Here is a 72,089-nt window from a genome sequence, read left to right on the forward strand (position 1 = left end):
TTTATTTGTTGTTTTTAGCTTTTTATGTTTATTCTATTTCCATTATTGTATGTAATAGGTACATGGATTTGTACTGTTTTTAAAATAATTTGATTCAGTACTTTGTCATGTTTCTGTGTGGGAATATAGTTACTACTTAACATCTAATGTTTTATTTCATGCTGTTGTTTTAGAATTTTTGTGTAATTTCACAAATTTATAAAAACTTTTAAAGGGACAAAAAGAAGCTTATTAGCCCATCATGGATGTTGGGACATTCTGGTTCTCAACTATAACCATCTGTTACTACATGTGTATTCGTTCAATTTTCTCTCGAAATGTGTTAAATTTTCTGCCATCCACGAACAGTTGAAGCTCTTAAGAAAAGTACTTTAAAATCTTATGCAAAATAACCATGAAGTAGTTAAAGTAGCTCATTTTATTTCTTATTTTATAACTTTTCTCTTTACTTTGATTTGTCTACTGGCTGAAGAATAAAATATACTATTAGGGTAGAGGTAACAGTGAAAGAAATATAGTTTTACTATAAAATGTTTTATATTTACTTGGAAGATTGTAGAATTTACAAAAATGAAGACAGATTTTTGAGACAGAAGTATGTTGAACCTTTACATAAAAATCCTTGTTGAAGTAGTGAAACATTTTTTTATTAATTTATGGATATACTGTTTGCAAAAATACTTCATTATTTTTTTTACAAATGATAATTAATGTTCACTAAAAGTCTGCCAAATTTGGTTAAAGTATACTATATATTAAGTCATAATATTAAAACTACATAAAATTAAAAATTGTTAGTTATAGACTCCTTTTCAATGTACAAGTCACAAATAAATGTAAAGAAAAAGATATCAATGTATTGTTGCAATTAATCACACTAATTGAATCTGTATTTTACATAAGAAGTGAGTGATGTCACACAATATTTTTGGTAAATTCTTTACCTTGAATATTATAGTAGGTAAGAAAGAAAACAAAATTACTCAACATGATGAGATATGAAGACCCTACTTATAAGTAAATACTGATTTAAGTGTCAGAATATACCTCTTTTAAAACTGAAATACATTTAACATATATTAGTTATATACCTCTGGCTAGACTCTTCCATTCCTTACATTCTCCAACTTTGTGATTATCTTTTCTTTATCCTATGTAACAAGGTAGGTGAGATTATCAGGTTTGTAAGAGAAGGATTCCTGTTGGTGGAAGAGAGCTTCAGGTATTAGTAATGTTTGTGTACAGAGTTCCCAAATTATGTGACAGAAGAATTGGTAGAGTGTAAGTCTAACAGATGGGGCCCAGAATTTTGTGCAACAAAGGGATCACAAACATTGTTCTCTGGATTATCCAGTTTCCTTATTCATGTTCATTTTTTCATCTTGAGAGGTAACTAAATTGGGATACTACAAATACATGGGTACCTCTGCTTCCACATCATCCAGAATTGCATCTCTTCATGAATGTCTTGCTTCAGAGATGAGGTGCATATACCAACAGTAAGGAATTCCAGGGCCTATGCAAGGATGAAGAGGATTCCCTACACAATGTTTTCATCCTTCTTTCTCTTCAGAAGGCTATGCTTCATGGTCTGGGCTTATTGAGAGGAAAATCATCAGTTTTGTTACTCTGCCACATGTTTCTCACTGTGATGATATCAAGGTCCTAGATGTTGCTAATTATGGGGAAGATGCTGCTACTTTACAAAAGGATTTTAATCATTTAGTGAGTTGGGCAAATAAATGGTAGATTTATTGCAAATACAAGATACTGCATGTGGGTTAACATGATTTAAATTATACATATAATTTGGATGGAAATAACTTATTAGTGCCATGAAAGAAAGGGATCTTGGCATAATGTGCAACCAAGTACTTAAACCATCCAAGAAGTGTGTCGTTGGTGGTAGCAGAGCAAATAGGATTTTAATGTCATAGTTGTGTCTTCAAAAATATTGAGTACAAGTCTAAAGAGGTTAGAATCTCATTGTGTAGATCACTGGTTAGTCCAGATTTGGAGTGTTGTGTTTGATCATGGAATCCTTGTTTTAGGAATGAGATTCATTTGTTGGAAAGGATGTTTATTACAATGGTGCCTCAAATGAAGGGGTTATCATATGAGGAGAGATTAAAAGAGAGATTCTTCTACTTAATGGCAAGAATAGCAGGTCTATGCAACAAGTATAAATTTGTACAAAGTAGGAGTCATCTTCAGCTAAGACAGTATTTTTCTAACAGGGTGGTTGGTCTTTAGAGTGGGCTGCTTTTGGATATTGGAGTGGTAGTAAATTTAAATAAGTTTAATAAGAGAAAGCTTGATAACTACATGAATGAAAAGTGTTGTCTTTAAAATCTTATTTTATTTATTTGATAGTTTTAGTTCAGAGGATAGGATAGTTGAGATGAACAAAGAGCCTGTGTTGTCTCTAAACATTATGTTATAACCTCATTTTATTCATAATATTATACAAGTTAGGACACAATATATTACTTGGTTTAATTTCTAATACTGAACAGATTGTTTCATTTTTTGTTGTAACCTGATCTAACTTGCACATCAGTGGTAAAGTAATAATTTGTTTGGAACTGATTTCAGCTTCATTTCTGAACAGAAAGGTGATATTATCTTATAAACATATCTTGCTTCCACTTATTTATAGCAAACTTCTTCTACTTTGAGACAGGTAAGATCACATTATTCTTGAAATTGATCTCTCACATTTGTAAAGTTAAGTGCATATTAGGCTATTTATTCTATAAAATATTCTAATCTGTACATTAGTACAGTAAAGTCATTTCATAAATTGGTCTCATCACCATTTCAATACACTACAATAAGGCCATATGTTACAAAGTGATACAACCTTCACTTCTGTGCAGTAAGGTCATATTTTGATACAAACTGATCTCACATATATTTTTGTAAAGGTATGGTCTTATGTAGTTAAAAACTGCAAATTAATTTTGACACCAGTACAAAAAGATATTAAGTAAACTATTCTCACTTCCACTTCAGTACACTAAGTAATTCTAAGCTATAACCTCATCTTCTCTTCAGTACAGTAATATATTAGGCCAACTGTTGTTACTTCTACTTCAGTACACTTAAGTCAAGTAATAAACTATAATCTCGTATCCTCATTGATACAGTAATATCATGTTAGGGCAACTGTTTTCACTTTCACTTGAGTGCAGTTAAGTGATATTAGAAACTATAATCTCATATCCTCATCAGTACAGTAATATAATAAGTCAGCTGTTGTCACTTCCATTTGAATATAGTTATGTCAGGTTATCAACTATAATCCTCATATCCTCATTGGTGCAGTTATAAAATATTCGGTCAACTGTTGTCATATCCCCTTGAATGCAGGTAAGTCGTGTAATAAACTATAATTTTCGTATTCTCATCAGTACAGTAATGTCATACTGTGCAAATATTCTCACTTCTAGTTCTGTACAGATACCCACATAATATGCTACAAACTAATCTCACTTCTACCTCAATCTGATTCAGTGGAAATAAGTACACAGTACAACTGCTGAAATGACATTTACTTCCAGTACACACAAACTCACATTTTGATATAAATTATTATCAAGTAAAAGAAATTTAGAATGCATCAACTAATCTGACCTTTACTTCAGTATAGATAAATGTATACTTTTTTATATGCTAATCTTGTGTCTAACTAATTAGATATGAAGTTATATTATCTTATCAGTTAAAATGGCTTCTATTTCATTTCAGGTAAGCTCATACTTTGTTATACATTGAATAAATTGGAACTTTAGTACAGATATGAAAAGTCATTTTGTGATACACTCAGCTGATCTTAACCTCAGTACAACTAGGTAAGGTCACGTTATTATACATTGATTTAATCATAAGTTCAGTACAGTTGTGTAAAGTTTTGTCATACACTAATATCATGTGTTGGTGTCAGTAATGTCATGCAGTGGTCTCATGTTTAATTAATTACACTTTATATTAATTGATATAAAACCCCTAATTTTCAGTGGAACTTGTTAAGACTAATGAAGTACAATGTGACGTTGCTTTTCATGATGATTACAGAAGCACATACTAGTGATGAACCATTTTGGTCTCCATCTCAAGAATTCACTTCTGATCTTTTTCCAAGTATGGTAAGTTATTCCAGATGTAGTAGGATAACATAAGTTCAATATTCTGTGTTAAATTATTGCAATAAAGTTTAAAAACAGTAGCATTTTCAGTTTAAAAATCTGAAATTTAAAAATGTGCTGAGTGAAGCCTTTGGATAGTCAGATCTTGTTAAATATGCAAAGAAATATCTCATTTCCCCAAGTATCTGAACATGTGAGTTCTGAGACTATGAACAAACAATAAATAAAGTAACAGATATTAAGCTTTACATTCCACATTTCATGATTTTGAGAAATTTATTAGCAGATTAGGAAATTTAATATTTTACCATTTGTCTACAATTATAATTTACCTTATTATTATTAGTATTGGAAAGACAAAGTTTAAGAATGTTAATGTCTTTTCAGATCTCTCTTATGTTCACTGCACATTGTATCTCATAAGATGATGCTGGATAAAGTGTCATGAATATGTTTGGTATCCATATGTCACAGATAATGTGGGTAGAGGTACTTTAAGTACAGTGACTACCAAATTGTTTGGTAATTCTGTTTATTGTTCAGAAATACCTATGCAGACCTCTTCTAAACATAGAATTCCATATTAAAGTGTTACTTTGTTAGGAATACAATTGATTGTACCTAAAGTTAGTATTTTAATTAAGATTAGTAAAAGTACTATAGTACTTAAATATTTCGTAATATTGCACTATCCGAAACTATTCTATTCATGTCTTTCTGACCTAAAACCCCAACATCTGGATGTTGTAGCATTATATAATCGTCTTGCAAGAAAAGCTGAACATTTTTCTTTAGTTTGTTATATTACACAATGATTAAAACATATTGAAATCCTGGACATCTAGTGCTTTATGTTTCTTCTTATATCTGAAGAATCACAGCAACACAGTACCTGAAATATTATATACCACTGAACTATATGATTCTATAGTTGAACAGCTATGCTCTGAAGTTACTGTATTATGTTCATATTGTTCTTGCTTTTTGCTGTTAGTATTCTGTTGTTAAACAGTATAGCTTAAAAATATTATTTGGTCTTTGTTTGAAATAACATTTAATAGTACTGATAAAAAAAATATAATTACAACCAAAACACATTGATTGTTAATTAAGATAATTATTTTTGACACATTATATTTCATTAACTTTTACCCATAGTCTTTCAAAAGAACTGAAAAAAGTAGTGTCAGGATTGTAAATATATTGTTATGCAACCACTAGAAAATTAAAAACAAAAATCATTATATTGTGTATAAAAAGTAATGTATAACACTTGTAATGTAAGTTTAATGTGGTCTTCCAATATAAGACTGTGCAGTCATTATTGCTGGATTAAACCATTACAGGAAATTAGTTAAGTGACAAAAATGCGTATTAGTAATAAAAGAAAATGTATTAATCATTAATGAACTAAATCGTTAAAGTACATCAATTATGATATGAAAGATAATATTGTAATAGAAGATTAGTTACATAAGAAAACATCTTATTAATTGTTGTTGAATTTGACTAGTATAGAAGATTAATTACACAGAAAGAGATAACGTATTAAGGGTTCTTAAACTAAATTATTATAACAAGTTAGTTTTATGATAAGAAATGTGTGAATAGTTATTAAACTAAACTATTACAGAATATGAAATGTACATTGTGATTGATAATGTGTAAAGTACTAGATAACTCATAACATTTAGTGATTTTTCCTGTACAATGTCTCAGATATATGAATCCATGTTTCAGTGTTATATAGCAATGGCAATTTACTAATTAATTGTCAAATAAGTCCTACTTATATAGTAACAAAAATTAAACCAATGAAAAGGAATACCTTTATACCTATACTAATTAATAACCTAACATCCACCTGCAACAACCACTAAAATCCAATACGTGTTTTTCACTCGTCCCTAAGATGTGTTTCCATCAACAGTTATATTCAAACTGTTTCTTAACCCGAAGATGACCTATGAAGGTCGAAACATTATTCTCTCTTTATCAGTAAAAATGTTAATACCAATACCAGCCCTTTCGAGATACATTTTAATTTCAAGTTTCTCGTTATCAAGAAAAACTCACTATTATTCAAATATTCTTAACGTTAGAAGTGATCTATTCCCGAGAAATCTGTATTGCATAATTAAGATATTTCTATTATTATGTTAACTATATGTGTACTGTTTGCTTTGTGAAAAAAATAATTTCTTTTAGATTGTATTGATATGTGTTTGATATTTAACTATTTGCAGAAATAGTCAGAAATAGAAAGTGCTTGAATTCTTTATATTAGTCAAATACACGTTTGGGAAGGATATGTTGAGGATTAACTCGCATTCTTCGAGAACACAGTTTCACGTAAATCACTGCTGACTGGTATCCTTGTGATGTTTTGTTACGTACAGCCGGCGAAACAAACAGCTTTAATATTAATATTTCACAGTATTCCTGTTGGAACGTCGAGAAGTATTAACATTTATGTTATTAAAGTACTTATTAAAGCGTTCAGTGTTCTGTTTCGTCCAGCTTTTGTATGTTATCAATCGTGTGAATTAAATTATTGAATTCACAGATCCCGGTCACAGTATAGGAATTGTTATCGATAAAATTACTTAAGGTATATAACCTATCTTTCTCATCTTTTTTGCTTGTCCACTTACGTATCTTTTCGTCACATTAAAAATTAAAAGATTCCAAAACCATGTTCGAGCCAAGTCATTTCTAACATGCGTGTCTTTATCGTGCTGTGTTAAGAATACTCAAATGTCTCTCTCACGCACCTTTTCAGTACTTAAGCCATTTGTTGTTGTAGCCCCTTAAAGTACTGCGTATATTCGTTTTCGCAGATTTGTGTATAACGTAAACACTTATAAACACAGTGCCTAAGGTTACTGTGACTGACATAAAACAGTGCTAACGCAACGCTTCTTTTTCATACTACGCAGTTGACCTCCTGGACGTAGTCTCGTGTTTACACAAGGCTGCAAGTCATGGACTCATTCTGTACCATGAGATTTCTAGAAAATCCCCATTTTCTGTCGTGGAAAGAATCTTTAAATCATTTCGGACATTAACTAAGGACATTAGCTTGTCAACAGTTTTTATTTACATTTATAACCAGAATAAGAACAGAAATGACCCGTTCAAGTGGGGGGATGAGATTGAAGGACATGTGATAAAGTTGAATCACGAAGTTAAAACAGGGAGACTAAGCGTACTTGCTCCGAGGATCTCAATCACTCGAAAGAAAATGGTAAATTTCTAGCTGGTTTGTGGGCAGAAGAATGTCTTGAGTCGATGTTAGAAAGCTGCCCAAGAGAACCGTATGGAGATGTTTTGGAGTGTTTTCGTGAGGTAGAAGAGAACATGAAAAAAAGAAGGAAGTGTTAGCAGCTTTAGAAGATGATGAAACTTACTTAACTGTAGGGATGTTTCCGCGGCTTGGTGTTCCGGTATTTACTGAACCGGTTTATAAGCCTACACCAGATTCAGGTATCACTATGTCACTCTTTGTTCCCGATGAATTAATCTGTCAGAATAACACAATGTATATTTTTATCAATTTTATTGATAAAACAAGCCAATATTAATACTCCAACATTTAAAGACAGAAACACATCTGACCCTTTCACTCAAAAACTAGAAGCACCTGGAGGTGATGATCAGTCAAGAGAGGAAACTAAACCAAACCATGTTTATAAAGATTGTTCAGTGATTGGACAAGCCAGTTGTTCCTTACAGACTATAATACAAGCTTATTGTTTGGAAAATTCCAAGCTTATGCACGATCAGCTGTGTGTCTTAGCTCCAATAATGATGGCTTTAAGTGCATCTTCTCCAGTAAGAAGAGGTTACCTCACAGACCATGACTGTCATGGCAGGCAATGGCTGAAAGTTATGATGACCGAACAAGAAGAGAAATCAACCATCCCGAAATATTAGACTATAAAATTCCTAACCATTCTAATTGGGAATCAAACTTCTTATATTTCTCATAAGGTGGAGTACATTTAAATGATTTACCCATTGTTTATGATGAACAGTTTTATGAAGAACTTTGAGAGGAATAGATTCTGCGATAGCTCTTCAAGTGATGTGTGATCTTTTAAGGTCTCCAATAATGATAAGCTGAGAACAGTTAGAAGAAGATGAAAGTGGAATAAGCAATTCTCTCTCACTTTTCCGTTTTCCAGCTGTCTCATTAAGAACCCCCGATTATCGTATGTCGGCATTCTAGCGTGTTGAAATCAAAGCAATGGATGTCCAAATAACAGATTTTGAAAACGCTGCTTGTGCAATTTTCGTTGCTCTTTTTTTCAGGGTTGTTTTAGAAAAATAACTGAGTTGGCTTATTCCCATGAGCAAACTTCAAGAAAATTTCCAAGCAGCACAGAAACGAGATGCAGTTCTTGAACAGAAGTTTTGGAATGTTCAAGATCTCACTTTAACTGCAGGTGCATGTTTTGAACAAGACCAGAAGCAATGGAAGTTTATTAGTGTGTATGAGAAAATAGATCCAAAAATGGGTTTCCAGGAATCGTCTCAGTGATAAAGGATTATCTTCGTGAAAAGGTCAGCTCCGATACTGTTACTGAGCTTGATAAATACAACAACGTGCTGCTGGAGAAACCATGACAGGAGCTGCATGGATCCGCCAGTTCATCAGAAATCACAAGAAGTATAGAGTAGATTCGGTGGTGAACGAAGAGATAACCTACGATCTATTAACCACTATTGACCAAATTCAAAAAGGTGTTCTCCAGTGTCCTGATTTACTGGGTTGCAAGAATCAACTTTTATCACGCAATAAATACGTGTTGGTAAAATAAGCTATTCCGTAGAGTTATGATGGTAGTTTGAATCGTGCATATCTTTTTATACTTAAGCTATTAGATTTTATGTAGTAGTGTAAATGTGAGAATAAATGTAGTTTTCTCATAACTGTGACATTTTATTTCCATCCTTATATATGAGGCTCTATCTGAGTAAGTAGGAGTATTTCAGAAAACAAAAGTACAAAAATATGAAACTGCACAAATTCAGAACAAATTTATGTTAACATAAGCCATTAATATAAAACGTTGAGAAGAAGAATATGATATCTTGTAATAACTGAAAGAAAGTAGTTGTGGAAGGTTCATATTGTCAGTAACCTAGTAATCTTATAGATTCTGTGAAAAGTTATTTGTGGAAAGTGTGAACAAACGAAGGTATCTACACCTCTTCAGAACGTTAACTATAAATCTTTGATAGTACTTGAAAAAGATTAAACTTAGAACTTATGTTGGCTGTCAATGGTACCCGAAAATGGGATAACTGAAACACGCGTAGACTGCCCCTTATCCACTGTTTAATGCCGTAGTGCACAAAATATCATGTAACTAAATTAAATAACTACATATTATTTGCAAGAGATAATATACCCGAGCAACTTGAGATATTAAAAGTCACTTTTGTTTGGATTTACCACTAGTTATTTTGCTACACAATACTCAATTAATTGATGAAGACGTGTGATAAGCTTCAAAGTTTTCGGAATACACTTTCTCAATATTAATTGCAATTTGGAAATAATATCATAATTACATTTAGTATTTAATGGTATAGTAATTAGAATATCTAATTTATTTAAAATGTTTAGTAAAGCGATAATCATAAATTAGCTATTATAGGCTATGTAACAAAAATACCCCAAATTTTAAGTTGTATGAGACATCAGTTTGTAATTATACCCATTCTTAACAAACGGATAAGTGCTAAGTGAAGCTGTTTCAAATAATTTTAAGTGTAATGACATTAACAGCTTTATCCGTAACTCATGAAGTTAAATTTAACCAGTTACTATTAAACGAAATTACTTGAAATTACAGTTCTGCACAAATATCTGTTAAGTCATGGACATCTGACTGGCTTTACAATAAACATTATTCACAATACTTAAAACAACAATTTCTCACCACCCCTTAGTTTTCATATCGTATATGGATTCATTCTCGTTATCTCCTCTCGTTTTATTGTCTCAAAAACTTTAAAGTATAATAATAGCAGAAAAAAATCTCTTCTCCTTAGTGTACAAACCTCTACCCTCAAATTCAGTTGATGTTTGTGTATAAAGATCTAGCTTCCACACTGACGTTGTGGCTTTGCCATATGGAAAACACTCACCCACAGATACTTCTTTCAACATAAGGATCGAACACCAACGATCTTAGTTCAATGTTCGGGTATAAGATTACGTATAGAGACTACAGGGTCACATTGACAAGCAAAAACCCAGTTAAAAATTAGACTTGACTCACATTTCCACTGAAACCAACCACTCGTTCACATAAATAAACATCATATTACAATATTTCATACAACGATTTTTCTAACATTATACAACATCTCCACAGTTTGGACTTTGTATTGAAAAAAAGGTTACTCATAACATAAGATCGCCTAGTTCTTAATGAATTACAACATTCTTATACCACACATAATTCTGAATAGCTCTGTTTACAACTAGCCGTTTGTTATGGGTAATTATAATTATAATCCAGTGCCTTATGCAACGTATTATTTGTGCTACTTTGTCAAATATTCTATAATCTGTACTTCTTTCTATTTAAGGCTTTACCAAATACTTTAAGCTTCGCTGAAGAAGAAATAAATGTATTCCGAAAAGTTCAAAGTTTTTGTAAATGAAAGTAATTTATATCTCATAGATCATCTTTCTTGTACTTTGTTTTTCCCTTCATAAATACACAACCATTTGGCCGATTTAACCATTTAAGTTTGTCATTTGGTTGGGTTTGGTGTGTTTCGAATTTCACACAAAGCTATACGAGGGCTATCTGCCCTAGCCGTCCCTAATTTAGCAGTGTAAGAGAAGAGGGATACACTACAAGGTCATCTTCTCTCACTAACTGAAAACTAGAGATACACTCGGAGGTCTTCTGTAGTATAAAATTAACGCTTATGTTTTTTATGTACAACTGTGTTACTCCGTAATTTGATCGCATAAAAAATTCACATGACATACCACATCAGTTAACACCTTTATTTTATATCAATGGTCGTTCAACCTCTCATAAAAAATATAATCTAGTTACGAAATATTATCCTGATGTTATCAATCTACAGGCATCTTTCCCACAAAAACGTATTTTGTGTTTGTTGTATTTATTCTAGTTGTAGAGTGATGTATATTTAAGCCATAATAAAGTATTTGACATTTTAATTTAACACTTTTTGTCTGTTCTTCGAACTGGTGTGAGAGAGATATTTTGAAAAATTGACAGGAATGAATATCAGAATAAGTTTGAGAAGCCTTGTTCCAGTTAATGTCATATACTTCTATCTAGTGGCTCAGATTAGTAGTGTAGCTTTTTGAGTTTTAGTTTCTGTCGCGGGAAAAAGTGATTGTAGAAAATATACAAACGAATGGATTTTAAATATTTTTAAACTCATTTGTAAACTAATTCAGATGTAGATACTATTCTTTATCTAATATGCACCAAGTCGTATAATTTTAAATCAACGATGTGAAGTTATTTAAATTAAGAAGGCAAGATTACAGTGGTTATATTTATAAGAAATATAGAGAAAACAATTATTTAATTAATCATCTTTTAAAAATCCCAAACACCATGTATAATAATGTTTAAAATTACAGCTAACAAAGATAAATTTATTTACATTTTGTTTCATTTCACAAACCTTGCACTGGCATTGTTATAAACTTTATATCACAGTAATTACACGAATTTGTTAATATTTTTTCTTTCTTTGAAGATAAAAAATACATAAACATTTTTGAACAATTCAATTTATGTTGTATATCACGATAATTAGGTTAATTATAAATAAAACCAAATCCAAAAATCTGTTCATTTTTGCTTTACACATGAATAAAACTTAGGATTTTTTACTCATTTAAAACTAGGCTGAGAGTAATTTTTCTTCTTAGTTGTAAATAAATATGATCCTTGTAAAAGATGTGAGGATGTTCTAATTTTAACAAACTGTCATATAATAATGAAGTAAAGATTATGTTTCAGAAAGTGTTAGAATTATAGAGTAACACAAATTGATATCTAATTATGTGTAAAACATTCTAATGTGTAACATACATCTGTATATCTTAGATGTAATTTAAAAATAAAGGTTGAAGCTGGGGTGACATCAAACAAAACTTGGAGGCTGGACTGTTTGATTGTCATTTGATTTAAAATATTTGCTTGCTCGTTGTCTTAGCGCAAAACTAAACAATGGATTATCTTTGATATGTCCATTGTGAGCACTCGAGCCTTGGATTTTAAGGTTCGGTAAAAAATCAAAATGATTTCATAAAAATAGGATTTCGTGATAAGCAATATCTCTAATATTTTAGAATTATTAAAAGTACAATTCTTCCCTCTAAAATGTAGCTTAGGAGCGTACAAGTATTATGTCAGAAATATTTGTAACAAAAGTGAACGTTTGAGTTTTGTACTCACATGTTATTCAGGTTACAAACGTATTGAAGATAAGTTGAGTATTTTTCAACGCATGTATGGAAAACTGTTGAAGAACCATACAATACATGTGAGATAAAATATGTTATTGCTGCTTAATCGCTACTGGAGAATAACTAACCTCTATTTCATTTATTATCAAGTTTATGGGGATTAACTGAATGAGCCTTGTCGGTGTAAAGTGAAAGAATAGAAACCAGATAGACTGCTACAAGACCTCGTGTTTCCACAAATGTCGGTGGTTTGTTGCTTCTCTGAAGTATATTAGCGATTTTTACTATATTTCGTTTGGGATATTTGAATTTTTTTCTCAATTGTAGAAAATGGTTGTTGAAAAATACAAACTTTGGTTATTAATATCGGTGTTTCATACTACTTTTGTCAAGGAATGTATATATAGTGATACGGATACATGATTGATTGCATGAAAACCTTTACAAGCATTTTAACTAAAAGGCAAAGAGAGAAAGATTCGACTAAAATTTTATCGTGAGATCTTAAGTAAAACAACGAAGATCTGTGCACAACATTATGTATTCTTTAGAGCCCTTAGCGACCGTACTTTTACTTGAATTCGTATTATAAAACATGTAAATTTTCCACTTAAATTATAATAAATGTTCAAATGGAATAATGTTTTAATATAATTCATAAAATATGGATTTAATGAGATTTGTAGTAATCCAAAAACATTGTATGGTTTATTGAGGAAATCACTAACTGGAAGAACACATATTTGCATGACATCAGACAAATCTTTACATTATTTTTATAGTTCCAAGTCGTCGTTTTATGCTAAAAGTGACGTCATGGCTACGACATTTTTAGTGCTCGACCTCTTAAGCTCTTTGACGGTTTGTGATTGTCGTTCACTGTGTGAATATGTGTGTCCTGATATTCTTACTGTGTGAATATGTGTGTCCTGATATCCCCAGAACAAGATGATATTTCACTGGTTTAACTACAGTTCTTCATTTGATGCGCATGCATATTTCTCTTGCTGAATTTTACGTGTTTCCGGGATCTCGAGTGAGACGTATAGTTATTGCCAGATCTGTTGTTTTTTGTAACATATAGATTCACAAAAACTATGACTGCAGGTTTCGACTTCTGCTCCCACTCTGCTCCTAGGACACACCTGCTTATGTTTCTTTTGTCTCTACCCCCTTTATAGATTTCTTATTGCTTTGTTTCTCGAGTTATGTTTGACTCTGTGTGTTATCCAAGTCAGATTCTTGCTGTATGACAATTTTTGGCATCAGATATTTTTGAGGAATTTCAAGATTGAATGTTGTTCCATCTCTGACGGCTGTGAAGAAGTCTTAGCATCACATAGAAAAGCAGGATTTTCTATACCATTCACAGTGTTTAATCTGGTTATATTACCATACTCAATTTTGGAATGAGCCTTATTACTTTGATTTGGGATGGAGGATTGTTCATTTTTTTGGGTGGGAAAGGAAACTTCAATATTTATTTTAGAAACTGTAGAGGGTTCGGTATCTTGTTTTTGAGAGATAGGTATTTTGTTCAGGAGATGGAGAAACTGGTCGTGATTGAGATGACCCCCTGTAGGAGTTTGATGCCGACCGACGTCCAAGTCTTGAGCTCAGGAATAAATCTCCCAAAGGTTTTCCTCAAGTGGGTGTGACACTCTCTTTATCGCTCAAAGAAACTGACTGTGGTGTAACAAAACTTTCACTGAAGTCTAATCGTGAGCAAACGCAAGGTGGTTTAGAGCGACCCCTAAACCATTTCCAGAGTCAATCGCAGCTTCGCTTTCATTGTTTAAGTCGTCACTTCCATCCACTGGAAATTGTTTGCAAGAAGATGTAGAAACTTGATGGCTTGTCCTATACTTTTATAGTTTTATACTGTCGAAGCTGCACTTTCACTGTCGAAGTGATCACTCCCGTCCAGTGGAGATTGTTTGCAAGAAGGTGTAGAAAAGTGATGCTTAGTCCTGTAATTCTGTCTAAATTGTTTCACTGTACTAAGATACTGACTTAGTTCCTGAATCACTATACTATCAAGCCTCTGAAAAAAAAATACAGCGAGCCATTAATTATTGAACACTAGAAGGTTCACTTTAGAATTAATTACTGATCCTCACATTCTGTAGCTTTCTAAAGTAATTTTTATTGATCTGTGTAATAATGTAAATTTGAAATTACATGGAACTTTCTAGTAATCATAAAATAAGAATGAGTTGTGTTACTAATAAGTGGAAACAACTTCTCTGAGAAAAGAATGATAAACAAACGAATATAAGATAGGCAGTGGAAGACGGCCGAGTATGCAGTTTCTTAGCATAGATGCAAATAAACGTAAGTGCAAACAATACAATAATGTAAAACGTAAAGCTATATTTACTAATGAATATTTCATTTCTCTTGACGAAACTTCGAGAGATAACTTGCTTATTTTGGGCGTGTTTATAAAATGTTTGTAAGCAGTGCTAAAACTGATTTTATTAATTACAAGCGAAATCTGTGAAGTTTTTTACCAATCCTTAAACACTTTTAATGAAATTGTATCAACGTTTTAGTATAATTTTGATTTGACAAAATTGTAAAAACGAACAGAGACGTAAGAACTTTTGGAACGGTTGAAGGGAACACAAGAAAAAATACCAAAATTCTTAGAGTAAAAATTTAATATACCTTAAATATTTTAGTATAAGTATGATCTTAGTTTTTAACTTAGAGCTTAACAAAGTTAATTGACGACTTTATTTATTCCATCATTTTACAAAATTATTGAAAATTTGTTCATCAGTACTTTTTAAATGCACGCGTTGTTTTGATCACTATTGTTGTTTAGACGTATTGAAATTAGAAAGACATTTATTTGAGTTTGAGTTTAATTCTAAAATTGGCGAATTGACTTTTATGTTAGTTACGTATTGATGCATAATATTATATGTTAAGTGGTGACGTTTTACTCCTTATATCTCAAGACTTGATATATTATCTACAAGACAAAGAGTCTTCATGCATTTCATATTATATATTCGTGTAAAATAATATTAACTGAGGTGGTTTTAAGTGACCAAAACTATGTAATTCAATACGTAAAATAGTTTTAAAATTAGTAACAAAACTCTGTTCGTAAATAAGGTAAACATTATAAAAATATACACCCATATGAAGCTCTGTGTTCAAACACGCAACAATATTGAAATTATAAATATATAAATATTAAATAAAATTTTCTAGTGATTAATTTCAGAAAACATTACTTATATCAGTAGATCATATCGCATAATATTTTAAAGGTTTATTCTGAATATTAACCATCTGTCTAGATGAAATGCAGATCAGAAAGAAATTAAGAAATATCAATATATTTGATCAATTATTCAATCATTTTAGATGAAAACGAAACTTTAAGACTAAGTGAGAGCTAGAATATTCTAATACTATTAATTATACCTCACAGTTTGACAAAGCCTCTTTTCTCTTCTTTGCCTTTGACTTTGATTTACTTTTTATTTCCATCACTTCTTGTTGCTCTTTCTGAGGGTCGTCGTCACCAGATGGCGAAGCCAGCCGAATCAAATAGCTCTGCATATTCTGTTTAGGCTTCTTTTAACTAACACCTCTCTCTGAGACCACAAAAATTTTAGCCCACTGTTAAATATTATTGACAATAATAATAATAATAAATTATAATTAATTATATTTGTCATAAGATATTATGTTAGAAATATTATATTAAAGCAATATGTTATTGATTAAATCCATAAGGGATTTCCAGAAATCAGAATAGTGTGTAATAATGATATTTCTACCCCACTATATCCTCCATATTTATTGCGGCGTTTCGCTCATTGCATCTCTCCTGGTCGTGAATATGACAAATTTAGTATGTTTGAAATCCTATTATTATACACTTTTCTAATTTCTGAGACTTCCTGAGAAGTGTAATTAACTGCAATTACAAGTTCACTATTCATAAACACCAAAACTATTACAAATGTTCTTCGTGAATCTAACAACTATTATAGAAGATCTCTTCAAGCATGTTTACAAAAACTGTTGTAAGCATATCCACAACAATGTTTCATCAGACTAAAAATTATAATAAAAGTTATAAGTTTTCTACTGATAAATTATAGTAAATATTTTCCACAACAATATTTAATAATACAAGTAACTACTAAAGATTTTCTTTGCTACGCTATATATTGATATAAATAAGCATTATAAAAATTATTCCCTGCAATATTTATTGATATTAATCACAAATACACTCCATAATAGTTTATTATTTCCAATAGCTATTATATATATTACTCTACCGTATATGCTGGTAATAATAAGTATTATAAATGAAAACGAAGAAAACATTTTTCAAATATTTGATGATTTTAATGTCACTAAAACATTTTAATTATCTGTATGCTATGTTTCTGAGTGCAAAAAAGACATTTTAACCGTTATTGTGTTATTACTAGATACCGTTAACGCATATAACAAGATATACACATCTATATGGTGCTTTAATGACCAGGATTGAAGCATGGCTCTATTGTATCAGTTCTTTCTCTCTTTTGTCCAGTGTGTGAGTTGGGAAAATTCAATATTCACTTTTACTGAAGACGTCACTTAGTTATTGCATCAAAGTATTCAGTGAAATTTACCTGTTTGACAAATTTTCATTGAAACAGTTGTTGGTCATCTATCAACATGATGACATCTCATTTACACTGTTCCAGGACACTCACCAACTCAATGAAACCTTATTTAAACTTTTCCGGCACATATATCTGCTTGATAATGCCTCATTCAGACTTCTTCGGGATATTCACCTGCTTGGTGAAACTTCTTTCAAAATAACTGTTGCAATATACTTATATACTTTATGAATCTTAGATAAAATTGTTCCGAGATACTTTTATGGTTTATAGCGCCTCATTCACATTTTTCGGAAGCTTACCTGCTTGATTAAAGCTCATTGAAAATTTTCTGGAACATTAATCAGCTTGGTAAAACCTCGTTTAAAGTGTGTGAGGATAGTCGACAACTTGGGAATAACTAATTAAAACTCTCCCTAACACTTACTTACTTAATACAATACACTTGGACAACAATTACACAATAGTGAAGAAAATTATTCCCCGTTCTGAATTACATAAGTTACAATAGGTTGACCAAACTCCTCCCTATTCATGTCTGTATATCATTTCAAATTTTTCGTTTTTATAAATTCACGAGCACGAAGGACAAAAATATACATCACTGAGTACTGACAATTATTGTTTTTCATGATTTATTCTTCCAGTTTTCCACAAACACACAGACATATATATTTTATATTTACTTAAAGAATATTATGTTTGATTCTGCTCTAATATTTTTGACAAACACATTATTTAACACAGAGGTAGATACTTTGGAAATATGCGTCGCACTGCGCGAAATTTAAATCAATCGAACAGTGAACAAGTAGTTTTCTACAAAATTTACGATCTATGTATGCATTCTTTAAATATATTTTTGTTTACTTCACTCTAATTCTAAATCTAACATTAAAACTGACACATTAAAGAATGCACCTGGATACACTTAAAAACAAACGCAATCAAGACAGACAAAATAAGCTTCTTGTTATTTTAACCAAAACAGTAAAATATATCAGTTTCCTTCTGTACGATAGTAAACATGAACAATCATTTATTTTTAGTCCTATTTTCTTTTTCTATTTCTTTAAAAAATATCAATCTGAATAAGTAGGATGGTGAGGCAAAAATAAGCGATATACTAATACTTATTTCGTTTATCAGTGTTATGAGCTGAAGAACTTACGATAAGTAAGGCTATGGAAAGTATGTACAATGAGCGTTACTTTTTCAGAGTGCGGATATTAAACTACGCAAGTTTATTAATATATTAAATACAATACAAATCTTTACCACATATAACTACTGACAAATACTTGTAATTTAACTGTCACTTAACTCTTTATATCAGACAAACAATGTAATTAAGTTTTTATTCTTTTTAAGAGCATTAATTGTATAATTATATAATTAAACAATGTTTTCAATTATCAGATGCTTTTGCGTATTATCTAAAATGTGAAGATGTGGTTGGAAGTTTTGTTTCATATAAAATTTTGTTGCTTTATTACAATAAAAATATATAGCTTTACTTTTGTGTCACTACTTATACAGAAAATTTCAATACTACTTTCGTTCATGACCAGTCTTACGTATGTAGAAAATTAATTCTTTTTTTTTCTCGAAGTTCGACAGCTGTAAAGTATCTCGGCTTATGCATTGCGTATAGAACGGTTTGGATAAAAATGTGAGAGTAGTGGATGGAAGACGAGCAAAACATTATTGAAGATTACATAAAATGATGTAGTTGTGATGATATCTCTTACAGAAAGAGTTAAGTATCGTACCTCAGTCAGGAAGTTGAGTCACTGTATATGTTAGAAAAATAAATACGTTATTTTTAGTGATAAAGTTGAGATTTTAAACTAACGTTAAATGCAGTTTTCATTTTAGTTGTTGAGATAAACTATTTTTAATATAGATTAAACAGCCTACTATATTTTTAATGGAAAAATAAAAAAGTTTTCATGGAAGTGAAGCATTTCTTGTTTGTTTCTTTTCATTTTTTCTAGTCTTAATTCTAGTCAGAATACCACCAGTTGTAGGAGCAACAATCATTTAAATAATGATCTGAGAAATAAACACAATAAGCAGAAACGCAATCGAAAATTGTAATTGAATATCGAATTGGAAATAGCATATCATGGTGAAATGGTGCACAAAAACAATAATAAAAAATATAAATTGTTCTTTTAGATGAAAATAGCATTTAAGATGTGCACCGAGTTAAGAAAAGAGTATCTGTGGTATTACATCAGAGTTCTGGACTGTGGATCTGATGTTCTGTAATTCATCTTCCGTTAATGAAAATACTTCAACATTTTGGGAACATGTGTGCGTCATAAGAGTGACGACCAAATATCACTTTGGGTCTGACAATGTAACCCATGAGTTAACGATGGATGGTGTCAACTTCCTGTCTTCCTTTTAAAATGTGATTTCACACTTGGATACAACACGCGCAGATAACCCTCGTGTGTCTATCCGCAAATTAAACAAGTAAATGCACAAAGGAACACCATTTTTGTGAATCGAGTTGAAAATTTAATATCTGATAGTAAACAAAGCTGAGCAAAAATAAAATGAACTGACTGAAAGAGTTTTTCCCGGATTCAGCTTTCACTGAGAAATCATTATTTATGTAAGTTAAAAGTTTCATTTTTTAAAATGGTTTCAATTTATTACTCTTATTCAGTTATTTTCACTAAAACTTGACTAGATTTTTGTTAGGTTTTATATTACCATAAGATTTGCTTAAATTTATGCGTATTATAAAAACAACACATGGAAAAATAATTTATGACAACATAGAGAAGATTCAATGTTTTATTATATGGAGGAGAACATTTTTACTCTGGATTCGACTAAAATCAGTATCTTACTTGGAATGTTGAGAGAAAACTTCAGTCAGATGGTGTTGCGCAGAGAAAGAGAAGCGCCTTATAGCGTGCAGCTTATTTGGTGAAATTTAGACCCGTATTTTTATGAAGAATATAATTTAAGAAAAAAACATTAATTTAAAATGACTTAAAATTTATTTAGCGTACAGTATGGTGTTAAATAAACAAGATTTAATACCTATATTCATTATTGAATTTGTTAACTAAACATTTAATATGTGTCTTAGGTAAACCTCACCGCTCTATTTAACAAATGACGATAATTTTACTATTAGTATAAATCAATACTAATCTTAGCTATTACTTAACCAACAAACAGTGGGATTAACCATCACGTTATGTCGTTATCACGGCTGAAACAGCGAGCATGTTTGATGTAACAAGCATTCCACCCTGCGGCCCTCTAATTACAAGTCGAGCGCCTTATCGACCTAGCCATGACGGGCCCAAAGTGTTAAGAGCACCTTTTCAACAGGCATTTTTAGTCGTTTATCCCGGGAATTTAGTGTATTTCTAATCTTGTTTCAGTTAACCAGATGGGCCTTTCATCAAAGACCCCTTCGGCCAATGAAAGGTTAGAATCATAGTTTTACGAGTGAGTGGGATCCAGAGAATAATGTATGAATATATCATGATTATATTATGACATACCGCATGAGAAACGTTTCTAATGTGAAGTTTTTCAATTATCACCTTGGGGCAGGGAGAGGGAATATCCTAGAATTAACAACAAAACTATTTTTATTTGTTTAAACATCTGTAGACAAGGATAAAATCTCAAAACTGTATTCATAGGGAACAATAATGAGTCATTTTAGTCCACTACATTCACTTGATCTCCAAGAAATTATTTTTACCAGATTTTTAGAATGATTCAGCCGCTCTCACGTGAAACGTACACCTATTGAAATAAAACACGGATCGAGATTTATCTATCCTCTTTCTGACCGTTCTCTTATGTCATGCTTGACTGATGTACAACTTTCATCTTTATGGAATTGGTAAATGGAACGTCTTTAACTTGCATGTCACATCATTGCGGTATAAATAATCCACATTTTGGATGCACTGTAAAAGTAACTCTGAAATCCTTCTGTTTAGTCAGATAAGAGTTGTTGTTTATGCCAAGTTGCATTTTCTGAACTATATCAATTTAAAGTTAATGTCTTCTGTTTTAAATGATTCAATTATTCTATTAAAATTAGTTTAGTTTGTTTCTCAAATAATGAATTTCTCAAATAATGAATAACATTTTAAAACACAATATTAGCGTTCGACTCGTAATCTGAGAGTCGTTGGTTCGAATTACCATTGCACCAAACATGCTCAACCTTTCAGTCACGAGGGTGTGATAATGTGACTGTGAATCTTGCTATTCGTTGGTAAAAGAGTAGCCCAAGAGTTGGCGGTGTTTGGTGATGACTAGCTGTCTTTCCTTTAGTCTTACACCTCTAAATTAGGGACGACTAGCGCAGATTGCCATCGTATAGCTTTGCGCGAAATTTAAAGAAAGAAACAAGTAAACATCTACAGGAGTCATCTCTACTCAATCTTTCGTAAAATATAATTAGAGGTGGGATTACTATAAAATTAAATTTTGAGCAGAAAATTCTGTGACCTATCCTAAACATATGGATATCGAAGCTTCAGAAAAAGATGTTGAGACCAACTTTGACTGATTCAGTACGTGCGCCAATCAGTCTACTCAAAATTGTAAAGATTTTTTGTGAAAATATATGTGAGTGCGATTAGTTCCTGCAGCAAAGATTGACTTACTCTACAATTGCTTGTTGAACCCACAAAGATATCTTGATTAAATATTCGAAAAATAAGTCAGTGTCAGTAATTTGGCTATAGAGAGAACTCTTTCTCTAATTACCTTTCAGAATTGACTGACATTTGTTTTTGATCTCAGTGGATTTAGTTAAAAGGTTTGTGTTAATTTTGATCTTTGCTGGTAAATGTTAACAAAATACACTGAAATTACTAGGATTTGGTTAGAATTTCACAAAAAACTACTTAAGGGACATCTGCGCTAGCTATCCATAATTTAGCAGTGTAAGACTAGTGATCACCACTCTTCGCCAACTCATGGACAACTCTTTACCAACGAATAGCGGGATTGACCGTCACATATAAAAACCTCCAACTTTGAAACGGTAGACATGTTTGGTGTGACGGAAATTCGAACCCTCGAACTTCAGATTACGAGTCGAGTACTTTAACCACGAGACCAGGGCAGGTGAAAAAAGATTATCTATGTCCACCATAGTTCCTTGGGTATAGAATTTGTATGAAAAGGCAAATATATTGTCGCACAATGGCAAAAAAAAAACCCAATACATAAATCTTACGTGACATATCAGACTATAATCGCCATCTACCCACCAAATCATACATTAGTTTATGCTTGTTAAAAACCATGTTTCGATACCAGACACATCACACTGTGTGGTTTTGTACTGAAGGATTAACAAGCAAATAAAATAAAAAAATCTTTATAACACTACTAAAATCAGGTTAGGCCCTTTTTAAGTGCTGCAGAGGGTAATATAAGATGCCTTTTGCCAAAGAAGCAGTTGATTGGAAAGTTTATCTACCCGATATATATCACTCTCGAAGAAAATGTTATTTGCACTTAATAAATAGAAAAATAGAAGAATTTATTTTGAAAACGTATTCAGCAGTAAAATACAGTCTTATAATTCAGATATGTTATAAAACGAGTTTCTGATACTTATCAGCGGACTCATTTCGTTCTTAATGGACATTGGCTAATTTTTTTAGCCAATAGCTTTCTTTTTTACCAAGAGGGCATATTATTAGAGAACTGTGATACTCTGCTGAGGAAATGATAATACTTCTAGTATATGTAAATTTCCATCATCTTGAAAGAAATTTCACTTCTTAGCTTGGAGAAAATGAATAGTTACCTGTTCTGCCTCTCATGTGTTTCATAAATAACTTAAAGAAACAGCTAATTAACAAAAGTGTTTACTAATGACACAAGTAAGTCTTTAAAATTAGGTTTAAAACTTATGGACTATCTTTAAAGTTCTTATAACTTACGGACTTTTATTCTCTGCTTTTAAAGTGTATCTACTAAAGAAATAAGTTTGTATATCAATAATAAAACTTTCTACGATAATTTCAGTACTGATTTATCTTATTTTTCTCAAACAAACTTTTGAGTATTAGATTTATCGCTTATGGTTTTCGTTCTACAACTATGTTGTACCGTAATTTGATCGCATGAAAAATTCGTATGATATACCACATCAGTTAACAATTTTAATTTTATTGGAACTGGCCCCATTGTCCTTGAACCTCTCATAAAAATATAATCTAATTACGAAATATTATCTTTATGTAATCACTCTATAGCCATCTTTCCCAGAGAAACGTGTGGGAAAAAATTGCGAAAATATTAAAAAACATTTAATTCATGTGAAACTGTCATAAATATTTCAGTATGTTTGTTGTAAGATCTGTTTACCACCAATAGCGTTATTTTCAGCTTAGTTTTCCTTTGTTCGTTTACTTTGTTATATCTCGGAAAAAGCAACACGAGGACTGTTTGCAGTACCTAAATTTGAAATAACAAACTAGATAGAAAATAACTATTCAACAACACCTCCCGTCAACTCAGGGTTTATTTTGTTAGACTACACAGTGGGATTTGATCGTCATTCTTAAAACGCATATATGGATTATTTGTATATATGGAAGATTTTTTAGTGTAACTTTGTGGTGTCAAAAGTCCTTGTGAGGAACTAGCGGAACTTGTTTCTATGATACCCCTGATCCCCGCTGGTACAGCAGTAAATTATTGTTATAAATTAAAACATCTAAATATTTATTCGTTTATTCATGATGATCGGAAGTTTGAGTCTCACCACTCTACTTGTTCAGATAAAAAAATTTTAAAAAGAGAAAAACAAAATGGGTCTGAAAATAAATAGATGTTTATGTTTACTATCGTACAGAAGAAAATTGATGTATTTTACTGTTTCACTTAAAATAACAATGAGGTGATTTTGTCTGTTTTTCCTGATTGCATTTGTTTTCAAGTGTGTCTAGATGCATTCTTTACAGTGTCAGTTTCAATGTTAGATTTAGAATTAGAGTGAAGTAAAAAAGAATGTATTTAAAGAATACATACATAGATAGTGGATTTTATAAAAAAAAATTGTTTACTGTTTGTTTGATTTAAATTTCGCGCAATGCTACACAAGAACTATATCAATTAACCGTCCCGAATATAGTAGTGTAAGACTAGAAAGATGGTAGCTGGTCATCAACACCCAATGTCAACACTTGGGCTACTGTTTATTCAAGGAATAGTGGGAATTAACCGTCACGTTATTACGCCATCACGGCTGAAAGGGCGAGCATGTTTGGTGTGTCAGGGATTCGAACCCGCAGGCCTCAGATTGCGGGTCGCGCGCATTAAACATCTGTTATATTTTTGTGCCTTGTACTGTATGGTTTGAGTTTCTCCTGCGTTTTTATGATTTTACAAGTGTAAAGCCATCTGTGTTGTTTTTGTGTAATTCTTGTTTTTTGTGTTATTGTGTCAGTGTGTTTGGTGCAATATCTAAAGTGTTACGTATAGTAGCATCATCTGACTTTTTAATTAAATCTGCCTTGCTATTCTGAAAATTCCTTTAATTTTCATCAAATTTCGTAGCCTCAGCTTCGATGCGAATCAGTTGTTTAGAATTAACAATTTTCTTGTTTCTTCATTTAAATATATGTATGATACCTTTCAACCGATCATACAAAAGCAAGTTATTTATTTTTTGTAAGCTTACATTCAAACACATTTTCAACTAAGGTAATTAAAAATTATATTTTGGTATGGTTTTCTCAATCTGTATTAAAGGTTTGCCCACCTCCACTAGACTTACCTTTTTAACTCTTGAAGTTGGCTGCTCTATAGGAAAGAAACACGAAAATAACTTCCCAGAACGAATAGTGGCAATGTTTGGATTGGTTCAAACATGCGCACTGGTGTGCTCTACATGTTACAGCAGTAGAGTTTCGTTTCCTTTGCCGGTTTTGATGTTTTATGTGAAGTAGAAAAACTGGTATATCTCTCGTCAAATAATCTAAAAAATGTGGAATCTTTAATCTTTCACGATTTTACATGCCACTGTTTTTGTGATTGTTTTTATACATAAAAACCTAATGCTTTGTAAATGTAAGAGTTTGTTACCCGGGCCTGTAATAGTTTTAATGCCTTGAAATTGTTACATCTTCAACAATAATATTTTTACGCTGAATCCGAAAATGATATCTATTTTTTCCATTACGTATATAGTTTTCACAAAATATCATAACGCATTATAAAAAAAAAATATCCCAACACGTAATGTTGAGACTAAAAGACGTGAATTTTACAAAAACGACAGAATATATGAGAATCCATATTAGTAGTCTATTAATGTGCTTCCCATTTCCTGCAGTTGAAGTAAGATATTGAACAATCCAAAACTTTTGTCCACGAACAGCGTCTCGTTTCTGAGCTGTTTGGAAATTTTCTTGAAGTTTGCTCTTAGGAATAAGCCAACTCACTTTCTTTTCTAAAACAACCCTGGAGAAAAGAGCTACGAAAATATCACAAGCAGCATTCTTAAAATCCATTATTTGGACATCTATTGGTTTGAATTCAACACGTTAGAATGCTGACATATGATACTCAGGGGTTCTTAATGAAATAGCTGGTACACGGGAAAGAGTGAGAGAAGTACTTCTTCCAGTTTTATTTTCTTCCAGTTGTTCCCAGCTTATCATTATTGTAGACCTCCAAAGAGCACACGCCACTTGAAGGGCATCTGAGAATCTATACCTCTCGAAGTAAGTATTTCATTATATTATTCGCCATATACAGTGGGTAAATCATTTAAATGTACTCCACCTGATAAGAAATTTGAATTCCAACGAGAGTGGTGAGGAATTTTATAACTTTATTTAACACTGATTTCGTTCTTGAATAGTATGTGTTATTTCTTAATTGCTCATGTTGTAAAAGTACAGAAAATGGCCATTTTTTCTTCAAACTTTGCTTTAGTGACTTGGATAATGAAATTTAGAAATTATCCTGTTTTCTATGTAAATAGGTCAAAATGCACATTTTCCTTCACACAAGGCCTGAATAAAATAACATAGGAATCAAGATTTACGTGTATTTACACTTAAGTTAGACAAATATAAACACAAATGTTTAGAAGTGATGAGTTTTTCGAGATTTGCAACTGGAATGGAAATGACTTTCACGTATCAGCCCCCAAATATAGTCTTCCATCATGTTTTCGTTTCTCGCTCCTTGGCAGCGGCGTTCAAACTCCAGTATATCTTGGTGAAAGCGCTCGCCTTGCTCTTTGAGGTGCACAAATTGAGCCAGAGAGAGAGACAGATACTTATTCCCGTTATGGAGGAGCACAACTTTGACTCTTCTGGATGAGCAATCAATGAAGAGGCGCCACTCGTTCGGGTTACAGGCAATTCCAATTGCCTCTCACAGACCGGATCCATTGTGGCAGAAGCAGAACCCATCTTGACGAGTGAAGAAGCTTGAGAAATGTCGTCTATGCTTTCTCTGGCTTGCAACTTGCACACTTTTATCTGATAAATCCCACTCTTTGAGTCTAGGTGTCAAAAGCTCGGCATTCGACTTTGTTTGACCGAGATCTCTGATCAAGTCATTGAGGTCTCTTTGGTTGGGATAGTATGGGTTTCTCTCACCAGCTGCACCTCTGAAATGGTAATCTAAATTTTAAACGTGTACCTCCTCTTCTGATTTGCTACTGTCTTCTGGGGATGGTTGCTTTTTCTCTGGCGGAGTGGGTACAGGTAGCTCAGGACAGTGAAGGACTAGAGCGATGGATGATGGAAGGTCCGTATACATGATATCAAATGCATTCTAACCAACCTGACGTTTAGAAGGGTCCACCTTGCAGAAGTAGCAATTGCTTGAGTAATTAGTGTGTTTACGCAAAATGCCTTGAATAGCAAACTTCATGGCTCTGTACCATCCTGCAAAAGAGCAAAATAAATATGTTATTATGAAGAATAAATCTATTTCATCCATAATTAATGTTGAAATGATATATGTTTATGTTTTCATGTAGGCAGCAAGAACTAAACTGAAGTGGTGAGTGGTGAGTCCCTGTAAATATATTACTGTGGAAAGTTCTAGAAAATTCTAAAGGGTTCTTAAAAATTCTTGTAAGCTCTACGACATTCTAGAAAATTCTTGTAAGTTCTACAATATTCTAGAAAATTCTAGAAAAGTTCGAGAAAAATCTCTAACAGCTACTCTGCACTGAATCTACCTGGAATGTTCTGGAAAATGGGTAAATTTGAAAATTTCGTTACCCAGGTCACAAAAGCAAAGTTTGAAAGAAAAAATATGTCTTTTCCATTTACTATAGTCACAAGCAATTGGGAAATAACACTTTCTCTCCAGGAACAAGAAAAAGTAAACATTTTGTTACATAGTGTGACCTGATGTTTCGGAATGAAAGATTTTTCTTCCTGTTCGGTTATCAAAAGCTTGAGCCATTGTTTGCCATCGACAGCGGCAGTTTTGTAGCGGAGATTTGAAGTCTGTAAGATGAAATTAGAAATAATTCTTAATATAGGTGATTTCACGTGACTGATTATCTATTTCTATCAGAAATGTGTAATTACAATTTGATCCAAAGGACTCAAGACTGAAAAAGCAACAATATAATATAATAGTCTGAAATCCCAGAAGTAAATATTTGTTCTTAGTAATCACTGAGGACTGTATTTATCTTCTAAAACAATAAATTTCTTATCGTGTTTTGATACACAATTACTTGTGTATCTCGAACATTATTGAATTTTTTAAAAAAAATTATATTTATGGTGAGTTTTGTTATTATTTTGCTATGGATGAAGTCGATCTTCTTAATAATAACAAAAATGTCCTTTGTAAGGTTTTGTTCGCTGTTATTTATTTATTCTATATGTAGTTTCATAATTATATTTATTGTTTGTTGTATTTATTCTAGTTCTAGTCTGATATATATTTGAGCTATTGTATAGTATTTGACATTTTAATTTAATACTTTTTGTTTTTTCTTCGAACTCTGATGAGAGAGCTATTTCGAAAACTGACAGGAATTGATACCAGAGAAAGTTTGAGAAGCCTTGTTTTCGATAATGTTATATACTGTCATCTAGTGTCTTAAATTAGTAGTGCAAGATTTTTGAGTTTCAATTTTTTCTCGTTATATATCGGAAAAAGAAGTGATTGTTAATATGAAATGTATAAACCAAACACTTAATACTTTAAATATTTTAAACTCATTTCTAAACTGAATCAGTTGTACGTACTCTTCTTTAGCTTATAATAAAAAAGTTGTTCCATTTTAAATTAACGATGTAAAGTTATTTAAATTAAGAAGGCAAAGATTACACTGGTGCAAGTTATTTTAAGAAAGAGAGAGAAAACAATTATTTAATTAATCATCTTAAAAAATCTCGAACAACATGTGTAATAATGTTTAAATATTATCATAAAAGTCGATAAAATTTACAGCTAACAAAGATAATTTTATTTACATTTTATAAGTTATTCAATGACATTTGTTATCAGCTTTATATAACAGTAATTATATATATTTACTAATATTCTTCCTTTCTTTGAAAATAGAACAAAACATATTAACCCTTTCGAACAACTCAATTTACGTTGTAAATTACGATAATTATGCTACTTATAAATAAAACCAAATCAAAAAATATGTTTATTTGAAATTTACTCATGAATAAACCTGAGGATTTTTTACTTATTTAAAATTAGGCTGAGAGTGATTTTTCTTCTGAGTTGCAGATAAATTTGATCCTTGTAAAAGATGAGAGTAGAACTTATGTTTTAGAAAATGTGGGAATTATAGGCTTACACAAATCGATATCTAATTCTGTGTTAATCACTCTAATGTATAATATATATTTGTATATTGTTAGCTGTAATTTAAAAATAAACGTTGAAGCTGGAGTGAAAGCAAAGAAAAATTGAAGCCTAGACTGCATAATTCTTATTTACCTTAAAATATTTGCTTGTTTGTTATCTTAACGTAAAGCTAAACAGTGGATTACCAATAACAATCTGTCAATTGTTAGGATTCAAGGCTCGGATTTTAACGTTGTAATTTTAAGTTTGGAAAATTTTGTGATAAGTAATAATTCTAATATTTTAGAAGTATTAAAAGTACAATCCTTCCCTCTAATATGTTGCTTTGGAGTGTAGAAGTATTAACTTAGGAATATTTTTAACTTTGTGAATGTGTGAGTTCTGTACTCACAACATGTTATTTATGTTACAAAGGTATTGAAGATAAGTTGAGCATTTTCCAACGCATTTCATATGCATGGAAAAGTGTTGAAGAACCATCCAATATAAGTTAAAATACTGCTCAATCCCTAGTGGTGAGTTAACGAACCCCTATTTCATTAATTATCAAGTTTACAGAGAAAAAGTAAATGAACCTTGTCGGTGTAAAAATTGGGATTAGAAACCCCATAGACAGCGACTAGAGCTCGTGTTTCCACTAATGTTGGTGGTTTGATGCTTCTTTGCAGTCTATTAGCGATTTTTACTACATTTCGTTTAGGATATTTGAAAATTCTTCTTAATTGTAGAAAATAGTCTTTGAAAAATACAAACTTTAATAATTAATTCGGGTGTTTCATGCCACTTTTGTCAAGGAATGTATATATATATATATATAGTTATACGGATACATAACTAATTGTATGAAAACACTTCCGAGCATTTTAACTTAAAGGCTAAGAGAGAAAGATCAGACTTAAAATGTTATGGTGAGATATTGAGTAAAATACTAAATATCTGAAAGTAACATAAGATATATGTCATAGAGATATGAGACCGTCTTTTACTTGAATTCGTATTATGAAACATGAACATCTGCACACAACATTATATATTTGTCAGATCATTTAGGGACCGTAATTCTGCATGAATTCTTTTTACAAAACATGTAAATTTGCCATTTAAATGATAATATATGCTCAAATGAAACAATGTTTTCATATATTTTATAAAATATGGAGTTAAATGAGATTTGTAGTCATCCAAAAACATTGTGTGGTTTATTGAGGAAATCATAAATTTGAAGAACACACATTTGCATGACACCAGACGAAACTTTACATTATTTTTATAGTTCCGTGTCGTCGTTCCATGCTAGAATTAACGTCATGGCAACGACATTTTTAGTGTTCCACCTCTTAAGCTCTTAGATGGTTTGAGATTGTCGTTCACTGTGTGAATGTTTGTGTCTTGGTTTGCTCGTCAGAGCTGATTTCATTCTTGTTCTGGGATTATAAGAACTAGATGATGTTTCAGTGGTTTCACTGCAATTTTTCATTTGATGCGCATGCTTATTTCTGTCGTTGATTTTCACGTGTTTCCGAGATCTCGAATGAGACTTATAGTTATTGGCAGATCTGATTTTTTTTTTGTAACATATGGATTTATAAAAACTATGACTACAGGTTTTGACTTCTGCTCCCACTCTGCCTTTAGGACACATCTTTTTATGTTTCTCGCGTCTCTTACGCGTAACAGACTTCTTATTGCTTTTTTTCTCGAGTTCTGTTTGACTCTGTGTGTTATCGAAATCAAATTTTTGCTGTATGACAATTTTTGGCATCAGATTTTTGTGAGGAAGTTCAAAATTGAATGTTGTTCCATTACTGACGGCTGTGCAAAAGTCTTAGCATCACATACAAAAGCAGGATTGTCTATTCCATTCACAGTGTTTAATCTGGTTGTATTACCATATTCAACTTTGGAATGAGCGTTATTAATTTGATTTGGAATGGAGGATTGTTCACTTTGATGGGTGGGAAAGGAAACTTCAATATCTATTTTAGAAACTGTCGAAAGTTCGGTATCTTGTAATTGAGAAATAGGTATTTTGTTCAGGAGATGGATAAATTGGTCGTGATTGAGAACTTACACTATAACGATGATCCCCTGTAGGAGTTTGACGCCGACCGACTACCAACTCTTGATCTCAGGGTAACTGCTGGAATATATCTCCGAAAGGTTTTCCTTCGGTGCGTGTGCCATATTCTTTATCGCTCAATGAAACTGACTGGGGTGTAACTTTCACTGAAGTCTAGTCTCAATTGTGAGCAAACGCTAACCATTTCCAGAGTTTATCACAATTCTCCTTGCAATGTCGGAGTTCTCATTCCTGTCCAGTGGAGATTGTTTGCAAGAAGATGTAGAAAAGTGATGGTTTGTCCTTTAATTTGTCTAAATTGTTTCGCTGTACGAAGATACTGACATAGTTCCTGAATCAGTACTTTACCAAGTCTCTGAAAAAATAAAATATAGCCAGCAATTAATTGTTGAACACTAGAAGGCTCACTTCAGAATAAATTACTTATCTTCACATTCTGTAGCTTTCTAAAGTAATTTTCATTATTCTGTGTGGCAATATAAATCTGAAATTACATGGAATTTTCTAGTGATCATAAAATGAGAATGAGTAGTGTTACTAATAAGTAGAAACAAATTCTCTGAGAAAAGAAAGAAGAAAACGAATACACGATAGCCAGTGGAAGTCGACTGAGTATGCAGTTTCTTAACATAGATGCAAATAAACATAGGTGCAAACAATACAATACTGTAAAGCATGAAGCTATATTTGCTGAAGAATATTTCATTTCACTTGACGAAACTTCGAGAGATAACTTGCTTATTTAGGGCGTGTTTTTAAAATGTTTTTAAGCAATGCAAAAACTGATTTTATTAATTACAAGTAAAATCTATGAGGGTTTTTCACTGATCATTAAACACTTTTAATGAGATTGCATCAACAATTTAGTGTTATTTTGACTTAACAAAATTGTAAAAACGAACAGAAATGTAAGAAGTTTTGGAACGGTTGAAAGGAACACTAGAAAAAATACTAAAATTCTAGTCTTACACTGCTAAATTAAGGACGGCTCGGTGCAGCGGGCTAACAACCTACTCACTTAAATACCTATTGAAGAATCAATAGGTTCTTATTGTTCCTTGATGGAATCTAATGGTGATAACTAAACATTTTATTACAAGTATCATCTTAGTTTTTAACTTCGAGCTTAACAAAGTTAATTAGCGGCTATATTTATTCTATCATTTTACAAAATTATTTAAAATTCGTTTATCAGTACTTTTTTTAATGCACGCGTTTTATCGATAAGTGTTGTTGTTTAGAGGTATTGAAACTAGGAAGTAATTTATTTCAGTTTCAGTTTAAATTTAAAATTGGCGATTTGACTGTTATGTTAATTACGTGTTGGTGGATAATATTATATTTTAAGTGTTGACATTTTACTCGTTATATCTCAAGACTTGATATATTAACTATAATACAATGAATGCTGATGTATTTCATATTATGTGTTAGTGTAAAATAATATTAAATGAGGTGATTTTTAAGTGACCAAAACTGTGTAATACAATATGTAAAATAGTTTTAAAATTAGTAACAAAACTCTGTTCGTAAGTAAGGTAAACATTATGAAAATGTACACCCTTATCAAACTCTGTTTTTAAACATGCAACTATAATGAAATTATAAATTTTATAAATAAAATTTTCTAGTGGTTAATTTCAGAAAACATTATTTATATCAGTAGATCACATCGCATAATAATTTAAAGTTTTATTCTGAATGTTAACTATCTGTCTTAATAAAATGCAGATTAGAAAGAAATTAAGAAATATCAATATATTCCATGTATAATCCAATGATTTTACATGAAAACGAAACTTAATTTCAAATTAAGTGAAAGCTAGAACACTCCAATACTATTACTTTTCCCTTACAGTTTGACGAAGCCTCTTTCCTCTGCTTTGCCTTTTACTTTGATTTACTTTTTATTACCGTCACTGCTTGTTGCTCTTTCTCAGGGTCGTCATCACCAGATGGCAAAGCTAGCCGAATGGAATTGTTCTGCACATTCTATTTTGCCTTCTGTTGACGAACACCTCTCTCTCGGACCACAACAATTTTAACGCAGTGTTAAATACGACAATAATAATAATAAATTATATTTAATTATACTTATCATAAGATATTATGTTATAAATATTATATTAAAGCAATTTCATTTCAATTTTTTCGTTTTTATAAATTCACGAGCAAGAACGACAACAATCTACATTACTGAGTACTGACAATTATTGTTCTTCATGATTTATTTTTATTCTTTCAGTTTTCTTTGGGTAAATGCAAACACACACATATTATTTTATATTTCTCAAGGAATATTATGTTTGATTCTGCTGTAATATGTTTTGGCAAACAGGTTATTTAATGGAGAGGAAGATACGCTAGAATTATGCTTCGCACTGAGCAAAATTTAAATCAATCGAACAGTAAACAAGGAGAAAATCCACGCTACATTCTTTAAATATATTCTTGTTTACTTCAGTCTAATTCTAAATCTAATATTGATTGTAGTTTTGAATTAAGCACAAAGCTACATAATGGGCTATCTGTGCTCTGCCCACCAAGGGTATCGAAACCCGGTTCTTAGCACTGTAAATGCGCAGATATACCGCTGAACAACTGGGGGGCCTCAAATATTGAAGCTGACACATGAAATAATTCACCTGGATACACTTAAAAACAAACGCTCTCAAGACAGACAAAATAAGCTTGATGTTATTTCAACCATAACTGTAAAATACATCAGTTTCCTTCTGTACGATAGTAAACATAAACAACCATTTATTTTTAGTATTTTTATAAAAATATATTAATCTAAATAGGTATAATGGTGAGACTCATGAGGCAAAGAGAATCGATATACTGATACTTTTTTTCCTTTTTCAGTGTCATGAGCTCAACAAGTTACTCCAAGTAAGTAATGCACGTTTGTACAACGATCGTTACTTTTTCAAAATGCGGACACTAAATTATGTAAATTTATTAATATATTAAGTATAACACAAATCTTTACCACATATACCTACTGACAAAATCTTGTAATTCAACTGTCCCTTAAATTTTTATATCAGACAAAAAAAGAATATAGTTATTTTTTTAGATCATTTGTTATATAATAATATAATTAAACATTGTTTTTACTTACGAGATTTCAGCGCGTATTATCTAAAATGTGGAGATGTGTTTAGAAGTTTTGTTTGAAGTAAAATTTTGTTGCTTTATTGCATAAAAATATATAGCCTAACTTTGGTATCACAACTTATATAAAAAGGTTTGAAACTACTTTCGTTCATAACCAGTTTTACGTATGTAGAAAATTCATTAATTGTTTTTCTCGAAGCTGGACAGCTGTAACGTATCTCTGCTTATGCATTTCTTACAGAAAGATTTGATTCAAAATGTGAGAGCATTGGAATGGAAGATGAGCAAAACATTATTGAAGTTTACATAAAATGATGTAGTTGTGATGGATTCTCTTACAGAGAGAGTCAAGTATCGTAGCTCAGTCAGGATGTTGAGTTACTGAATATGTTAGAAAAACAAATACGCTATTTTCAGTAATAAAGTTGAGATTTTAAACTAATGCTAAATGCAGTCTTTATATTAGTTCTTGAGATAAACTATTTTGATAATATAGATTAAACAGCCTTGTATGTTTTTAACGGAAAAATAAAGTTTTAATGGACGTGAAGTATTTCTTGTTTGTTTCTTTTCATTTTTTCTAGTCTTAAACTTTATGATTATTTTAAATGACTCATGACAACAGAATACCAAATACCACTGATCACTTGGCTCTGTTTCTGACAACCAATGATAGAAAGTAGAATGGTATAGTTGGTTTACAACATCTAAAGTAAAGCCCAGTGGGGATCAGCAAAAGTGGGTTGAGGATTTATCTTCACCTTCCAACTAGACAAAGGTCCAACCATACAGAAATTTGGTGAAATTATGTTTAAGATGATATTATTTGGGCTTCTACAAAGGTTGAGATGATCAAAACATAACCAAGAACGTTTGTTTTATTGGAGATTAGTGTTAAATACTTGGAACAATATATCACAATCATTCATCGATAAACTGTATGGCAGCAGTTTATGTAAAGTATGGGATTCACATTCAAAATGTACTTGTGCATTGTAGAGCATGTTTGCACTTGTTTTATCATTTGCATTATAATGGTTTGTGCCATTAATAAATTCAATTTTTTAGTTATCCTTGTTTTTAACTCCTTTTTGTGTTACTTTTATGTTTCTCCTATTTCTATTATTATATGTAATAGGTACATGGATTTGTACTGTTTTTAAAATAATTTGATTCAGTACTTTGTCATGTTTCTGTGTGGGAATATAGTTAATACTTAACATATTATATATCTAAAGTTTTATTTCATGCTGTTGTTTCAGAATTTTGTGCAATTTCACAAATTTATAAAAACATTTTAAAGGGACAAAAAGAAGCTTATTAGCCCGTCATGGATGTCAGGACATTCTGGTTCTCAGCTATAACCATCTGTTACTACATGTGTATTCGTCCAATTTTTTTCTGGAACTCTGTTACATTTTCTGCCTCCACCAACAGTTGAGGCTCTCAAGAGAAGTACTTTAAAATCTTATGAACAGTAACCATTAAGTTGGTAAAGTACCTCATTTTATTTCTTGTTTTATAACTTTTACTTTGATTTGTTTACTGGCTGAAGAATAAAATATACTGTTAGGGTAGAGGTAGCAGTGAATTAAATATAGTCATACTATGAAATGTTTTATATTTATTTGGAGGATTGTAGAATTTACAAAAATGAAGACAGGGTTTTGAGATATAAGTATGTTGAACCTTTACATAAAAGTAGTAAAACACTTGTTATTAATTTATGGACAAACTGTTTGCAAAAATATTTCATTAAAACATATTCTTTTTGTACAAATGAAAATTAATGTTCACTAAAAGTCTGCCAAATTTGGTTAAAGTATGCTATATATTAAGTCATAATATTAAAACTATATAGAAGTAAAAATTGTTGGTTACAGATTCCTTTTTAATGTACAAGTCACAAATAAACTTAAAAAAAAGAAATCAATGTATTATTGCAATTAATCCCTCTAATTAAATCTGTATTTTACATAAGAAGTGAGTAATGTTGCCCAATATTTTTGGTGAATTCTTTACCTTGAATATTATAGTAGGTAAGAAAGAACACAAAATAAATCAACATGATGAGATATGAAGATCCTACCAGTAGTAAATGCTGATTTAACTGTTAGAATATTCCTATTTTAAAATTGTCTCACACGTACGCACGCACACACATACTCATTTTGTAACTCTGACTGATTGGTTGGGATCTTATTGAAACTCTCAATTACTGAGAATTTGGTCTTCAATACGTCACCTTTGGGCTTTGGCAATGAATGCATTCTGTCAGGATGAGACAGGCTTACAACACTAGGCTTTCCCTCCAAGTCATATGTTATACAAGGTAATAACTACGATTTCCTCCAACACATTGTCAAGTCTTGTTAGTGGCACTGGCTCGGCAGCTACACTTTAGTTTCTGTTTCTGCAGTACCTTCATGAGTGTCCATCTCTTTCAATTTTTCTTAAGCTATCTCAGTTGAGACAGCTATGATATGATATGGTATATTTGGCTATCCAGAGATTATCCTGTCTTTTGCACAACATCAGTATTTAATTTTTTAAGGCTGCCAAAAACCTTTCTCATTATTTGCTTAGTCCTTCAATAAACATTTATCAACAGAAATGATGCACACATTGGCAATGGTGTATCAAATAGATGTTGAACCCATTTCAGTTAGGAGTGTCTACTATAATTTGTTTTTTGACCTGGTTCTGTAACTTGAATTTTTGCATCTTCGACAATTGGCATCTATAAGCCAACCCTATTGATTTCCATTTGATATGTGTAACAAAATATTCTTTTTTGTCTTCAGTATTCTCTGGATTCCTGAAGTCACTGTGGGTCATTTTTCCCAGATGACCATTCCATCTGTTTATGACCTGATATTCATATGCTATGTATCACCTTTGCATGAAGGTTTCTTTTTCTTTGCTGTTGTCCAACAGACATTACCAGTAAGAGTGGTCTGCACTGTTTGTCCATGGATTATTTTATCATTTTACCTACATCCTCAGGCAGGTTCTTTCTACCCAAGTTATTTTCAGACAGGGAAGGGGATAAATTCTTTTCAGAGATTCATCTGATCATTATTTACCACTTCTATGAATAATCAGATTTTGATTGTTATCATTTTGAATGAGGATGTTGTAGGTTTTGTTGCCCCTACTTATTCCTTTAGAGTGCTAGACAATTACTTTTTACTCTGGGTTTTCTTTGAATGCAAGGAATCTTTTGCAAGTCAAGTCTAATTAGAATCGTCACATTCTGTATGTTCTTAGTAGCCCAACTTAATTGCCTGTTGAAGGGCATTGTGAATCCTACTAGTTTTGATAATTGTAACTATTAAAGTTTTGTGAGAATAATCAGTTGGTTAAATGCCCTTGATTAACTCTTAAATGGTGGCCATCATGAATTGATGCTACTATCTGCAACATTCCTGCTTTTTAAGGATTAATGATTATTAATTGGTTAAAAAATTTCACCATAGAGGTGTGTTCCATCATTTACTGTTTGCTGCTATATCAGTACATTATTAATTATTTAAACTTTGAATGTTGTTGTTACAAAAAGTTGTTACGGCAAGTAAACTGTAATGGAATGCTATGTAGGAAAATCAGTTGATTTTGAAATTGTAGAATGTTCAACCAATTAGAGGACTTAATTTACATTTTTTAAACAATGGACTATTCTTCAAAACATGAATAAAAAGGAGCAGGGAAGTTCATATGGTAGCTCTAATAAAATTGACCCTTGATCAGGAGCTTCAACTTAATGTCAGTCATTACTCAACTCAAGAATTTCTCTGTATTTTAACCAGCTCCAGAGGAGGTTAGTAAGGCAAATTTTAGATCTTGAAATACTGTCTACAAACACTCTTTTATGTGGACGTTAATTTTCAAGAATGTCTTTAATCCCATTGAGACAAGCATGTGAACTTTGGGTGTTGATGGTACAATTGAATACAGAAAATTCAAATTTATATGAATTATGGTAGAACAAACAAGAAGTTCTGGTTTGTTGTTATATCAGAGTCCAATTACAAAATTTGACATTATTTTACACTTGCTGATATTTTTTGCTAAATTTAATCAGTATGAACACCACAGGAATATATTCTACAAGAGTATAGGTAAATTTAGTGAAAGTAGTAAATTAATATAAAACATTCTAATAATTCAATTTGCAAAAAGAAATATGTTAATGAATATCAAGTTGAGACTGATTAGGTATGTAAAATGGAATTTTCTTAACCACCAATAAAAGAAATTGATAGGATGAAGATTTTCAATGTTTATAGTTCAAATATGCCTCACAACAAAATTTTGAAGTACTTACAAATAAATAAATAAATACTAAATAAATTGTATGACTTGAAAGGAGAAACTAAATCCTATTACTAAGTTTTATGTACTTTGGTTAAGGATTTCTGATGCGAGGAGAAAAAAAAATTGGAACATCATTGACATATCACCAACCTGAAATGTATTAAACATTTCCATTAAGAAAACCTGATAGGTCAAAAGAACGTCTGTAATACTCAGGTGGCTTAGAAAGGTTTAAGTAAACGAAAAGCTAATAAAATTCTGTTTGTATTGGAATTAAAAGTCTTGGAGGATGTGTTGAGTGTGTAGTTGAATGGGATTGCTGTTATTTTAGTTAATTCGGTTATCTTTCTCATGAAATAGCAGTTGGTTTTGATGTTAATTGTACCAAGAACTACTACTACTACCTTTTTCACAATTTTTCTCGGATTGGAGAGGTTTTCTCATGTAACATCCAATTTGTGAATGAATACAGATAGTCCATGGAATAACTTTATACAGAATAAACAACAAAACATTTTGAAAGTATTCTAGAAAAACGTAGCAGTTTTACTCAATAAAGTTTATCAATGGAAAACAATTATTTGCATCATAGCATTATGTTCTTAATATGTATATTTATTTAATAAATGCATTAGGAATCTTTAAAAGCTTTTTGAAACAATGAAAAAAAAAACAACTTAAAATGGAATTTTCAAATATTGTGGCGATTTATGAGTTGTGTTTCAGCTTCTAGTTGAGTTCTAAACACAACATATTCATAATTTGTTATCTCATTACTTTTTTTTTTCATTTGGTGTCAGTATTATGTAATGGAGTTTTTGTGTTTATGTGGGAATGCAGTTATAGGCTACTAATTTTACAATTTTGCCAAAAAAAATTTGTTAGTAGTTGAAAACAATTTTCTTGCTTCTGGTTTTACCCTTTTTTTACATTTTAATTTAGGATTTCATTGCGAGGAAAGCAAGCTTACTGGATACCTGTATTTTGACAGTTTTTCTTTTTTGAAGATTCCCAATTTGTTGAACATGATAAGTGTTTTGTAAGATGACACAATTAGGTAAGAAAGATCTTAAATTACATTTTCCATCATTCTGCTCCTTGTTTCTCAAAATTGTCAATGCTGGTGAGGAAGAGTGCCACTCATAATTATGGTTTCAAATATTTATTATCATTGTCAGTATTTTCACTCATTTGATTGAAGTGTGAATAATTAATTTATGCAGATTAGAAATGTTATGTCAGGTTTACAGCAGTTTTAAACTGAACGTTTTAATTTTGGTGTTAGCCTAAAGACAGTATGAAATAATTTTTCAATCCTATGTGAATTCATTTGTTAGGTATGTCTCTGAAAACTTTTGCTAAAAAGAATTTAAACTTTTTATAGAAACAGTAATTTAAGATTACATTGGGGTTGTCACAATCTTCATTTATTTTGGTTATAAGTTTTATAACTTGGATTAACTGCAGGCACAGGATTGTGGTAGAGATTGTATAGAAAATGACTATTGAGAATCACTATGAACATGAGAGTACTTGATATTTTTTTAGAAACAGCAAATATTATTTCTTTAGTGAGATGTTTTATATATTTCTCCATGTTTAATGTACTCTTTTTGGATGCTAATTTTCAATTTTTTTTTTATCTAATGATATTGGATGATCAGCTTGTTATGATTTGAGAAGCAGTAACATTGTTTAATCTAATGATGAACTTCCAGTTAAACTTTGTTTCTCTGATGCCTTAGCTCAAGTTACAACTTCTGCTGCATTATCCTAACTTGCTCAGTCAGGTGAAGGTTTGCTATCCATTGTATTTGTTAATTTAATATCACCCTTTGATATGATCACTAATAATAATAAAAATACAAGCAGCAGTGAGGTTTTGGGCTGAATTTAAAAGTTAATGAAAATAAATGTGCACATCTTGTATACTTAGTTCCATGATCATAGTGAGTTTAAGAAAGAACATTTAATAGAAAGACAATGAGCCACTGGTTTGAATCCCCGTCACACCAAACATGCTAGTCCTTTCAGCCGTGGGGCATTATAATGTAACAGTCAATCCCACTATTTGTTGGTGAAACAGTAACTCAAGAGTTGGCTGGGTGTGGTGATGACTAATTGCCTTCCCTGTAGCCTTATACTGCTAAATTAGGGACGGCTAGTGCAGATAGCCCTCGTGAAGCTTTACACAAAATTCAAAAAACAAAAAATACTTCTTTAAAAACAAAAGCTGAAAGGCGAGTAGGTCATTCTGATAGCATCTATTTTCTCACCAGAAGGAGTTTTTGTTTGTTTAATATATAAAAGTTTATTTGCTAAATAAATTTTAAGGTATAGCTTAAATTATTCTTAATTTCATTAAACAGTTCTTTTGTATTTGGATCAACAGAGTCAAATACTGGTGTGTCATAAAGTTGCACTAGTCTTTGATGAAATGATGTGGGACTTGTACATGTTTCAGTTTGGGTGAGAAATTTTTGTGAAAAGTGTAGTGTTAAGGAAATATCAAAAAAGAAACAGGAAACTGAACCTAAATAGTTTTCTTACTCAGGTAAAGTTTCAGTGTATTATAATCTGGAATCATCTAAACTTAACCAAGTACTAAGATACATTTTATAATAAAATTGTTTTGCAAAATAATTTGAAAAGGTTTAGAATTTTATTGGTAAGGGAAAAATCTTACCTCACAGTTCTTTTGACATTGTTTGAAAATGTTACTACTTATGATGGTGAAGGTGACGAGGTGCCACATAAAAGCCTTGTAAAAAGTGATTTCTTCAGGTGTAAGTTAGCTAATTAGATAGAAGAGTTGCATGATGAAAGAAAAGTTAGGGTTGTTGTAAATGGAATTCAGTCAAACTAGATTAATGTCACAAGTGAGGTACCTCATGGATCAGTCTTGTAAATTTTGCTCTTTTTCATTCATGTCAGCGACATAGATGAAGGAATGGTCAATAAATTACTTAAATTTAGTGATGATATCAAGGTCTTGGATGTTACTAACTATGGGGAAGATGTTGCTACTTTACAAAAGGTTTTAAATCATTTAGTGAGATGGGCAAATAAATGGTAGATTTATTGTAAATACAAGATACTGCATGTGGGTTAACATGATGTAAATTATATATATAATTTGGATGGGAATAACTTTGGATGAATGATATTCATTTGTTGGAAAGGGTTCAGGAGGATGTTTATTACAATCATGCCTCAGATAAAGGGGCCATCATATGAGGAGAGATTAAAATGTCTGAAATTGTTTTCTCTTGAAAAAAGAATAGTTCTAAAGGATCTTATTGAGGTATTTAAGATTGTACATGAAATTTATAACAGTGATGCATGCTCTTTCTTATACTTGATGGCAAAAATAGCAGGTCTATGCAACACAAGTATAAATTTGGGCAAGGTAGGAGTTATTTTCAGCTGAGACAGTATTTTTCAAACAAGGTGGTTGGTCTTTAGAATGGGCTGCTTTTGGATGTTGCGGTGGTAGTAAATTTGAATAAGTTTAATAAGAGAAGGCTTGATAACTACATGAATAATAAGGATTGTCTTTAAAATTTTATTTTATTTATTTGATAGTTTTAGTTCAGAGGATAGGATAGTTGAGATGAACAAAATGATTTTGTTGTCCCTAAACATTATGTTATGTTATAACCTCATTTTATTCATAATATTACACAAGTTAGGACACAATATATTACTTTGTTTAATTTATAATACTCTACAGATAGTTTCATTTCTTTTTGTAACCTGATTTCACTTGTACTTCAGTAGTAAAGTCATAACTTGTTTTGAACTGATCTCAGTTTCATTTTTGGACAGAAATTAAATATTATCTTATAGACACATCTTGCTTTCACTTCTTTATAGCAAACCAGTTCTACTTTGATACAGGTAAGGTCACATTATTCAAGAAACTGATCTCCCACATTCGTACAATTGAGTGCATATTAGGCTAATTATTCTATAAAATAATCTAATATGAACATTAGTACAGTAAAGTCATTTCATAAATTGTTCTCATCACCATATGTTAGAAAGTGATATAACCTTCACTTCTACAAAGTAAGGTTGTATTCTGATACAAACTGACCTCACTTATATTTCTGTAAAGGTATGGTCATATGTTGTTATAAACTACAAACTGATTTCAACACCAGTACAAAAATTTATTACATAAACTGTTTGCACTTCCACTTTAGTACAGTAAGGACATATCAAGCTGTAACTTCATCTTCTCATCAGTCAGTAACATAATTAGGCCAACTGTTGTTACTTCTACTTCAGTATACTTAGGTCAAGTAATAAATTATAATCTTGTGTCCTCATTGATACACTAATATCAATGAGTGATATTAGGGCAACTGTTTTCACTTCCACTTGAGTACAGTTAAGGCATGTTATAAACTATAATCTCATGTCCTCATCAGTACAGTAATATAATATTAAGTCAGCTGTTGTCACTTCTATTTAAGTATAGTTAAGTCAGGTAATGTAGTATAAGCCTCATATCCTCATTAATGCAGTGATATCATATCCACTGTTGGCATATCCACTTGAATGCACGTAAGTCATGTTATACACTATAAATTTCGTATTCTCATCAGTGCTGAAATGACATTTACTTCCAGTACACATAAACTTACATTTCGATATCAATTATTATCAAGTTTAAGACATTTAGGTTATGTCAGAATGCATCAACTAATCTGACATTTACTTCAGTATAGATAAATTTATACTTTTTTATATGCTGATTTCAGCTTCATTTCTGAACAGAAAGGTGATATTATCTTTTAAACATATCTTGCTTCCACTTATTTATAGCAAACTTCTTCTACTTTGAGACAGGTAAGATCACATTATTCTTGAAATTGATCTCTCACATTTGTACAGTTAAGAGCATATTAGGCTATTTATTCTATAAAATATTCTAATCTGTACATTAGTACAGTAAAGTCATTTCATAAATTGGTCTCATCGCCATTTCAATACACTACAATAAGGCCATATGTTACAATGTGATATAACCTTCACTTCTGTGCAGTAAGGTCATATTTTGATACAAACTGATTTCACATATATTTTTGTAAAGGTATGGTCTTATGTAGTTAAAAACTGCAAATTAATTTTGACACCAGTACAAAAAGATATTAAGTAAACTATTCTCACTTCCACGTCAGTACAGTAAGGTAATTCTTAGCTATAACCTCATCTTCTCATCAGTATAGTAATATATTAGGCCAATTTTTGTTACTTCTACTTCAGTACACTTAAGTCAAGTAATAAACTATAATCTCGTATCCTCATTGATACAGTAATATCATGTTAGGGCAACTGTTTTCACTTTCACTTGAGTACAGTTAAGTGATATAATAAACTATTTTCTCATATCCTCATCAGTACAGTAATATAATATTAAGTCAGCTGTTGTCACTTCCATTTGAGTATAGTTAAGTCAGGGTATAAACTATAATCCTCATATCCTTTTTAGTGATAAAATATTAGGTCAAGTGTTGTCATATCCTCTTGAATGCAGGTAAGTCGTGTAATAAACTATAATTTTCGTATTCTCATCAGTACAGTAATATCATACTGTGCAACTGTTCTCACTTCTAATTCTGTACAGATACCATCATATAATGCTACAAACTAATCTCACTTCTACTTCAATCTGATTCAGTGAAAATAAATACACAGTACAACTGCTGAAATGACATTTATTTCCAGTACACACAAACTCACATTTTGATATAAATTATTATCAAGTAAAGGAAATTTAGAATGCATCAACTAATCTGACCTTTACTTCAGTATAGATAAATTTATACTTTTTTATATGCTAATCTTGTGTCTAACTAATTAGATATGAAGTTACATTATCTTATCAGTTAAAATGGCTTCCATTTCATTTCAGGTAAGCTCATACTTTGTTACACAGTGAATAAATTGGAACTTCAGTACAGATGTGTAAAGTTATTTTGTGATACACTCAGTTGATCTAAACCCCAGTACAACTCAGTTAGGTCACATGTTGTTATACATTGATTTAATCATAAGATCAGTGGAGTTGTGTAAAGTCATTTTGTGATACACTCAGTTGATCATGACCTGAGTACAAGTAGGTAAGGTCACATGTTATTATACATTGATTTAATCATAAGTTCAGTACAGTTGTGTGTAGTTTTGTCATACACTGATATCATGTATTGGTGTCAGCTGAGTCATGAAATGTCATAAAGTGGTCTCATGTTTAATATTAATTGATATAAAACCAATAAATAAAGTAACAGATATTAAGCTTTACATTCCACATTTCATGATCTTGAGAAATTTATTAGCAATGTAGGAAATTTAACATTATACCATTTGTCTACATTGATAATTTACCTTATTATTATTAGAATTAGAAATACAAAGTTTAAGAATGTTAATGTCTTTTGAGATCTCTCTTATATTCACTGCACATTGTATCTCATAAGATAATGCTGGATAAAGTGTCATGAATATGTTTGGTAGTCACTGTACTTAAAGTACCTCTACCCACACTATCTGTGACATATGGATACTACTTTCAAAAGAATTGTTTCTTGTTTAGAAATACCTGTGCAGACCTCTTCTAAACATAGAATTTCACATTAAAGTGTTACTTTGTTAGGAATAAAATTGATTTACCTAAAGTTAGTATTTTAATTAAGATTAGTAAAAGTACTATAGTAATTAAATATTTTGTAATATTGAACCTTCCAAAACTATTCTATTCATATGTCTTTCTGACCTAAAACCCAAATATCTGGATGTTTTAGCATTATAGAATCGTCTTGCAAGAAAATCTGAACATTTTTCTTTAGTTTGTTATATTACACAATGATTAAAACATATTGGAATCCTGGACATCTAGTGCTTTATGTTTCTTCTTATATCTGGAGAATCACAGCAACACAGTACCTGAAATATTATGTACCACTGAACTATATGATTCTATAGTTGAAGTTACTGTGTTATTATGTTCATATTGTTCTTGCTTTTTGCTGTCATTATTCTGCTGTTGTTAAACAGTATAGCTTAAATATGTTATTTGATCTCTTTGTTTGATTGAAATAATATTTAATAGTACTAGTGAGAAAACCCATAATTACAACGAAAACTTATTGATTGTTACTTAAGATAATTATTTATGACACATTATATTTCTTTAGCTTTTACCCATAGTCTTTCAAAAGAACTGAAAAAAGTGGTGTCAGGATTGTAAATATATTGTTATACAACCACAAGAAAATTAAAAACAAAAATCATTATATTGTGTATAAAAAGTAATGTATAACACTTGTAATGTAAGTTTAATGTATTCTTCTAATATAAGACTGTGCAGTCATTATTGCTGGATTAAACCATTACAGGAAATTAGTTAAGTGACAAAAATGCGTATTAGTAATAAAAGAAAAGGTATTAATTATTAATTAACTAAATCGTTAAAGCACATCAGTTATGATATGAAAGATAATATTGTAATAGAAGATTAGTTACATAAGAAACATCTTCTTAATTGTTGTTGAATTTGACTATTATAGAAGATTAATTACACAGAAAGAGATAACTTATTAACAGTTCTTAAACTAAATTATAACAAATTAGTTATATGATAAGAAATGTGTGAATAGTTATTAAACTAAACTATTACAGAATGTGAAATGTACATTGTCATTGATAATGTGTAAAGTACTAGATAACTCATAACATTTAGTGATTTTTTCTGTACAATGTCTCAGATATATGAATCCATGTTCAGTGTTATATAGCAATGGCAATTTACTACTTAATTGTCAAATAATCCCTACTTGTACAGCAACTAAACACAAAATTAAACCAATGTAAAGGAACACCTTTATACCTATACTAATTAATAACCTAACATCCACCTGCAACGACCCCTAAAATACAGTATCTGTTTATACTCTCCTCCTTGAGACATGTTTTCATCAATGGTCATATTGAAACTCCCTCTTAGCCTGAAGATGATCTCAGAAGGTCAAAACATTATTATCTCCTTATCAGTGAAATTGTTAATACCCATACCAGCCCTTTCGACATACATTTTTATTTCAAGTGTTTCTCGTTATCAAGAAAAACTTTCACTAGTATTCAAATATTCTTAACGTTAGAAATGATCTGTTCTCTACAAATCTGTATTGCATAATTAAGATATTTCTATTATTATGTTAACTATATGTGTACTGTTTGCTTTGTGAAAAATAATCATTTCTTTTAGATTGTATAGATATGTGTGTGATATTTAACTATTTGCAATTGGGAAATTTCACTTATCTTGCAAGCAGGAACAGTTGTTTTTATTCTAAGCTTTAAAATCAAGCTTTTTTGATATTTCATGTCAATAATAAGTGTTTTCTTGTGTGGTTATTTTGATTTGTTAATGCTATTATGTATCTGGAAAGCAGCTTGTTTCTTTTTGAATAAACCATTTTCTGTTTATGAAGGTATGTAAAAATATTTGTACATTATTAAAGACAAAAATTCCTACAAATTTTTTTGCTTACATTTCCATGGTTCTTAGATATATTTTACCATAACCATGGTCAGTGTATTCATGTATGAATCCAGTATATACATCAGATAGCTTAAGGGAATGTTTTAGAAGTTTGATTAGCTACAATGGTTGTAGAAGAGTGAGGAAGAGACATACTTTTATATTTGTTTATTACAAACTGCTGAGAGGAATAGAACAAGTTCAAATTTTTCATTCAAATGTGATTCATTACATAAGTGAGAAGTGAAAGCAGTACAACAATTAACAGTGTAGTTGTTATAATAGGTTAAATAATTGTAAACACATAAACAAATAGTGGTGCAGGTTAGAAATAAATAACCTCTACATATTACAACTGGTGTAATTTTGCGTAACTTGAGTAGTTTCCACAACAAGAACTATTAAATTTATTCTGTTATAACCTCATTATTTTTAGTGATCGGGCTTTTTTATTTTACTTTAATAAATAACCATTTCAAGACGTAACTAAAGTGAAACAGGACTTGAATGTGGTATAAAATGTTCGTCAAGCGTAGTCAAGGACCTATAATATTGAATGGGTGAACAAAACGTCAGAAATAGAAGGTGCTAGAATTCTTTACAGTCGGCAAATACACGTCTGTGAAGGGTATGTTGAGGATTAACTCGCATTAAGTCGCTGCTGACTGGTATCCTTGTGATGTTTTGTTACATACAGCCGGCGAAACGAACAGCTTTAATATTAATATTTCACAGTATTCATATTGGAACGTCAAGAAGTATAAACATTTATGTTATTAAAGTACTTATTAAAGCGTTCATTTATCTGTTTCGTCCAGCTTTTGTATGTTATCAATCGTGTGAATTAAATTATTGAATTCACAGATCCCGGTCACAGTATAGGAGTTGTTATCGATCAAATTACTTATGGTATATAACCTAACTTTCTCATCTTTTCTGTGTTCCACTTACGTATCACATTAAAAATAAAAAGATTCTAAAACCATGTTCGAGCCAAGTCGTTTCTAACATGCGTGTCTTTATCGTGCTGTGTTAAGAATACTCAAATGTCTCTCTCACGCACCTATACAGTACTTAAGCCATTTGTTGTTGTAGCCCCTTAAAGCACTGCGTGTATTCGTTTTCGCAGATTTGTGTATGACGTAAACACTTATAAACACAGTGCCAAAGGTTACTGTGACTGACATAAAACAGTTATGACGCAACGCTTCTTTTTCATACTACCCAGTTGACCTCCTGGACGTAGGCTCGTGCTTACACAAGGCTACAAGTCGTAGACTCATTCCGTACCATGAGATTTCTAGAAAATCCCCATTTTCTGTCGTGGAAAGAATCTTTAAATCATTTCGTTAAACTAAGGACATTAGCTTGTCAACAGTTTATTTACATTTACAACCAGAATAAGAACAGGAATGACCCGTTCAAGTGGGGGGATGAGATTGAAGGACATGTAATAAAGTTGAATCACGAAGCTAAAACGGCAAGACTAAGCTTACGTGCCCCGAGGATCTTAAAACACTTGAAAGAAAATAGTAAATCTCTAGCTGGTTTGTGGGCAGAAGAATGTCTTGAGTCTATTTTAGAAAGCTGCCCAAGAGAACCGTATGGAGATGTTTTGGAGTGTTATCGTGAGGTAGAAGAGAACATGAAAAAAAGAAGGAAAGAAGTGTTAGCAGCTTTAGAAGATGATGAAACTTACTTAACTGTAGGGATGTTTCCGCGGCTTGGTGTTCAGGCATTTACTGAACCGGTTTATAAGCCCACACCAGAATCAGGTATCACTATGTCACTCTTTGTTCCAGATGAATTGATCTGTCAGGATAACCCAATATATAAAGCTACCTTTATTTCTCTTGAAAAAAGAAGAGGAAAGCGAGCGAATGTTAATATTCCAATATTTAAAGACAGAAACACACCTGACCCTTTCACTGAAAATCTAGAAGCACTTGGAGGTGATGTTCAGTTTGGAGATGAAGCTAAACCAAACCATGTTTATGAAGATTGTTCAGTGATTGGACAAGCCAGTTGTTCTTTACAGACTACAATACAAGCCTCTTGTTTAGAAGATTCCATGTTCATGCACGACCAGCTGTGTGTCTTGGCTCCAATAATGATGGCTTTAAGTGCATCTTCTCCAGTAAGAAGAGGTTACCTCACAGACCATGACTGTCGATGGCAAGCAATGGCTGAAAGTTATGATGACCGAACAAGAAGAGAAATCAACCATCCCGAAACATTAGACTATAAAATTCCTAACCATTCTCGTTGGGAATCAAACTTCTTATATTTCTCATCAGGTGGAGTACATTTAAATGATTTACCCATTGTTTATGATGAACAGTTTTATGAAGAACTTACTTCGAGCGGAATAGATTCTCAAATTGCTCTTCAAGTAGCGTGTGCTCTTTTGAGGTCTCCACTAATGATAAGCTGGGAACAACTGGAAGAAGATGAAACTGGAATAAGCAATTCTCTCTCACTTTTCCGTTTTCCAGCTGTCTCCTTAAGAACCCCCGATTATCATATATCGGCATTCTGGCGTGTTGAAATCAAAGCAATGGATGTCCAAATAACGGATTTTGAGAACGCTGCTTATGCAATTTTCGTAGCTCTTTTTTCCAGGGTTGTTTTAGAAAAGAAACTGAGTTGGCTTATTCCCATGAGCAAACTTCAAGAAAATTTCCAAGCAGCGCAGAAACGAGACGCTGTTCGTGGACAGAAGTTTTGGATTGTTCAAGATCTCACTTTAACTACAGGTGCATGTTTTGAACAAGACCAGGAAAACTGGAAGCTTCTTAGTGTGAATGAGATAATAAATGGATCCAAAAATGGGTTTCCAGGAATCGTCCCAGTGATAAAGGATTATCTTCGTGAAAATGTCAGCTCCGATACTGTTACTGAGCTTGATAGATACCTTAAACTTATACAACAACGTGCTGCTGGAGAAACCATGACAGGAGCTGCATGGATCCGCCAGTTCATCAGAAAGCACAAGAAGTATAGAGAAGATTCGGTGGTGAGCGAGGAGATAACTTACGATCTAATAACCACTATTGACCAAATTCAAAAAGGTGTTCTCCAGTGTCCTGATTTACTAGGTTGAAAGAATCAACTTTTAACACACAATAAATACGTGTTGGTAAAATAGTTATTAGTGGTTATAAAGTCATTGTAAGAATGTGTAAGCTATTTGGTAGAGTTATTATGGTAGTTTGAATCGTGCATATCTCTTTATACTAAAGCTATTAGATTTTTGTATTAGTGTAAATGGGAGAATAAACGTAGTTTTGTCATATCTGTGACAATTGTTTATTTCGTCAATTTCCTCCTTACATACATGTATGAGGGTCTATCCGAGCAAGTACGAGTATTTCAGTAAACAAACGTATAAAAATGTAAAACTGCACAAATTGATGTTAACATAAGGTATTAATATGAAACGTTCAGAGGGAGAATACGATATTATGTAATAACTGGAAGTTAGTAGTTGTGGAAGGTTCAGAGTGTAGCACTAACTGTAGGGTGAACGGTTGTGTTAGGACCTGTTGTAAGTGGTGTTTGCAGTTAAAAACAATTGTGAAAATTTCAGTGATGAGAGATGGAGAGATAGACCTTGTTTCTAAATAAAGGTTTTTAATAACCGTATTAGCTGTATTTACTATTTACTTCAAATCATCACGAATCAAGGAAGAAATATTTTTATTTAAAAAAACCTTAAAAAACAATAATCTTGAAGAAGAAACAGTTAAGAAAGTATCACGTTTGGGACAAATGTTAAAAATGTTCACCTTCTAGATATTTTGAAGTTAATGGAAACGGAGAATATTTTACTAATAATTGTTATAAACCTTTGTCCAAACTGTGTATCGCCACATAGTTTCTAGTGTCGCAAGTCCCCAGACATACTGCTGTACCACTTGGAAAAAGGAAACTGAATTTAAAAAGTTATATTTATTGTGTGTTTTATTGAAACATTTTATTTTTAAATTTTGCTTTGGGAATATAACTGGTTTGTTTGTTTTTTGCGCAAAGCTACTCGAAGGGAATCTGCACTCGCCGTCCCCAATTTTGCAGTTTAAAGCTGAAGAGGAGGCAGCTAGTTTTATTTTATCTGTCTTATTCTTATGATTTCAAAACATTTTATTGCTGAGCGTTTGTAGATGACAGTTTTATTATGTTTGAATACGATATATATACATATTTCTTTACTTCAACATTTTTTGTACAACGAGCATATTATATACACTGAAATACAGTTGTATATTTCTTTATAACAAGGTTAACTGTTCTGTTATTATTACAAATCAGATCACAACTACTCCATATGATAGCAAAAAAAGTATATGCAACACAATAAACCTAAAATAGTTTCAAAATTTTAAAAAGTTAAACTTTATATCTAGTTTTGGAACAATTCTTCTTATATATGAAATGTTTCAATTTGGGATGATCCTTTCTATAGATATCTGTTTCAAAATACTTTTTATATTATTATTGCTAAAACAATTACATTGATATGCATAAGAGGGAATAAAGGGTCATATTGTAAGATATTAAAGACAAATTAATATTAAAGAGGACAAATATAATTAAAGTAATTTCGTCACTTTATCAACAACACGAGATAAACAGGTATTAAAATAAATAAAACAATTTTTTTTCTTCTAATTTTCCACCTTCTGTTTTCAAATTTATCTTCACATCCATTTTTAAAGCAATATGATACTTAATAAATTTGGAAGTAAAAACACTATCATCATATGGTAGTGTAATCTATTGCATCTCATGTCCAGTTACAGCAACACGTATAAGGCAAGGTTATAAGGATTCCCGCGCTCGGATAACAGTTTTGTTTCTTTGAGAATTTCGCGCAAAGCTACACCAGGGCTATGTGTAATCGCCGTTCCTAATTTAGTAGCGTGAGACTAGAGGGAAGGCAGTTAATCATCACCACCCTTTTATCAACGAATAGTGGGATTGACCGCGACATTTTAACGCCCCCATGCTGAAAGGCGAGCGTTTTCGGTGCGATGGGGATTCGAACCCGCGACCCTCAGATTATGATTCGAATGTCTTAACCCACCTGGCCATGCTGGTCTGGAAATATAATTGACAATCTCTAGTTTTTTAGTTCAGCGTGAATTTCAAGTACCTTAAAGAATTTCGCAAGGTTTATATTTTATTATGTAAATAATCTATATCTTTATGATTTTCAGGGATAATACAATTTGTGATAATTTAATATAATTTAAATCTAAAAATTTAAAATACACACACTTCACTGTTTTTAATTTGTTTTTTTGTTAAAACCACTGACCATATTGTCAGTAACGGACAGAACGTCAATCTTATAGATTCTGTGAAAAGTTATTTGTGGAAAGTGTGAACAAACGGAGGTATCTACACCTCTTCAGAATGTTAACTATAAATCTTTGATAGTACTTGTAAAAGATTAAACTTAGAACTTATGTTGGCTCTCAATGGTACCCGAAAATGGGATAACTGAAACACGCGTAGACTGCCCCATATCCACTGTTTAATGCCGTAGTGCACAAAATATCATGTAACTAAATCAAATAACTACATATTATTTGCAAGAGATAATATACCCGAGCAACTTGAGATATTAAAAGTCACTTTTGTTTGGAGTTACCACTACTTATTTTGCTACACAATACACAATTAATTGATGAAGATGTGTGATAAGCTTCAAAGTTTTCGGAACACACTTTCTCAATATTAATTGCAAAATGGAAATAATATTATACTTATATTTAGTATTTCATGGTAAAGTAATTACAATGTTTAAATATTTATTTAAAATTTTTAGTAAAGCGATAAACGGAAGAAACTACTTATGAAAGATTATGTAAGAAAAATACCCCAAATTTTAAGTTGTATGAGACATCAGTTTGTAATTATACCCATTCTAAACAAATGGATAAGTCCTAAGTGAAGATGTTTCAAATAATTTTAAGTATAATAACATTGACAGCTTTATCCTCAACTCTTGAAATTAAATTTAACTAGTTACTTTTAAACGAACTTATTTGAAATTACTTCTGCACAATACAATAAACATTACTCACAATACTTTAAACAACAAATTCTTACCACCCCTTAATTTTCATATCGTATATGGATTAATTCTCGTGATCTCCTCTCGTTTTATTGTCTCAAAAACTTTAAAGATAATAATAACAGAAAAAAAATATCTTCTTTTCAGTGTACAAACTTCTACCCTCAAATTCAGTTGATGTTTGTGTATAAAGATCTAGCTTCCACACAGACGTTGTGGCTTTGCCATATGGAAAACACTCGCCCACAGATACTTCTTTCAACATAAGGATCGTATACCAATGATCTTAGTACAAAGTTCAATGTTCGGGTTTAAGATTATGTATAGAGACTACAGGGTCACATTGACAAAGCAAAAACCCACTTAAAATTGGACTTAGCTCACATTTCCAAGTATTTAATGGGACTGGCCATCCATCACTGAAACCAGCCACTCGTTCACATAAATAAACATCATATTACAAAATTTCATACAACAATTTTTCTAACATTATACAACATATCCAGAGCTTGGACTTTGTATTGATAAAAGGTTACTCATAACATAAGATCGCCAGTTCCTAATGAATTACAACATTCTTATACCACAAATAATTCTGAATAGCTTTGCTTACAACTAGCCGTTTGTTATGGGTAGTTATAATTATAATCCAGTGCCTTATGGAACGTATTATTTGTGCTTCTCTGTCAAATATTCTATAATCTGTACTTCTTTCTATTTAAGACTTTACCAAATACTTTAAGCTTCGCTGGAGAAGGAATAAGTGTATTCCGAAAAGTTCAAAGCTTTTGTAAATGAAAGTAATTTATATCTTATCGACCATCTTTCTAGTACTTTGTTCTTATAACATCATAAATACACAACCATTTGGCCGATTTAACCATTTAAGTTCGTCATTTGGTTGGGTTTGGTGTGTTTCGAATTTCACACAAAGCTACACGAGGGTTATCTGCCCTAGCCGTCCCTAATATGGCCCTGCATGGCCAAGCGTGTTAAGGCGTGCGACTCGTAATCTGAGGGTCGCGGGTCCGAATCCCCGTCGCACCGAAAACGCTCGCCTTTTCAGCATGGGGAGGGCGTTAAAATGTTACGGTCAATCCCACTATTCGTTGATAAAAGGGTGATGATGATTAGCTGTCTTCCCTCTAGTCTTACATTACTAAATTAGGGACGGCTAGCACAGATAGCTCTCGAGTAGCTTTGTGCGAAATTCAAAAACAAACAAACAAACAAACTGTCTCTAATTTAGCAGTGTAAATTAGGGACACACTACAAGGTCATCTATAATCGCTAACTGAGAACTAGAGAGATACACTCGGAGGTCTTCTGTAGTATAAAAAATAGCGCTTATGTTTTTTTTTATGTATAACTGTGTTACTCCGTAATTTGATTGCATAAAACATTCATATGATATACCACATCAGTTAACATCTTTATTTTTACTGGAACTGGTCCAATAGTCGTTCAACCTCTCATAAAAAATTTAATCTAATTACGAAATATCATCCTGATGTAATCAATCTACAGGCATCTTTCCCACAAATACGTATTTAATTATCAAAATTACGAATAGATTGAATATACATTTGATGTATTTTAAACTGTTATAAATATGTCAGTATTTTTTACTATCAGATCTGTATACCACCAATGGCGTTATTTTCAGCTGTTTTTCTTTGTTCGTTTACTTTGTTATATTTCGCAAAAAGCGACACGAGGACACTCTGCAGCACCTAATTTTGAAATAACAGACTACGTGAAAGGCAACTAGTCAATAACACCCACCCCCAATTCATGGTTTACTTTTTCAGGCCACATAGTGAGAATTGTGCGTCATTCTTTAACGCATATATAGATCATCTATATATATTGCAGAATTGTTAGTGTAACTATATGGTGTCAAATGCTTCTATGAGCCCTTACCACTGGTTTAATAATAAGTTTGAATGCTTATAACACTTACAGTTGAGTTTCAATATTTGTGATGGGCACGGCACAGCTAGCCTATTGTGTAGATGTGTTATTCACAATGAAAAACCAGGTGGTTAAGGCAGTTGACCCGTAATCCGAGGGTCACGGGTTTGAATTCCCGTCACACCAAACATGCTCACCCTTTCGGCCGTGATGGCGTTATAATGTGACGATCAATCCACTATTCGCTGGTAAAAGAGTAGCCCAAGAGTTGTCGGTGGATAGTGATGACTAGCTGCCTTCCCTTTAGTCTTACACTGGTAAATTAGGGAGGGCTAGCACAGAGAACCCTCGTGTAGCTTTATGCGAAATTCAAAACAAACCAAACCAAACAATAACCTTACCAATCTGTCACTTCTAGCCTTCCTAAAATCCTGCACTACATACGTTGAAAGGGTTTTGTTAGATTATAGTAAATTACTGTGTTAATTTAGTTAATTTAATATCCAGTATAGCTATTTCAACTCGTATTAAATATACTTATGGGAAAAGATAATTTAATTTTTAAGTTTCTAAACTTTCTCTGTGCCCAATACAAAACACTTGATGCAAACTAAAATTAGTGACATTGAGTTTTTTTAAAACTGTGTGACTAGATGACTTTTAATATGCCCAATTCCCGTTGGTGTGCTACAATACGGCTTAAAACAAATACGGGAGGTTACATATATTCAGCCTGTGTTGTTATTCTGTTGAGACTTTGTCGGAACGTGTCACAAACTAAATAAAACGTGTTATATATGTTTATACAATTTACAATATTAAATCTAATGAATTCTATATGTATTTTAACTGAATATTATAATGAAAAATATCAACTTATGTGTTTTCATCGAGTTTTATTAATATATAAACAGAATTAGCAGTGCCCGTGTAGGTTGTTGTTGTAAGTGATCATGTAACATCTAATATGTTTAATTGACGTATAACCGCGCTTCGTACTTTGGTACCAACGGTGCATTATAATACTAGTGAAATCCCACTAGACGATTACGGTAGCACAAGAGTCGGCGATGGGTGCGTTGAATAATTGCTTTCTGTTTAACTATGAGCTTAAATATAGTTAGGAATGGTGTATGTACCTTGCATAACTTTGCGCGAGTATTGAAAACAAACAAACATAATTTGTGGTTTATATTCAAGAACTGATTATTCAGTAGAATAATTTCACTCAGGAATATAACGTTTTGAAAATAATTTTTGACTACGAAACTAACATTAAGTAAGTAAATTAAATAACAACATTTATTGTTTCATTACTTTTTGTTTTGTAAGAAGAAAATGAAACCAAGAAGAATTGTTCAAATTTATTTGTATATTTTTGTGGTTTTTAAATTTATGATAACAAAAATAAGTAAGTTTCTTCTCGTTAGTACAACATTGTGTGAAAAACGTATTATATATTAAGTTAAAAAGTAAGGACTTGAAAGGTATCGGAAACACTCTAGTTCTCAATTAAAGACTATTTGTGTTGTATTATATGTTGAAATTAAATATGATAATTGAGCAGCTAATCAATGTTTATTAGTTTTGTAATTAAAATATTAATATTAGAATTGTTTATATTTTATATTCTATATTTTTATTTTATACTTTTAATAAAAAAAAGAAAACCGTATGGGACATAAACAACATTATTTTTGGTTTGGTTTAAATTTTGTATGTTTCTGTTAAATTGGATATTATCTCGCTGGTGCAGCGATAAGTCCACGGATTTAGAACGTTAATATCAGGGGCTCGATTCACCTCGGTAGACTTAACCGACAGCCAGTTGTGGCTTTGCTACAATAGAAAGTACACATAAACACTTATTTAAATATATATTCTGGTGCATCCTTTGATTAATGTAATTTTTCTTGTTAGATTCAGGATTAGAGTGAAACATATAAGAGGATATTTAAATAATACACACATAGAATGCGAATTCTGTAAAAAACGCCTTGCGTACTGGTACAATGAAAAATATTTGAAATAACACACATAACATTGCTTGTGATTCTCACATTTCACTGCCAATAAACAGTGATTATAAATTTCAGTTTATACAGTGTCATGATAGTTACACGTGATCTAGAAAGGTTAGCAAATTAACGTTCGAATTATAAATATTGCCTATTGGTAGAATGTGGGAAGTTCTTAACACCCAATTCTATTACACACTGAATCCCGCCCTACTCGAACTTTCCGTTTGTAGTTTTCAATATTTCTTACAAATACGAAAGGAAAAACTTCATGTAAGAAACAGAAATTTCTTTCATGAAAGCAAAGAAAATGAAGAGAAGGTTAGTTATTCTTTGTTTGTCGTAAAGTTATATCACAAAATATTTTACGTAACATAATCCTGTACACGTTTCATTATCAAAAATTAGATGTTTAGTTTCATAAAAAGAATAAAAAAAGTTACCTTAATTAATGGTAATATTTAGATTGTTGGAAATATTTTAGCTACCGAAATTCATTGCAAAAACTACAAACTATTAATTATAATATCACTGATAATTAATGAAACTACATTTTATTGCATCCTTTAAATATCGTACTGAATTCGTTTGAATTTCGGTTTACTTTTATCACTGCAGTAGCTACAAGTTACCTCTGACTTTTGATTATGCTGTGATATAATGAAACGTTTAGTCATTTACAATTTGAACAACTTAAATAATAAAACAACACCAGTTATGGTTCTTGTTGACTACCTGCTCATGGGCTATTTCATCCTCCCTATAGCTGCAGGCCAGGGAACTAGAATACGCTTCCGTAACAGACATAGTGTATATGGTGAAGATTTTGGGTATTATAGACCACATGATCGGCTCAGAAACGAAGGAGGATGTTAAAGAACTACATATTATTGGTATTTCTATGTCCTTCGCCCGGCATGGCCTAGCGCGTAAGGCGTGCCACTCGTAATCTGAGGGTCGCGGGTTCCCGCCCGCGTCGCGCTAAACATGCTCGCCCTCCCAGCCGTGGGGGCGTTATAATGTGACGGCCAATCCCACTATTCGTTGGCAAAAGAGTAGCCCAAGAGTTGGCGGTGGGTGGTGATGACTAGCTGCCTTCCCTCTAGTCATACACTGCTAAATTAGGGACGGCTAGCACAGATAGCCCTCGAGTAGCTTTGTGAGAAATTCCAAAACAAACAAACAAATCTATGCCCTTTGTTCTTTATTTCAAGTACATTGTTTAAAACAATTGTGTAGAATAGTATATACGAGCCAGTCATGTCACATAATGTTAATAGTACGTTGAAAACTGTTTTAGTTCGATAAAGTCGTACATTATTGAGAAACATAAAATTATTTTTATATATTCTGTATCGAAACAAGTTTAATACAATGCGCTTTACTGGCTTTGTGTTTTGAGAATTGGATACTTTCTATATTGTACCTTGAAAATTAGAATAGACTAAGTTTAGGATGACGTTATTTATCAGAATATGTTTCTTTAACAGGCAACCCGATGAAGACTTTTCCTGGTGACAAAACCTTTACTGATATTAATTTCATTTAATCTAACTTGTTATCCTATATTAACCGTACTACTATGCAGTGTTTGTTGTTTTTGTAAAACATTCGTTAGAAATAAAACGTTTTATAGTCTGGTATACGGCCCGGCATGACCAAGCGTGTTAAGGCGTGCGACTCGTAATCTGAGGGTCGCGGGTTCACATCCCCGTCACGCTAAACATGCTCGCCCTTTCAGCCGTGGGGGCATATAATGTTACGGTCAATCCAACTATTTGTTGGTAAAAGAGTAGCCCAAAAGTTGGCGGTGGGTGGTGATGACTAGCTGCCTTCCCTCTAGTCTTACACTGCTAAATTAGGGAGGCTAGCACAGATAGCCCTCGAGTAGCTTTGTGCGAAATTCAAAAACAAACAAACAAACAAAACATTCTGGTATAATAATAATACATTGTTTTCTATTTATTTTTTGATCCCATGTTATGGTGGAATTCTGAAATTTTATAAGATGAAATTAGATGTCATTTCTGATGTAAGTGATACTACGTAACTGGTTACGCAATGTAACATACTTTTGTTCCTGGATAGTATGTGTTATTTCTTAATTGCTTATGTTGTAAAAGTACAAAAAATGGTCATTATTTTAATTAAACTTTGATTTTGTGATATGGATAGTAAAATTTAGAAATTAACCTATTTTCTTTGTAAAAATGGGCAAATTTTCACATTTTCATTTACATAAGGTCTGAATAAAACAACATATGAATCAAGATTTACATGTGTTTATTCTAAAGTTATACAAAAATGAACAAATATGTTTAGAAGTGAGTAGTTTTTCGAGATTTGTGATTGTAATGTTAACCACTTTATCGTATCAGTTCCCAAACATAGTCTCCCATCATGTTTTCGTTATACGCTCTTTGGTAGCGGCGTTCAAATTCCAGTATATCTTGGTGGAAGCGCTCGCCTTGCTCCTCTGTGTATGCTCCCATGTTTTTATTGAATTTATTAAGATGAACGTCAAGGATACGGACTTTCAGAGACATCCTGCAACCCAACTTGCCGTAGTTCTTCACCAGAGACTCAACCAGTTCCACATAATTTTCGGCCTTGTCATTGCCCAAGATTACTCGAACCACTGCGACAAAGTTTGCCCAAGCTTTGTTTTCCTTCCTACTGAGCTTTTTGGGGAATTCTGTGCACTCCAAAATCTTCTGTATTTGTGGTCCAACGAAGACACCAGCTTTGACCTTTGCCTCAGACAGCTTAGGGAAGAAGTCTCGTAGGTACTTGAAGGCTGCAGACTCCTTATGAATAGCCGTGACAAATTGTTTCATAATACCCAGTTTTATGTGCAATGGTGGGAATAACACCTTCTGGAGGTCCATTAGTAGCTCACACTTGACATTGTGCCTCCCCACAGAGAAGTCGGTCCGTTATGGCCAGTGCTTCCTGTTGTAGTATGCTACTGTGTACCTGCTGTCCCAAAGGAAAAGATAACAAGGAAATTTGGTAAGCCTCTTTGGAGACTCATCATCTTGATAAATTGGCCTTATACATAGCAGAATGCTTACAGCTTTTTGATTTCATCTCTGATAAAATCAGATAGGTCTATGTGTTCATTTAGGCAGCTAGAATTAAACTGAAGTGGTGAGCCCTTGTATATATATTACTATGTAAAACTCTAGAAAATACTCGTAAGTTCTACAACATTCTAGAAATTCCTTGGAAGTTCGAGAAAATTCTTTATCAGCTATTCAGCACTGACTCTACTTTGAACGTTCTGGAAAAAGTGTAAATTTGAAAATTTCCTTACCCAGGTCACAAAAGCAAAGTGTTGAGCGAAAAATAGGTCTTTTACATTTACTTTAGGCTTAAGCAATTGGGTTTGGGTTGTCGGATTTTCTTGTAACAAAGCCACATCAGGCTATCTGCTGAATTCACCGAGGGGAATCGAACCCCTAACTTTAGCGTTGTTAGTCCGTAGACTTGCCTCTGTACTAGCGGGGAACTAAGCAATTAGGAAATAGCACTCTCTGCCCAGGAACAAGAAAAAGTAAAAATTTTGTTACATAGCGTTATCTATTTCTCTCAGAAATGTGTAATAACAATTTGATCAAAAGAACATAAGACTTAAAAAACAACAAGAAAAGAATAGTGTAGAATCTCAGAAGAAAATGTATTTATCTTCTAAAATAATGAATTTCTTTTCATGTTTTGAAACATTAAAATAACAATTACTTTTGTACCTTGTACTTTAGTTTTAAAAAAATAAATATCGTGAGTTTTATCATTATCTTGCTATGGATGGATTCGGTCGTTTTAATAATAACACTACATAACACATTTTTTGAAAAGATTTGCTTCCTGAAAAGTTTTTGCTGATTGTGACAGGTACCTGGAGGGTATGAACAACTATTGTTTTGGTTTTGCTTTCATCATTTAGTAAATCTGAAAAATAGACAGTTAACTGTTTACCGGCAATAACGTATTTAATTGTATTTATGTTTCTGATACGCTATTAAGTTCAACATGATGAAAAGTGTTTTGCTCCTGATTTTCGTTTGTATTCAATGTACGGTGCATCACGTTGCAGTGGTCAACAGTAGTCAGCAAGCATTGATTGATTTCAGTTGCCTTGGTATCGTTTATCCATTGTAGCAATGTCGTGGTGAAACCTTTCACTGTGTTCGTCACTGACAGCATCGATATTTACTGGGAAGAAGTCCAAATGTGGGTGGAGGAAATGCATCTTGAGTTACATGTTGCACCTTATTGTTTTGTATGCTTTGAGAAGTTTGTCTACTAGCTGAATGTAATGTGGGGCTCTGTAATTGCCAAGAAAATTGTCAACAACGTCTATGAAGGCTTTCCAGCTTTCCAGGCAATCTTTCTTGGCGCAACTAACAGATCTTCGAACCGTTTGTCACTTATAACATATCTGATCTGAGGGTCAACAAAAAGGCACTTTTTGATCTTGGCCTCAGTTATTCTTGGGAACATCTGTCTTAAATAACGAAAACCTTCGCCATCTTTGTTCATTGATTTCACAAAATTCTTCATAAGTCCCAATTTTATGTAAAGAGGAGGCAAAAAAAAATCTTTGCCGAGTCGACAAGCGGTTCATGCGCCACATTTTTCTGTCCTGGAACTAACTTTTTACGGAGTAGCCAGCCCTATCTTGAATAATGTGACTCTTTGGCACGACTGTCCCATTCACAGATGAAACAACAGTACTTTGTATAACCAAGCTGCAGTCCCTGTAACAGAGCAACGACTTTCAGATCTCCACAGATATTCCAGTTCTACTTGCTGTACTGGATGTGCTTGAGCAACATTTCCATGTTCTCGTAGGTTTCTTTCATGTGTGCTGCATGGCCAACAGGTATTGAAGGGTGAACGTTGTCATTGTGTAGCAGAACAGCTTTGAGGCTTAACATTGATGAATCAATAAAGAGACGCCACTCTTGCGGATCATGGTCACAACCCAAAGCAGAGAACAATCCTTCGATGTCAACACAGAAACAGAGACTGTCAACTTGTGCAAAGAATTTGGTTATATCATCTTGGCGGCTTCGAAAAAAAAGAAATTTTCGTACCTGGTGACAGCAAACACCATTCCTGCAGTCTCGAACCCAGCAATTCGGCTTTTGCTTTTGACAGACCCAAATATCTGACCAGGTCGTTTAATTCTGACTGTGTTATGAGATGTGGATCACCTGAGAAGCACGGTTCAAAATCCGGATCAATGTCACTGCCAGTTCCCTGCATTGCAGTTTCTTCAGCTGGTTCGTCTCAGGTCCATTTCTCTGGTGGTTTCGGAATTGAAAGACTGTTGTCATGTTGCACGGGTCTCATTGCTAAAGGCAGATCAGGGTATTCAACTGACTTCTTGTTTTTGGCAAAGAAACCAGACACATTAGTCAAACAGAAGTAACAGTTCGTCACATGGTCTTTCTGTTCTCGCCATATCATCGGGACAGCAAACGGCATTGTCTTTCGAGTGCCTCTGAGCCAAGCTCTTAGACAGACAGCACGTGTCACACAACAAATGTGAGGTGCCCATTTCTGGTCTTGATCACCAATTTTACAGCCGAAGTACAGATGATATGCTTACTTCACAAGAGTTGTCATTGAGCGTCTCTGATGAACAAGCGAGAACTCGCCACAATTATAGCAGAATGTATCGCGGCTGCTAAGAAATCGACGAGACATATTGTCCGACACCAATCGTCCTGTGAAACGTCTATAACATCTAACTTACTTGTTACAGGGCAACTGAGGCAATGCTATATTCTGAAACAATACGTACTCACTATAATGTTTATATTAATCTAATGAGTAGCATCTGTGTGTGCAAGCCACTTTTATAGCCTGCTGAGACAGTTTCAAGCTGGCTCCGGCCTGCCCAGGCATGTCCGGGCTGCATACTTCCACAGAACAACTTCCAACCTGGCCTGATTTCATGCCTGGACATGCCCAGACTGCACAAAACATTGTTCACAGGTCTCTTACAGAAATGAAAATTTTGGGAAACAAATATAAGAAAAAACATGACAAAACTAAAGGTTTCGACCAAACGGAACGTGATTGGCAAATTTGGATCTGATATTTGTGATCAGCAGCCAAAAATCTATAAGGAACACCCAACAGTGTTCAAGAAGTTCAAACTTTGTTGTGCGGTGTAATAATAAAACGTTTGTAGGGTTTTGTTACCTTCTCAGTGAACGTAACGGGTTGAGACAATAAAATGATAAATCTTCTGACGATATCACCTTGAATTTTTATATCCTAAATTATCAAGAGTGGCTTTAATAATAAATTCATATAAATGCAAATCAGTATAAATGAACTACAATATTATTTCGTAGAAGTCAACGTTCCATCATGATAAAATCGTCCAACATATTTTTATTATCACAAGACTAAGTTCTCAGGGCTCTCCGGGCCTTTATACCACAACAACAACACTATTACAGAACTCAGGTCCCAACTATGTTTCATAAGTGAAAATGTGGATTGTATTTCAATTGCTTTCACTTAACAGGAGGTACAGAAAATATCTTTGGTGTGAACAGCTAGGCAACGGAATAACTTGCAAAAAGTATTGAAAATTACTGTAAAATACTCCATAAGTTGTTTTGATGATTTAGTGGTAATACCATTAACATTCATTGTCTGTGAAAAATATAGCACAAAGGACCAGACAAGCTAAATAAGGATCTTCATCGAACTCAAAAGTTATCTCACTTGAATTAATATTAAAGGTAAAATTAGTGAAAAACAACAATGAGAATCCAACAGTCACTAGTTAGAATGGTTCTAACTATGCCAGAACTTCTGGCATCAATCCTAAATCTAAATGCTACCAAGTCGAGCAATAGATATTCAAGGTCACAAAAACACATTTTACTTATTCTCTTATCCAAAGATACAGAAATTGACGCATCATGGCGACCAAAAAATATTCAACTAACTAGCTTTACCACAAAATTTTCTTAATATTTTCAGTTTTAGATGTTTTTTAAAAATTAAAGTCAATCACTTAGCATCGATAATGAGAGGGTAGGATGCTGATGACAAGCTGATATCCCCCTGACTAGCAGTACAAAACTGAGGATGCTGCCGTTAATTTGCCATTGATATACAATGTTTTTTCCCTTTCAACTATTTCTCCTTAACAATCAATGACCAATAAAAATTGTCAAAAAATGTTTAAAATATTTTTGTATCATGAAACGAAAACTACATTTTTCTCAAAAGTATTTTTCGCCATAAACTTATAGAAAAATGTTTTAAAATACTTATACATGTAATATTTAAAAGTTTTTAAATAACTATGTATAAATACTAAATAAATATTTGTTTTGCGTATTAATTAAACTATAGTTTGGCTACAGAAACGTATATGAGCCAGTTCATATGATACATTTTTATTAATTCACAAAAACTTTTAAGGAACCAAATACATTAGATGGTGTATAAAAAGTAACTGACTCAATATTAAAGTCCCATGATGTTGGATATACATGACTGTTCAATTTAAAAGTTATTATTTGGTTTGTTTGGTGATTTAATATTCAATGATTATTTAGTTTTCATAGCGACCGTGTCAAAAGCTAATGTATTTTAAAAGTCATAATTATGACAAGTTTTGTTACGTAACTCTGTATAAGTCAAACGCTGAAAATGTAGTTTATTTGTTGTAAATGACCTTTTCATATTGTTGGCGTCATTTTACTCGCAGCTTCTATGTTATATGTAATATCATTGGTAGTAGAGGAATATATATGTGTAGATTTATTCTGTCGCATGTTATAAATATGTACAAATACAAAGAGATGGTAAGTTAAGTTGAAAGTGAAAGCATAAGTGAAGTTAGACAATGTGTGAGTTTAGCGTAATGAGCAATTTTTAAGGTGAGTATCAAAGCTTGTATTTTAATAACACAGTTAAAGAAGAAGAATTTGTCTTGCTAATAAAATGCCGCTTTGAAGTAATTGAACCTGTTTATTATGTACTTTGACGAAAGAAGACAATTAATTAAAACTCTGGTAACCATACAACTGTGGTAACCAGCATTTATGGCAGTGATTTTGAAGTGAATTTCACAGTTTGTACTGTAAAAACAGAGACAGAAAAAAAATATTTCGTCTTGTCAGTTGAATTATATCGTAACTGAATGATTCTTGTATGGGCTTTCGACAAAAAAGTGAATTATTTAAATCTAAATTAAACTCTAATAACTTATAGTGTAAATATTATTTTTACATAAGCGGATTGTTGTGATCTGTCCATTTATTATTGAAATTTATTGCCAATAAGGCACAGACATCTAGTGTAAAGAATCTGAAGCTATGAACATTTGACAAATCATCAGTATAATTGTTGTTAATTTCTCACCAAAATACTTCTAAAAACACCACTAAACTAGAACAAAGAGATTTCACATGTAAAAATGTAATAGATATAGAAAAAACAAAGGAAAACGGCGAAATTATATAAATGTGAAGTTTTGTTAGATGTAATCTACAAAAAGAATCATCTTATATAAAGATGTGTATGTTTGGAAAGATGTAATATTCAAATGGTAAAGATAAAGAAGATAGGAGGAAATTTTACCACTTTTTTTCCTAACAACAGGAAATAGAAACTAGACACTAGTGTTGTACTCTTACGTACGTACACCTTTATTTAATGATATCCATCTTGTATTAATTACATTTTCAACCTATAACATATATTAATTGAAACTTCTGTTTGTGGCGTTACGGTGTGCATACCTAATTTTAATATAATCACGACACTGACTCCAGATAAATGCTTCTCAACGAGGTAAATGGTTCATCCAGAGTTTAATGAGATTAGAATTTAAGCCATAATAAAGTATTTGACATTTTAATTTAACACTTTTTGTCTGTTCTTCGAACTGGTGTGAGAGAGTTATTTTGAAAAATTGACAGGAATGAATATCAGAAAAACTTTGAGAAGCTTTGTTCCAGTTAATGTCATATACTGCCATCTAGTGGCTCAGATTAGTAATGTAGCTTTTTGAGTTTTAGTTTCTGTTGCGGGAAAAAGTGATTGTGAATAGAAAATATACAAATGAATGGATTTTAAGTATTTTTAAACTCATTTGTAAACTAATTCAGATGTAGGTACTATTCTTTAGCTAATATGAACCAAGTTGTACAATTTTAAATCAACGATGTGAAGTTATTTAAATTAAGAAGGCAAGGATTACAGTGGTTATATTTATAAGAAATATAAAGAAAACAATTATAATTAATCATCTTATAGAAATCCCAAACACCACGTATAATAATGTTTTAAATTGTCGTAATAACCTATAAAATTACAGCTAAGAAAGATAAATTTATTTTCATTTTGTTTCATTCCACAAACCTTGCACTGGCATTTGTTATAAGCTTTATATTACAGTAATTACATATATTTGTTAATATTCTTTCTTTCTTCAAAGATAAAAAAATACATTAACATTTCCGAACCATTCAATTTATGTTGTTAATCACGTTAATTAGGTTAATTATAAACAAAACCAAATCCAAAAATCTGTTCATTTGAACTTTACACATGAATAAAACTTTTTACTCATTTAAAACTAGGCTTAGAGTAATTTTTATTCTGAATTGTAGATAAATACGAACCTTGGAAAAGATGTGAGGATATTTTAATTTTAACAAACTGCCATATAATAATGAGGTAAATAAAGTATTAGAATTATAGTGTAACACAAAACGATATCTAATAATGTGTAGACCAATCTAATGTGTAATATACATCTGTATATCTTAGCTGTAATTGAAAAATAAAGGTTAAAGATTTGGTGACATCAAACAAAACATGGAGGCTGGACTATTTGATTGTCATTTGATTTAAAGCATTCGCTTCTTCGTTGTCTTAGCGCAAAACTACACAATGGATTATCTTTGATCTGTCCATTGTGAGCACTCGAGCCTTGGATTTCAAGGTTCGGAAAAAAATCAAAATGATTTCATAAAAATAGGATTTCGTGATAAACAATAACTCTAATATTTTAGAGTTACTAAAAGTACAATTTTTCCCTCTAAAATGTAGCTTAGGAGGGTACAAGTATTATCTCAGAAATATTTGTAACAAAGTGAACGTTTGAGTTTTGTACTCACAACATGTTATTCAGGTTACAAACGTATTGAAGATAAGTTGAGTATTTTCCAACGCATTTCATATGTATGGAAAAGTTCTGAAGAACTACAATACATGTGAGAATAAATATGTTATTGATGCTTAATCGCTACTGGAGAATAACTAATCGCTATTTCATTTATTATCAAGTTTATGGTGATTAACCGAATGAACCTCGTCAGTGTAAAGTGGAGGAATAGAAACCACATAGACAGCTACAAGACCTCATGTTTCCACAAATGTCGGTGGAAACCGAATGGAATACTTTTCTGAAGTATATTAGCGATTTTCACTACATTTCGTTTGGGATATTTGAAATGTTTTCTCAATTGTAGAAAATGGTTATTCAAAAATACAAACTTTAGTTATTAATTCCGGTGTTTCATACTAATTTTGTCAAGGAACGTATATATAGTTATACGGATACAGGACTGACTGCATAAAAACCTTTTCGAGCATTTTAACGTGAAGGCAAAGAGAGAAAGATTCAACTGAAAATGCTATCTTGAGATCTTAAGTAAAATAGCAAACATCAGTACACAACATTATGTGTCCTTTAGAACACTTAGCGACCGTACTTTTATTTGAATTCGTATTATAAAACATGTAAATTTGTCACTTAAATTGTAATAAATGTTCAAATGAAATAATGTTTTAATATAATTCATAAAATATGGAGTTAAATGAGATTTGTTGCAATCCAAAAACATTGGATCATAAAGAAATCACAAACTCGAAGAACACATATTTGTATGACATCAGACAAAACATTGCATTATTTTTATAGTTCCAAGTCGTCATTTTATGCTAAAAGTGACGTCATGGCTACGACATTTTTAGTGCTTGACCTCTTAAGCTCTTCGACGGTTTGTGATTGTCGTTCACTGTGTGAATATGTGTGTCCTGTTCTGTTCGCTAGAGATGATTGGCATCAGATATTTGTGAGAAAGTTCAAGATTGAGTGTTGTTCCATCTCTGACGGCTGTAAAGAAGTCTTAGCATCACACAGAAAAGCAGGATTTTCTATACCATTCACGGTTCATCGCGTTACAGTGTTCAACAGTAGTCAGCAAGCATTGACGGATTTCAGTTGCCTTGGTATCGTTTTTCCATTGTAGCAATGTCCTGGTGAAACTTTTCTCTGTGTTCGTCACTGACAGCACCGATATTTATGGGGAAGAAGTCCAAGTCCAATGAAATGAATCTTGAGTTAAATGTTGCACTTTATTGTTTTGTATGCTTTGAGAAGTTTGTCTACTAGCTGAATGTAATGTGGACTTTGGAATGAGCCTCATTACTTTGTTTTGGAATGGAGAATTGTTCACTTTGATGGGTGTGAAAGAAAACTTCAATATTTATTTTAGAAACTGTAGAGGATTCAGTATCTTGTTTTTGAGAGATAGGTATTTTGTTCAGGAGATGGAGAAACTGGTCGTGATTGAGATGACCCCTGTAGGAGTTTGAGGCCGACCGACGTCCAAGGCTTGAGCTCAGTCTAACTGCTGGAATTAATCTCCCAAAGGTTTTCCTCCAGTGGGTGTGGCACTTTCTTTATCGCTCAGTGAAACTGACTGTGGTGTAACAGAACTTTCACTGAAGTCTAAATCGTGAGCAAACGCAAGGTGGTTCAGAGCGACCCCTAAACCATATCCAGAGGCTATCGCAGCTCCCCTTTCACTGTCTGAGTCGTCACTTTCGTCCACTGAAAATTCTTTGCAAGAAGATGTAGAAAATTGATGACTAGTTCTGTACTTCTGTCTAAATTGTTTCACTGTACCAAGATACTGACTTAGTTCCTGAATAACTACACTATCAAGTCTCTGAAAAAAATAATACAGCGAGCCATTAATTGTTCAACACTAAAAGGTTGGATAAAGGAGGATAAATTACTTATCCTCACATTCTGTAGCTTTCTAAAGTAATTTTCATTAATCTGTGTAATAATGTAAATTTGAAATTACATGGAATTTTTTAGTAATCATAAAATGAGAATGAGTAGTGTTACTAATAAGTAGAAACAACTTCTCTGAGAAAAGAAAGATAAACAAACGAATACAGAACAACCAGTGGAAGACGACCGAGTATGTAGTTTCTTAACATAGATGCAAATAAACATAAGTGCAAACAATACAATACGGTAAAACGTAAAGCTATATTTACTGACGTATATATCATTTCTCTTGAGGAAACTTCAAGAGATAACTTGCTTATTTAGGGCGTGTTTTTAAAATTTTTGTAAACAGTGCAAAAAATGATTTTATTAATTACAAGCGAAATCTATGAAGTTTTTTTACTAATCCTTAAACACTTTTAATGAGATTGTATCAACGTTCTAGTATAATCTTTATTTGACAAAATTCTAAAAATGAACAGAAACGTAACAAGTTTTGGAACGGTTGAAGGGAACACAAGAAATACAAACCAAAATTCTAATAGAAAAATTTAATATACCTAAATATTTTAGTATAATTATGATCTTACTTTGTAACTACGAGCTTAACAAAGTTAATTGACGACTTTATTTATTCCATCATTTTACAAAATTATTGAAAATTTGTTCATAAGTACTTTTTAAATGCATGCGTTGTTTTGATTAGTATTGTTGTATAGACGTATTGAAATTAGAAAGACATTTATTTGAGTTTGAGTTCAATTTTAAAATTGGGTTGTTTGTTTGTTTTGGAATTTCGCACAAAGCTACTCGAGGGCTATCTGTGCTAGCCGTCCCTAATTTAGCGGTGTAAGACTAGAGGGAAGGCAACTAGTCATCACCACCCACCGCCAACTCTTGGGCTACTCTTTTACCAACGAATAGTGGGATTGACCGCACATTATACACCCCCACGGCTGGGAGGGCGAGTATGTTTAGCGCGACGCGGGCGCGAACCCGCGACCCTCGGATTACGAGTCGCACGCCTTACGCGCTTGGCCATGCATTTTAAAATTGGCGAATTGACTTTTATGTTAATTACGTATTGGTGCATAATATTGTATGTTAAGTGGTGACGTTTTACTCTTTATATCTCAAGATTTGATATATTAACTACAAGACAATGAGTCTTGGTGCATTTCATATTATATATTAGTGTAAAATAATCTTAACTGAGGTGGTTTTAAGTGTGTAATTCAGTACGTAAAGTAGTTTTAAAATTAATAACAAAACTCTGTTCGTAAATAAAGTAAACATTATAAAAATTTACACCCTTATGAAGCTCTGTTTTTAAACATGCAACTATAATGAAATTATACATATATAAATATCAAATAAAATTTTCTAGTGCTTAATTTCAGAAAACATTACTTATATCAGTAGATTATATCGCATAATATTTTAAAGTTTTATTCTGAATGTTAACCATCTGTCTTAATAAAATGCAGATTAGAAAGAAATTAAGAAATATCAACTTATTTTATATATAATCCAATCATTTTACATGAAAACTAAACTTAATTTAAAATAGAATACTCCAATACTATTAATTATACCTTCCAGTTTGATAAAGCCCCTTTTCTCTGCTCTGTCTTTGACTTTGATTTACTCTTTATTACCATTACTGCTTGTTGCTCTTTCTGAGGTTCGTCATTAGCACCAAAATTATTACAAATGTTCTCCGTAAATCTAACAACTATTATAGAAGATCTCTTCAAGCCTGTTTTCAAAAACTATTGTAAACATATCCACAACAATGTTTCATCTGTCTAAAAATTATAATAAAAGTTATAAGTTTTCTACTGATAAACTATAGTAAATATTTTCCACAACAATATTTCATAATACAAGGAACTACTAAAGATTTTCTTTGCTACGCTATATATTGATATAAATAAGCATTATAAAAATATCCCCAACAATTTTTACTAATATCAATCACAAATACACTCCATAATAGTTTATTATTTCCAATAGCTACTATAAACATTATTCTGACGTATATATTGGTAATATTAAGTATTATAAACAAAAATAAAGAAAACTAATTTTTGAAATATTTGATGATTTTACTGTCACTAAAACATTTTAATTATCTGTATGCTATGTTTCTGAGTGCAATAAAGACATTTTAACCATTATTGTGTTATTACTAGATACCGTAAACGCATATAACAAGATATACACATCCTTATGGTGCTTTAATGACCACGATTGAAGCATGGCTCTATTGTATCAGTTCTTTCTCTCTTTTGTCTAGTGTGTGAGTTGGGAAAATTCAATATTCACTTTTACTGAAGACGTCATTAGTTATTGCATCAAAGTATTCAGTGAAATTTACCTGTTTGACAAATTTTCATTGAAACAGTTATTGGTCATCTGTCAACACGATGATAGATTTACACTGTTCCGGGACACTCACCAACTCGATGAAACCTTATTTAAACTTTTCCAGCACTTTTTTATGCTTGATAATGCCTCATTCAGACTGTTTCGGGATATTCACCTGATTTGTGAAACTTCGTTCAAAATAACTGTTTCAAGACACTTATGTACTTTATGAATCCTAGTTGAAACTGTTTCGAGATACTTTTATGGTTTATAGCGCCTCATTTACATTTTTCGGAAGCTTACCTGCTTGGTGAACATTAATCACCTTGGTAAAACCTCGTTCAAAGTGTGTGAGGATACTCGACAACTTGGGAAAATCTAATTAAAACTCTCCCGGAACACTTACTTACTTAATACAATACACTTGTACAACAATTACACAATAGTGAA

The 72,089-nt window shown here is 32.0% G+C and overlaps 1 long non-coding RNA gene across 1 annotated transcript; it reads right to left on the reverse strand.

Moving 5' to 3' along the window:
• Positions 1-30,309: 30,309 nt before the first annotated feature.
• LOC143227184 (uncharacterized) lies at positions 30,310-58,125 on the reverse strand. The gene is made up of 2 exons (XR_013014925.1): positions 57,929-58,125; positions 30,310-31,546 (listed from the first exon to the last, which is right to left on the reverse strand). It is a non-coding gene; the product is annotated as an uncharacterized LOC143227184 (long non-coding RNA).
• Between the last annotated feature and the right edge of the window lie 13,964 nt (positions 58,126-72,089).

The sequence above is a fragment of the Tachypleus tridentatus genome, chromosome 9, assembly GCF_004210375.1.
Source record: "Tachypleus tridentatus isolate NWPU-2018 chromosome 9, ASM421037v1, whole genome shotgun sequence".
In the NCBI taxonomy this organism is placed as follows: domain Eukaryota; kingdom Metazoa; phylum Arthropoda; class Merostomata; order Xiphosura; family Limulidae; genus Tachypleus; species Tachypleus tridentatus.